This window comes from Bufo gargarizans, chromosome 11 (assembly GCF_014858855.1).
Source record: "Bufo gargarizans isolate SCDJY-AF-19 chromosome 11, ASM1485885v1, whole genome shotgun sequence".
Classification (NCBI taxonomy): domain Eukaryota; kingdom Metazoa; phylum Chordata; class Amphibia; order Anura; family Bufonidae; genus Bufo; species Bufo gargarizans.
The window spans coordinates 24,327,602-24,388,549 of NC_058090.1; the positions used below are offsets into that span (position 1 = coordinate 24,327,602).

A 60,948-nucleotide genomic window follows, 5' to 3' on the forward strand; every position below is an offset into this window, starting at 1 on the left:
GTTAATAAACCATCCACTTTTTTCATCACAATTTTCTGGAGTGCTGCCTTCTTTTCTTCTATATATGCATTTGGGACCTTGGTCGCAGGCCACTGAAAGGATTTGCACCCGCATTTAATGTGTGCTGCCTTTTTCTTTTCCTTTTCTCTCTCTCTCTATATATATATTTAAAGTTTTTAGCCATAATATATTTACATATATTATTAAATATTTAAAATATATATTATAATATACACTCACCTAAAGAATTATTAGGAACACCATACTAATACGGTGTTGGACCCCCCTTTGCCTTCAGAACTGCCTTAATTCTACGTGGCATTGATTCCACAAGGTGCTGATAGCATTCTTTAGAAATGTTGGCCCATATTGATAGGATAGCATCTTGCAGTTGATGGAGATTTGAGGGCTGCACATCCAGGGCACGAAGCTCCCGTTCCACCACATCCCAAACATTCTCTATTAGGTTGAGATCGGGTGACTGTGGGGCCATTTTAGTACAGTGAACTCATTGTCATGTTCAAGAAACCAATTTGAAATGATTGGAGCTTTGTGACATGGTGCATTATCCTGCTGGAAGTAGCCATCAGAGGATGGGTACATGGTGGTCATGAAGGGATGGACATGGTCAGAAACAATGCTCAGGTAGCCCGTGGCATTTAAACGATGGCCAATTGGCACTAAGGGGCCTAAAGTGTGCCCAGAAAACATCCCCCACACCATTACACCACCACCACCAGCCTGCACAGTGGTAACGAGGCATGATGGATACATGTTCTCATTCTGTTTACGCCAAATTCGGACTCTACCATTTGAATGTCTCAACAGAAATCGAGACTTATCAGACCAGGCAACATTTTTCCAGTCTTCAACAGTCCAATTTTGATGAGCTCGTGCAAATTGTAGCCTCCTTTTCCTATTTGTAGTGGAGATGAGTGGTACCCGGTGGGGTCTTCTGCTGTTGTAGCCCACCTTTCTTTCCCATTCTGACATTCAGTTTGGAGTTCAGGAGATTGTCTTGACCAGGACCACAACCCTACAGTAATAGTTTCCCACATATTATGCATTCATACATATCAGAAGTATGATTTTATATACAGTATACAGTGAGGAACAGAAGTATTTGAACACCCTGCGATTTTGTACATTCTCCCACTTAGAAACTATGGAGGGGTCTGAAATTCACATTGTAGGTGCATTCCCATTCTGAGACAGAATTTAAAAAAATAAATCAGGAAATCACATTCTATAATTTTTAAAGAATGTCTTTTTCTTGCACTGCTGAACAGAAGTGTTTGAGCACCTGAGAAACCACAAGAATTCTGGCTCTCAAAGACCTGTTACTGTGCCTTTAAAAAGTCCACCTCTACTCCACTCATTAATCTAACTTAGTAGCACCTGTCTGAGCTCTTTAAAGACCCCTGTCCACCCCACAGTCAGTCAGTCAGACGCCAACTACTACCATGGGCAAGACCAAAGAGCTGTCAAAAGACACCAGAGACAAAATTGTGGACCTCCACAAGGCTGGAAAGGGCTACGGGGCAATTACCTAGCAGCTTGGTGAAAATAGATCAACTGTTGGAGCAATTGTTAGAAAATGGAAGAGGCTAAAGACGACTTTCGGACTGGGGCTCCATGCAAGATCTCACCTCGTGGGGTATCACTGATGATAAGAAAGGTGAGAAATCAGCCCAGAACTACAAGGGAGGAGCTGGTCAATGACATGAAGAGAGCTGGGACCACAGTTTCAAAGGTCACTGTCAGTAGAACACTACGCCGTCATGGTTTCATCATGCATTGCACGGAAGGTTCCCCTGCTCAAGTCATCACATGTCCAGGCCCGTCTGAAGTTTGCCAATGACCATCTGGATGATCCAGAGGAGGCCGGGGAGAAAGTCATGTGGTCAGATGAGACCAAAGTGGAACTTTTTGGTCTAAACTTCACTCGTCGTGTTTGGAGGAAAAAGAAGGATGATGCTTTGGGGGTGCTTTTCTGCGAAGGGGACAGGACGACTGCACTGTATTAAGGAGAGGGTGAATGGGGCCATTTATTGTGAGATTTTGAGCAACAACCTCCTTCCCTCAGTCAGAGCATTGAAGATGGGTCGTGGCTGGGTCTTCCAACATGACAAGGACCCGAAGCACACAGCCAGGATAACCAAGGAGTGGCTCCGTAAGAAGCATATAAAGGTTCTGGAGTGGCCTAGCCAGTCTCCAGACCTAAATCCAATAGTGTGTGCAAACTTGGTCAAGAACTGCAGGAAACGTCTGACCTGTGGAACTGCAAACAAAGGCTTCTGTACCAAATATTAACACTGATTTTCTCAGATGTTCAAATATGTTCAGCCGTGCAAGACAAATACATTTTTTTAAATCATACAATGTGATTTCCTGATTATTATATATTTTTTTTATTTTGTCTCTGAGTGGGAATGCACCTACAATGTGAATTTCAGACCCCTCCAAGATTTCTAAGTGGGAGAACTTGCAAAATCGCAGGGTTTTCAAACGTTTCTGCCGGGATTTGAACAACCTGCTACATTAGAGCCAAGAACTTTAACCACTACGCTATACAGCTACATGTTAACCTGCACTAAAATATTAAATGATACTTCTGCTGTATAGGAATACTTGCTACATGACAAACTACTATGAGGGTCTTCTGACATATCATTCAGCTTTATAGCTGAGTGGTTAAAGTCCTTTAATGTATAGGGTTGCGAGTTCAAATCCCGGCAGAAACTTTTCATAAATAGAGGCCAAATTAGATTTAAATACCCTGGGTGTCCCCAAGCACTGACTGAATATATGGACATAGCTATATATGGAGTCAGAGCAGGGACTCCTAAGCCACAGACTCCCACTGGGATATTCCTTCACTGTACAGTGATCTTCTGCATAGACCTCAGTGGGACCCGGCATCCTTCCCTCTTCAGAGCATTGTGATTGGGTGCTGCACCTGAGCATCGCAAAGTCTTCTACCAGAGCACCTGAGCACTTTGGTGCTTGATTAAACACTACTCTGGAGATCTCCTCACGGCTACCGCCAGTCAAGACAAGACGTTCGAGTTTCCTCCTCAGGCCCTGATACAGGCGGAACCTACTCAGACTCCTGAGGCTCGAGAGCTGGCGGAAGAATCTCCCCACCCTTTCTTTGAACATCTCCCACCACTCAGACTTACTGCTGCAGAGATCCAGCAATGGTACCTGGCTCTGAACGAAATCCTCAAAGGACTATCTTATCTCAGCTTCTTCCAAGAGAGATGAATTGAGCCTCCAGTAGCCTCTTCCCATCCAGGGGGTGTCTGTAACATTCAGAGAAAACAAAATCAAACAGTGGTCGGAGAACTCCACAGCAGACACAGCTTAGGAGACGGCAGCGACTGAATGAGTGACCTAAGTCACCACACAGGTGACACCTAATCTCCACACATGATGCAGCGAGGTGACCTATCTCTGCACACAGCGCACACTTCTGTACAGTGCAGTTAGCTCTAAACTGTGTGGGGCAGCCGCATCTGTGACAGAGCTTCGGCTGACCCTGGTAGAAAATCTGGATGCGATCCCTTCCAAGGAAGGTTGCAGATGGTAGGTGGGTTACCGTGTTTACTGAAAGCTTAAGTTTTACCATAAACGTCCATACACGAGAGTGACTCGTTATGGGTTAAAACGGTCACCCTCTTAACGATGTTCTGACGAGACACTTCCTGGACGGCAAAGTCTCTGCGACATAACCATAGCTGTGCACCGGGGCTGGTGCAGGCGGGGGGGCAACCAGACTAGGCCCCACACCCTCCCACTTACCAAAGAACCTCCACCACCTACTTCTATATCCTCCATCACCAAACCAGCCTCACCTATAATAGATGCTGCACCCACCGTTCCTTCCCTCCTACCAGCACTCATCCACCATCCAAACCCTCAGACACATTTTTATTAACAAAAACATTCCCCCCCCCCCCCACCTCCTCCCACATTCTCCCCTCCACTCATTCCCTCAATCATACTGGCTGAACCGGTGTGTTTTGGTGTAGGGTTTGGTACCTCAGCATCACTGGGCCCTGGGGCATTACAGTCACAGCCAGAGACGGAGCTCACCACCATATTGGACACCTCACTCTCTCCTGCACTGAGTCCACTGCAGGACACGGGCTGAGAAGAGGGGCTAATACAGTGATCCGGCCCCTGTGGACGACCCGGGGGTCCCAGGGAGGGGGGTGTATACAAGTCTTACCTGCTCCTGGAGCTTGGTCTTCTTAGCTTTTTTATTTGTTCCTTCCCCAGTTGTCTCCTGTGGCAGCTCATCGCCAAAGCACAAGTCCTGGAAATTCACTGGGGACTCCAAGAGCTGGATCTCCTCCATGAGGGCTCCTCCCGGGCTACAGGTCACACTCATCCCCCGAGCCGCAGCTGGGTGACATTGCTGCTTGGCGTACAGGGGGCCCACTATACGGAACCTGCTGCTGCTCCTGCAGGCCGCCAGGTGGAACCTGCTGGTCACCACCATCATCCTGCTCGACTGCTTGGTCCTACCTGGCTGTCAGGCTGCAGCCCCATCTGCCTAATCTCCTTCTCCTCTGCCATCTTCTGAAAACGTTCTTCATTTAGGTGTTTCTCCTTAAACGGGCCGCTTAAACAGTTCTTCTTTCCTCCAACTCACCAATCTCAGCTTGAAGCTGCTTTATTTGGTTCTGCAGCCCCTGCTTCTTCCTCTTGGGGGCCACTTCGGCACAAGCCCTCAAGCCGCGAAGCTCCTCCCGGACCATCCTCAGGGTCTTCATCGCGTCGTCATATTCACAGAGGTGGCTCATTACCTTGAGCTAGCATTCAGGTCGTCCTTAGTGGATCCAGCCTTGCGGCTCTTCCTACTGTCCACAGACTCAGGGGAGACAGAAGCCACATTGCTGCAACTCCTGCCAGATCTTCAGTCCGCCATACAGGCCAAACACCGGCTTCTCAGGTGGATAGATTTTTCCTCCAAGTGATTCAGGAGCACCAGCACACGCAGCTCAGGAACAGCTAGTCCAGAGCTGCACTCACTATTCTGCTGGTGCAGTCACTGTGTACATACATTACATTACTTATCCTGAGTTACATTTTGTATTATACTCCAGAGCTGCACTCACTATTCTGCTGGTGCAGTCACTGTGTACATACATTACATTACTTATCCTGAGTTACATTTTGTATTATACTCCAGAGCTGCACTCACTATTCTGCTGGTGCAGTCACTGTGTACATACATTACATTACTTATCCTGAGTTACATCTTGTATTATACTCCAGAGCTGCACTCACTATTCTGCTGGTGTAGTCACTGTGTACATACATTACTTATCCTGTACTGATCCTGAGTTACATCCTGTATTATACTCCAGAGCTGCACTCACTATTCTGCTGGTGCAGTCACTGTGTACATACATTACTTATCATGTACTGATCCTGAGTTACATCCTGTATTATACTTCAGAGCTGCACTCACTATTCTGCTGGTGCAATCACTGTGTACATACATTACATTACTTATCCTGTACTGATCCTGAGTTACATCCTGTATTATACTCCAGAGCTGCACTCACTATTCTGCTGGTGCAGTCACTGTGTACATACATTACTTATCCTGTACTGATCCTGAGTTACATCCTGTATTATACTCCAGAGCTGCACTCACTATTCTGCTGGTGCAGTCACTGTGTACATACATTACTTATCCTGTACTGATCCTGAGTTACATCCTGTATTATACTCCAGAGCTGCACTCACTATTCTGCTGGTGCAGTCACTGTGTACATACATTACTTATCCTGTACTGATCCTGAGTAACATCCTGTATTATACTCCAGAGCTGCACTCACTATTCTGCTGGTGCAGTCACTGTGTACATACATTACTTATCCTGTACTGATCCCGAGTTACATCCTGTATTATACTCCAGAGCTGCACTCACTATTCTGCTGGTGCAGTCACTGTGTACATACATTACTTATCCTGTACTGCTCCCGAGTTACATCCTGTATTATACTCCAGAGCTGCACTCACTATTCTGCTGGTGCAGTCACTGTGTACATACATTACTTATCCTGTACTGATCCTGAGTTACATCCTGTATTATACTCCAGAGCTGCACTCACTATTCTGCTGTTAGTTTCGGAAACAGTCAACAAGCTTGCTGTCAGAAGCACCCCTAGCTAGCCTGTATGGTGGAGGGGGCAGTTAGTGTTTCTGACATCAGGTGACTGATTACATTTCCTGGAATGTGAATCCGGTAACGATTAAAATAAAGACAAGTAATAAGAAGTCCTTGAGAACCTTCTTCCTCAGACAGGACACTGTGCACACCTTGCAGACGGCGGCTCCTGTTCAGCAGTATTGCTGGAAGTGTCCTTACAGCCCCAGCAGGAGACATGAGTCCAGTCATTTCCATACGTGGGGGCAGCAACAAACGAGGCGTCTGTGTGATAAGTTCCCCAAACAGAAGAGGACCCCCATAAACGCCCCGGCCGCCCCCGATGTGCGGTTACAGCACTCCACCTCTTCTCTGGATTTTCCGCGGCTGAACGCGTGGCTGCCTGCAGGTTCTTGGCACAGACCATGAATATTGTCATTCATTACAAATTACAGCCTCTGGAGGAATGCAGACCCGGAATAGTTGTAATTTCTGACCATTTGACTTTCCTGTGCTGATAAATCCCAGAGGACTATTCATGAATTCTCTGTGATCTCACTCATCCACCCAAAGCCCCCCCCCCCAAAAAAAGACTCTTAACCCCTTAGTGACCACCCATACGTGTTTTTACTGACGTAAACAAAGGGGATTTTAGCTAAACGGCTGGCTTTATTCAATAATTACTTGTACTTAAAATTGTGCATTAAAAACTATAACTTGTCCTGCAAAAAATAAGACCTCATACAAGTACATTTATGAAAAAACAAAAAAGTTCGAGCTCTTGGAATGCAATTTTTAAAAAATGTGCTTGGTCACTAAGGGGTTAAAGGGAACGTCCACCCTGAACGCCATTTTCCTTTTCTATGAAATAGAAGCAAATTCATTAAGGTCGGAGGCCCCCCTCCCCTGCATAGTCAGACTGCGATGATACAATTCTGCCCGTCTCCTTCCGCCAATAGCGGGAGTTTTCTGCAGGCTGCCATGCATCGAGCTCAACCATAACACAGTATGCAGTAAAAGGGTCATACCATTATTTTTAGGGGTTTTCCATGGGGTGGGGTAGACTGCCCAATGCCTACCCCTATACGGGAGTGAAGGGACTTAGGTCAGTATTCCTGTATCTTGGCCAGTGAGGCAATTAATTCCAGTTTATCTGGTGGTCTAGGGTGGTGAGGTGAATAATATCAGTCTACCTGGTGGTCTAGAGCAGTGAGGTGATTAATATCAGGCTACCTGGTGGTCTAGAGCAGTGAGGTGATTAATATCAGGCTACCTGGTGGTCTAGAGCAGTGAGGTGATTAATATCAGGCTACCTGGTGGTCTAGAGCAGTGAGGTGATTAATATCAGGCTACCTGGTGGTCTAGAGCAGTGAGGTGAATAATATCAGTCTACCTGGTGGTCTAGAGCAATGATGTAATTAATATCAGTCTACCTGGTGGTCTAGAGCAGTGAGGTGATTAATATCAGTCTACCTGGTGGTCTAGAGCAGTGAGGTGATTAATATCAGTCTACCTGGTGGTCTAGAGCAGTGAGGTGATTAATATCCGTCTACCTGGTGGTCTAGATCAGTGAAGAGGTTAATATCAGTCTACCTGGTGGTCTAGAGCAGTGAGGTGAATAATATCAGTCTACCTGGTGGTCTAGAGCAATGATGTAAAATATATCAGTCTACCTGGTGGTCTAGAGCAATGATGTAATTAATATCAGTCTACCTGGTGGTCTAGAGCAGTGAGGTGATTAATATCAGTCTTCCTGGTGGTCTAGAGCAATGATGTAAAATATATCAGTCTACCTGGTGGTCTAGAGCAGTGAAGAGGTTAATGAAGAAATCCCTGGCAGTCTAGAGAAGTCCGAGCTGCTCTCCACTCTGGTTTACAGAAGGGGGTCCAGGAGAAGACCCTCTCTGATGCCTATACAAGCTGGCAGGGCGGACCCTTCTGTATCTGACTTACAGAGATAGACCACTACCATGACCACTGGCCGCAGCCGCACACCGACAACGCCTCATCCTGGACACGTTCCCATCAGATTCCTTGTGTTTTGTTTGCAGGAAATCCTGGACATGATGTAAACCTGGTCCACCGTTCAGACAGAAACCCGTCTGTGGGCAGAGCATCTCCGTAGTCACAGACCACCACCCTAAAGCAGGGCCTTCATTATACAGGCGAAACTCCAAAAAATAGAATATCGTGCAAAAGTCCATTTATTTCAGTAATGCGGCTTAAAATTAGAATTTTGTGAAAAGGTTGAATATTCTCGGCTCACATTGTCCCCCTCTAGTCAGATAACTAATCCTTACCCCCTGAGCAAAGGGGACCTGAGATTGAGACTTTGGGGTTTCATAAGCTGTAGCCATAATCATCCAAATTATAACAAAGACTTGAAATCTCTCGCTGCCTGTAATGAGTCTCATATATTAGTGTCACCTTTTAAGTTGCATTACTGAAATAAATGAACTTTACACGATATTTACATTTTTGGATGATTTCACCTGTACACCGGCTCTTTATAGCGCGTACGACTAAATTCATCGATAAAGCCGTGTCACGGAACCCTACGTGGCCTCATCACATAAACTAACAGAAGCGCGACCAGTAAGAGACCATGTTCAGATCATGTGATTAATCTTGTGACCAGTCATGTGACCTCATACGCACGCCGGCGGGAGGAATAAGAGCGCGCCCGTACCAGCGCTAGCCTGCGCTCTGCACCACGCCCTCTGGCGGACAGTGACACTGCACTACCATATACAGTGTCTATGCACAGGTATTATAAGGGGCAATTATGACCATAAATTGGGAACTGGAACAGAATTCCCACTGAGGTCTTCTACACCTTGTATTCTATACCTTGTATTCTATCACAAGTCTCACGGTCCGTCTTTATACTGGGTTCCCACAATAGAGCGTCACTTGCTCTTCGCTAATATACAATGACTGACCCGCATACTCCACTGCACACGGGGCCTCACCTATAAGCAGATGAATGCCACATGTTAGGAGGTATGATGGAACTTTCTATATATTGTTCTATAGGTCTATGTCTACTGATGTCCACGCTTTGATGGAATCAGTGGGGTACTACAGCATCTTCTGACTGTACCCTTCCGACACGCAAGTAGACCTCTGGCGTTTCTCTAGCAGCCCCCCCCCCCCCCCCCCCCATAGGGAGACCGCATTGTATCGAGGAGCCGACGCGGACATCTTATGCACTTATATTTATTATCTAAGCTCCTTGTGGTTTATCTAATGCATTTTTAGATCTAAAAGTCTGATCTGATCCCGTTTTGTCGATCTTGTCCCCTGATGATCCCGATTACAGCCTGGATGAAACGCGTCGGGACGATGACGCCATGAATTAACGCGGCGTCTTTTTGCCATAACAACAACTCTTTATTTATTAGTAATCAGGATCGGCTTCTGAACCTGGATTTTAAGTTACTTTATTATTATTCTGTGCATGTTGTTGCTTTCTTTATTTATTATTTCTTTATTTATTTATTATATATCAGTAATCAGGATCGGCTTCTGAACCTGGATGTTTGTTTACTTTGTTATTCTCCTGTGCAGGTTGTTGCTTTCTTTTCTCTTGGTATACTATATTGTGCCCCTTCCCTTCCTAGGTCGGGATATATTCGCTGGTAGCATCTCCTCCCATTCAGGGCCGTCCTAGGGCGTTCAGGAGGTTCCCGATACGGGTTCGCCAGCTCTAGGCCTAGACCCCACGGTATAATATACTTGGCCCACACCTGCCTACTGTTGTCCTGAATTGTTGAGTATAGATTTTTATTTATTTATATTCATTTTTAAGAGTTTATTGGGGTTTTTGTTCTAATGGTATATAATAAAGGCTATGTTTTAGGGTGCCAGTCTGTGACTACCATGATGTAAACCTGGAAAGAACAAGCAATGCTAGTAATGGAAATCTCAGCACCGCGCCAAAAGGCGTGAGGATGTGAAACGCAGGGCCCCCAGAGCCCTCTACAGATGGAAGATGCACACGTGTGTCAAATTGCTGTACTATTAAAAGGGTTAACACCCGACCCTCCTCCCCACAGGTATGTCAGGATCTGCGTCAGACAATCTAGGGCATGGATGTCAAACTCATGGCCCTCCAGATGTTGCAAAACTACAACTCCCATCATTCCCTGATAGCTGTAGTATGCCCAGGCATGATGGGAGTTGTAGTTTTGCAACAGCTGGAGGGCCACGAGTTTGACATCCCTGATCTAGGGCCTCCTGAGTACTGCACTGACACCATAGAAGTGCATTTCCTATTGCAGCCAGCAGAGGGCGCCCTTGTGGTGCTTGGTCAGCAGGTTGTCGCTTGACGTGGTCTATCATTCTCTGACACCCACTACATCACAAAGCCTCTTCTCCTACACTTGGGGACATAGTGAGGAGAGCCCGGCGGGGGCCCAGGGGCCCACCAACAAGCCCCTCTGCCACCGGCCTAAGACTTCAGCTCAGCGGTGATACATTGTGGACCTGCAGAAATAAAAGCAAATCCATGTTTCGCCTGTTAGCATTTTCAGCACTGTGAAATCCATCTCCTTTTTGCTCATATAGGTCCAGGTGTTGTGATCTCCCTCATGCTTTACACTGCAGCTTTGCTAAGCTGGAAGTCAGCACCTGCAGCAGATCCAAGGGGCTAGACCACCAGTGAGGAAAAGGAGGTGACCGACCAGGAGCTAATAAGGGGGAGCTTGGACATCCGCTCCGAGCCAAACAGGTACCATGATCTGGATCTCGCTTAGGCCTCTTGCACACGACCGTATGGCTTTTTCAGTATTTTGCAGATGACGTCCGTGTGCATTCCGTATTTTGCAGAACGGAACAGCTGGCCCCTGATAGAACAGTCCTATCCTTGTCCATTATGCGGACAATAATAGGACATGTCCTTTCTTTGAACGGAACAGAAAAACGGAAATACGGAAATGGAAGGCATACGGAGTACCTTCCATTTTTTTGCGGATCAATTGAAATGAATGAATCCGTATACGAAACTAAAAAAACGGAACGGAAAACCGTTTGTGTGCAAGAGGCCTTAAAGGGATTGTCCACTTTAGACGATCCTTTATTTGTTATCGCTATAATACTGTATGGGTGTTACACCCAGGATACAAACAGTGAATCACAATATGCAAGCAAGCAGAGATCTTAAAAAACCATTTGAAACAAACAATTCCCCTTTAACTGCACACGTCGTCCGGCTGTGTGGTACGATGTTGTCTTTTTTGCGCCTTATAATGACTTTCGCATCTGACCGTGGAGGTGAAGGGCAATGTTTATATAGCCGAGGACACAATAGAGAGGAAGTCCTGCCCAGCTGTGAAGGCCAGTGTGAAAACAACTAAATATCCATGTGGATGTAGGGATTGTTTTTGCTGAGAACAGCGCCACCCTCATTAATGGCCGTTTCTGGTACTGCAGTCAATGTAATTGGGCCTCAGCTGCAATGCCACACAGCGCCATGGACAAGGGTGGCGCTGTTTCCAGAAATATAAAAATAAAGCTCAAAGTTTAAAACAACCAATGGTCTCCAACTGGCAGTTTCTCAAGCTGGTGTGAAACTACAACTCCCAGCACGTATCTCATTACCATTACGTTTTACTGGTGAAATAGGAATAGAAAGAGAAAAATATATTAAATTGGTTGTAAGAGGTTCTTTTTTTTACCCTCTTTTATGGTATTGCAGTTCATGTGAATGGGGTTGGGCTGTAATACCAGAAAACAGCCATAGGGACAAGGGTGGCACTGTTTCTGGACAACAACAAAAAAGTTGTTTTAAACTACCAGTGGTCTGCAACCTGTGGCCTCCATCATTCATGAAACTACAACTCCCAACATGCCCTGAAATCCATCACAACAGCTACAGGGGCTGCCGGCTGCAGACCACGGCATTTCAAATATAGTCTGGAAACCAAGGTCTGATGTTCCGGGATGCTGGAAATTGAGGTTCAAGAGGCGGTAAGTACCTTACTTCACTCCAGGCACTCGGTGGCTTCCTCCTTGAGTGGTTTAGTGTCAGATCATCCCTACTTTTTGCAATAACGGATTTCCTGAGGCGGAATTTTCTAACCAGGATATATTTAATCCAAATATCTTTAAAACATTTGGAACATGGGTTGGAATACTCTTTCCGTTTTTAGATTTTAGGTTATTTCGGGTCATATTCTCCATTTATATCCCTTATAGCTTTTAAAATACTGCTGGTTGCCCTTGGAAACAGACAGCGCCACTCTGTTGTCAGTCATGTGACCTCCGTAGAACACCAGAGGCCCCACAATGCACTGCTCTATGGAGCTAGAAAACCAGTCATTTCTTACCTTGTATCAGTCAAATAATGGATGATGAGACTTATTGGCGGTTTTCTTCTGCACACTAGGCCAGACCTATTCCTGGGTTGTGTCTGGTATTACAGCTCAGCCGGCCTGCAATACCACTGGTGGACAGGTGGGGCACTGTCCCGTTATATCACCAGCAAGTATCATAGGAGGCCTCCTCAGCTGATGGGCCCCGAGAGCAGCTGCTGCATCTGGAGCCCCACGATAATTATGTAATTGTTGGGGGATTCCAGGATTCACACTTTGAGGTCCGTTTTGCTTTTGCTTCTAAGAAAATACCTGTAATGTTTCCATAAATTGCAACCACACTTCATAGGTCGTCAAATATACATTTTATTCGTCACTCAGAGTCATTAACACCACATCAGAGACCTTACAGAGGGCAAGACTGGAACAAGTGGTCATCAGAAGAAAGGAAGTATTCAAACCAGGCATCTAATATGATATACATGGTTGCTTCGATAGGGCGAGGGTCACAAAAGCAATGGCGTTAGGAGCAATCACCAGGACTCTGGTCATAGAGAAGACTGACTGCAGCTTGGACAGACCACCTATGGAGTTCTGCCCTAATACTATTACTGGCCTAAGAGAATACTTCGGTAGACCTACTAGAGCCTGGGTCATACAAGGATTCTTGGATGTGGTAGCCAAGCTTAAAGAGGCGTTTATATAGAGTGCAGTTCCTATCTCCTCACTGCCCTCATCCAGACATGACCACAAGCATACATGTGGTATGAGATTGCCTGGAAGTTGCGCAATATATACAAAAACAGCATTAAAAAAATCTGCATTAGATAAAAGATCTTACAAAATAAAAATAACATTGGTCAGAAGACATCTATGGGACCACAGGGGCATCTACACCCACCAAATGGTGCCAGGGAAGAAGATGAATTTTGTATATACTTGGCTTAAATTCACCAAGCAAATAAAACCACAATGTAAACACATAAGGTGTGCGTCCCGTTAATAACACTTCCTAATTAGTGGTGTACATAGGAGAGGGGCGCCAAAGAATAGACTAAAAGTAGGCCCCCATCATGGTGCCAGGACAGAAGGGCCTGTATGCTTCACCTGATATCCCCTTTCCATGACAAAATTCCTCCTCTGAGCTTCTGGAAGAGTCCTTCACAGTTTGTAATAATCGAATAACAAAGGGGTTGAGTTGACCAGGGCTGAGCCCCCTTTCTTCAAGGGTGTCATAGCTTCTGCATGGCCTGCCTCCATGGTATGTACACCCTGGCGTCTGGTTCCCGATTTGAAGGAGCTTTCTTTGGTGGAACTTAGTCACTTCTCTCATTATCAATTTTCGCAGATGACACTAAACTGTGTAAAGTAATTTACACTGAAGAGGACAGTATACTGTATATATAAGACTCAGAGGACAGTATACTGTATATATAAGAGGACAGTATACTGTATATATAAGAGGACAATATACTGCTACAGATGGATCTGGATGGATTGGAGGCTTGGGCAGAGAAGTGGCAGATGAGGTTTAACACTGACAAATGTAAGGTTATACACATGGGAAGGAATAATGCAAGTCACCCGTACATACTAAATGGTAAAACACTGGGTAACACCGACCTGGAAAAGGATCTAGGAATTTTAGTAAACAGCAAACTAAGCTGCAAAAACCAGTGTCAGGCAGCTGCTGCCAAGGCCAATAAGATAATGGGTTGCATCAAAAGGGGCATAGATGGCGGTGATGAGAACATAGTCCTGCCACTTTACAAATCACTAGTCAGACCACACATGGAGGACTGTGTACAGTTCTGGGCTCCTGTGAACAAGGCAGACATAGCAGAGCTGGAGAAGGTCCAGAGGAGGGCAACTAAAGTAATAACTGGAATGGGGCAACTACAGTACCCTGAAAGATTATCAACATTAGGGTTATTCACTTTAGAAAAAAGACGACTGAGGGGAGATCTAATTACTATGTATAAATATATTAGGGGACAGTACAGAGATCACTCCCATCATCTATTTATCCCCAGGACTGTGACGAGGGGACATCCTCTGCGTCTGGAGGAAAGAAGGTTTGTACACAAACATAGAAGAGGATTCTTTACGGTAAGAGCAGTGAGACTATGGAGCTCTCTGCCTGAGGAGGTGGTGATGGGGAGTACAATAAAGGAATTCAAGAGGGGCCTGGATGTATTTCTGGAGTGTAATAATATTACAGGCTATAGCTACTAGAGAGGGGTCGTTGATCCAGGGAGTTATTCTGATGCCTGATTGGAGTCGGGAAGGAATTTTTTTCCCCTAAAGTGGGGAAAATTGGCTTCTACCTCACAGTTGTTTTTTTTTTTGCCTTCCTCTGGATCAACTTGCAGGATAACAGGCCGAACTGGATGGACAAATGTCTTTTTTCGGCCTTATGTACTATGTTACTATGTATTAGAAACCTCCATACCCACCATGTCATCTTCTGAACCTTCAGAGGAAGGATTTAAGTGGCAATGATCACTAAACATAGCAAGACACAAAATCCACGTGGGAAAATTAGAGCTGTGGGCCACTGGGTCAGGCTCCTGCTGCACTTGCAGGTCATTTTGGTTTTTCAACTCTCAGGGGGTCCTGAACATTTGTGGATCCTTTAACTGAATTGGTCCTCTGGTCAAATGTTCCAAGTACAATATGTTCTCAGATGTGATCTTCACACAGTGTAGACTGCTTCCCTTCAAGGCAATCAAATAAATATGAAATAAGGCTAAAAACACTGAAGCCAAAAAGTTGCGATAGGAGATTCAAGCAATTGATTATTTATTGTTAAATCCCATGGGGAGTGAAGTCTGTGTTGAGTTGACGGTGGTTTCATCTGTCGGGAACGATGACTTCCTTCTGTTATATCCTCCTTTACGTAGAAGCCCACAGTAGACATCAACAGCTTTTTGCCTAAAGTTATTCCCAACCATGATGTACAGGACCGGATTGATACAGCTGTTACTGAATCCAATGTAAGTTGAGATCTGGTTAAAAATATGATTAACGGATCTCACCACACACGTAGGGAAGGCGCCAAACCGTTCCAATGTGTCAATAAAGGTGCAAATATGGAAGGGAAGCCAGCACACTATGAAGACCAAGAGCACGGACAAGACCAGCCAAGTGGCCTTCTTCTCCTTGTTGACATCCTTGAACTGCTGCATTGTGTTGTTCCTCAAAACACAAATAATTTGCAATGTACAGAAGGCGATGACGACCAACGGCACCAAGAAGCCAAGAACATTCATGATGATATTTATGGCAATGTACCAGTCTGGAGACGGTAGTTTTGTAATACAGGCAGTGGTATTAAAGTCTTCGATGAACATCACCTTTCGGAACACCATGGTGGGCATGCTTAACACAAATGAGAAAATCCAGATGATTGCACAGTTCACCTTTGCCCACCAGGGTCTTCTCAAGCGACCAACGGACATGGTCTTCACCAGAGCCAGATATCTGTCAACACTAACCATCATGAGGAAATAAATGCTGCTGTAAAGGTTGATTTGGATCAGTGAGTTGACGGCCACACACATAAAGGCTCCAAATGGCCAGTAGAAATGGTTGGTGATGTATATAGCCCAGAATGGTAGGCCGCTGACAAAAATCAAATCGGCAGCTGCCATATTCCCCAGGTAGATCTCGGCCACTGTGGAGCGACTCTTGTGAAGGATAAAGACTGAGATGACAAAAAAGTTTTCTATGAAGCCCAAGACGAAGATGAACCACATGTACGGGGGTTGGTAGGTAAAGAGCCACTGAAACTGTTCCAAGTCTACACATTCATTTTTTGGAGATGCTTTGGTGTTAATAACCATGGTCATCGTTGAGTTGGGATCTTCTCCCATCATCTTGAGTTCAGTATGCTCGGGCTCCTGTTGGAAACACAGAAACAAATTAATCAATGCAGTCAATATTGTCCAAGTACAAAATATGTAACGCTCAACAGCTACAGCAACGTTTGTGAATGCATGTATGATATGGGAACATCCAAAAATGACCACGGGCATTCAATAAGAGTCTCCGGTACTGGTATACTGCCATCCATCAGACTCCTGCCTGTGGACATGGAAGACTGACTGCCCACCAGCCCTGCATCTCTACAGAGACCTCAGATTATCTAAAGGGGCTTGACACGAGTAGCCCATACTGTACCTTGGTCAAGCGGTGGCCGCTCAGGATACAGTGACCATTGACATGAACGTATATAAGTTGAGCAATGTAGTCTTAACACAAACACCTAGATCCCTTCATAACCCTGCCAATTCTATTCTAGGAGGTGGCCCCATATTTCTTCTCCCACCCCCACCCAATCTTTCCAGCACCATATACATCAGCTCTTGTTGGGGGAACAGTGGTTAGGGGGCATTGTGGATATCTGGGCCTATTACGAGGAGATTGTGGCTAGCTGGCACCATGGCCAACTGGTACTATTATAGCATCTCTGCTCCACTTCAATACTGCATACGACCTGTAGACAGGTGTGGTGCCATTTTAGAAGGAACCCATTTAAATCTGATTTTGCACTCTGCTGTTGTGACCAGGAACACGTGGGGGGGGTTGTACTATACAATATCCTCCAGGACATTGTCAAAGTAGTTGTCACTTCTGCTCCCCCCCACACAAGACCACCCAAAACAGCACTGAATGCCGCACCTTGAAGCCAAGCGTTACGATTCCCACCATCTCCAGGCCCATATGATAAATGTCATTGTGTGGGAGAACGTTAAGCATTCCCAGGATGCTCTGCTGCTCAGCCTCACTAATTGGCGTTTGGTAATTTAATAACGTGGGCATTTTATTTCGACCCAAGCAGGTCAGGACGCTCGAGATACTGCACAGACGGTACCTGCCGCGGTGGGAAAGTCCTGAAGTGTATTGACCCAAGGATGAGGAATGATCTGGTTACCATTCGGATAAGATTGTTCCCGTCACGCACGGGAAGGCCGACCATTGTGAAACACGTCTACAGATCGGGCACAGTCTGTTCTCCGCTCAGGCCACTTCATTCCAACTACAAGACACGTCTCAGGCTTTAAAGCAAAACTTAAAGGGGTCCCCCCGCTCCATGACGAAGGTAAAAAATTATAATCAGACATCATATAGTACATGACGATACCCTTCTACTAAAGCTAGAACCAGCCCTGCACCTCACATGGATCCAGAGATCTCCACAATCATTGCTCAAATTGTTCTGCTAGATCCTCTTCAGGCTGGCCACTCGGGGTGGGGGGGGGGGGGTCCTTTCTGCTGCAGCTCTTTCCCTGTAACTGACACAGCTTCTAACACTGGCTGGTGGCATCTGAAGATTTCAACTGAGCGCGCTCGACCAGCTCAGTGATACGGACAAAAAAATAAATAAATAAACAGCAGGTGGCGCTATACAGATATATTTTATTGAATAACTCACTGGGTATACAACATTTTTAATTACATGAAATTACCAAAGTGTTCAAATCCAGGGATTGTCCATGGCAGCTTTACTTCCAAAAACAGCGCCGCAGGTTGTATGTGGTATTGCAGCTCATCCCCATTAATTTCAATAAAGTACAATACCAGGTACAACCTGTAGACAAGTGTGGCGCTGTTTTTTAAATTTTCTACAGTTTAAGGCCTCATGCATACAGGCCATCACGGATGTGGACCCATTTACTTAACTGAACCCCACAGAAGCACTACTTCTTGCATGAGGTTTCTCTCCGTGCCTCTGCACCGCAAAAAAGTAGTGCACGCACTACTTTTTAGCGGTGCGGACCATTGGAGGCAGATCTCGGACCCCAATCAAGTGAATGAGTCCGCGGTCCACATGCGGCGGCCCTACAGTCGGTGCCCGTGCATTGCGAACCACAATTTGCGGTCTGCAGCACGGGCCCGGCCGGCACACGTTCATGTGTGTGAACCCCAATACTGAGGACCTTGGCTTAGGGTATGCTTAGCGCAGGTCATCGTCATTTCCTTTAGGACAGTTTTCCACCCTCCCCACATGAAAGCAGAGGATGGAGCCAGAACCGCAGCGCCCGGGAGGACTGAGCAGCTTCCTAATATGGCAGAAAGCGTTCTCTCATCTCTTCTTATCTGCAGCCGCTTCTCATCAGAGCCACATCTCACGCCAACCTGATGAGAGTTGCTGTGGATGGGGGGGGGGGCATTCACATATACTGCGTCACAAATGTCGATAGACTACATTAAAAATGACCGGTGCATACCTATAGAGCGGCCGCCATACATTAAAGGGGCTGGGAGATGAGGGTCAGCAGCGCCACTCTTGTCTAGTGGCTGTCTTTGGTATTGCAGCTAGGACCCATTCAAGTCAATTGGAATGAGCTGCAATACCAAACACAGCCTGTAAACAAGAGTGGCGCTGGTTCCGGAAAGAAAATCCATCCTTGTTTCCTAATCTCAGACAGCCCCTTTAGGCTACGGGTGTAACAGGTGGTGGGTGCGACACGCGAGAATGTATTCCCAAAAGGTGGGGAATGGGTCAAAGGTTCAAGTAAGGCCTCATGCACACGACCGTTGTTGTGTTCCGTTCCGCAAAATGGGGTTCCATTGTTCCGTGATCTGTTTCCGTGTGTCTTCCTTTATTTTTAGAGGACCACCAGACATAAAGGAAAGTAAAAAAAAAGTCTAAGTCAGGTTTGCCATGCAAATGATAGGAAAAAAACGGACACGGACGCGGATGACCATCTTGTGTGACTCCGCTTTTTTTGCGGTCCCATTGACTTGAATGGGGCCGCAAACCGTGTTCCGCGAAAATAATAGGACAGGTTATATTTTTTTGACTGACTGGAACCACGGATCACGGACGCGGATGACAAACGGTGCATTAGCCGAGTTTTGAACAGACCCATTGAAAGTCAATGGGTCCGCAGAAAATCACGAAAAACTGAACAATGGACACGGAATAAAACAACGGTCGTGTGCATGAGGCCTAAAGGGAATAAAGAGGGAGAAAACTGGGCGAACTTCTCATTTCTGGGGAGGTGGAGAGGTTGGAGCCACTGACAACGCTCAATTCACTTCTATGGGAATTAGAAGAACAGCCAAGTATGTTTGCATGCTGGGAGTTGTAGTTTCACAGCAGCTGAAGGTAGCTGATCCGAGGACCTGCAGGGACAGTCCCGGGGGTCCCCATCCAGCACAGGCCCAGTGAGGTGAGAACAGAGGACGGACCGAGACATCTTCTCGTACTCCTCTCTTTAGCTTTGTATAATCCTCACAATGCCTGACTTTGAAGGTCAAGGAGGTTGTACTGCTGCACCTGGGTGTCAGTTGTCAGAAGACCCCCCTCAGAAGGTTGTCACTAGCTCAGTGCCAGAAACTTCACGGAACTATTTATCCTCCTGCAGAAATGTTCCCGTTCAGAGACACATGGAGTTTCCATCTAAACAAGGAAAGGCGAATCCTGCCCCCTCCCCAGAGAAGACGCTGGCAGCTTCACGGGACAAACAAATAGCCCTGGATCTACCTCGCTGCGCCGGACGCACGACAACCTCACCGCTGCAAACGCAATCGGGACATTTTACACCAAGGGGCCCCCAACCATCTGCTGACCGACATGGGAGTCGGACGGCTGCTCACATTCATTTCTCATGTATTCCCCCATTAGATGGGAGTCTTGGAAGGGAGACATGTATGGTTTATATTGTATGTTCAATACGCCATAAATTCGGTATTTCCCGAATTGTAAAGCGCTGCGGAATATGTTGGCGCTACATAAAGGTTATTATTATTACTATAGTTGGTAATACTCCTTTAAAATTTTATTTTCGGCCCTTATGGTTGGTTTAGTCTGAGGCCTCATGCACACGACCATTGTTCGGGTCCTCATCCGAGCCGCAGTTTTTGCTGGTCGGGTGCGGACCTATTCACTTTAATGGGGCCACAAAAGATGCGTGTGCTGTTCGCATCCGTTTCTCCGTTCCGTAGCCCCGCAAAAAAAAAAATAAACCACAACATGTCCTATTCTTGTCCGTTTTGCGGACAAGAATAGGCATTTCTAGAATGGGAATTGCAGAATGCACGCGGGCGGCTTCCATTTTTTGTGGATCCGTGGTTTGCGGACTGCAAAAAACGGAACGGTCGTGTGCATGAGGCCAGACAATGTGGCCCCTAACCAGAAAAGGCTGTGCACCCCTGTTTTACACAAAATCACTGAAATATGAAGAATTGGCTCAGCCCAGGATCAAATAGGAATTCACCGACTGCACACAATGAACTCCAGAAATACAGCCTCAGGGCACCTTCACACGAGCGGTTTTCTTTTCCGGCGCTGAGTTCAGTCACAGGGGCTCAATACCGGAAAAGAACTGATCAGTTTTATCCTAATGCATTCTGAATGGAGAGCGATCCGCTCAGTTCAGTCTCTCTTACGTTTTTTGGACGGAGAAAATAGCGCAGCAGCTTCAGTTTTCTGTCCGGCCAAAATAACTGATCACTTGAGGGAATACAGGATCCGGCATTAAGTGTTCTGGCAAAACGGACTCGGCTTTCAGGTCTGCGCATGCACAGACCTTTAACAATGCAAAAAAAAAATGTTATATCCGATCAGTTTTTCCGGATGACACCGGAGAAACGGACCCGGTATTTTAATGCATTTGTCAGATGGATACGCATCCGGATCTGTCTGACAAATGCCATCAGTTTGCGTCCGGATTGCCGGAATCCTCTGCCGCAAGTGGGAAAGTCTTAGATAACACATTTTATTGTTACTCTTTCTGGTCCCAGACATGAGGGTTGAAAACAAGGAGGCAGCAGATGATACTTTGTAGTAATTGTATCAAAACATTGGGAAACGTTTGATACAAAGTAACCATTGGGCGGCTCCTCTGCAGTCCTGCTCCTCTCTGTCTATAACCCCTGGGTGCACCGCGGGGCTCAACACTCATACACATGACCGTATGAGTTTTGCGAAAACGCTTCAGTTACTGATAATACAACCGTCTGCATCCGTTTTAAACAGATCCGGCTGTATTATCCCTAACATAGCCAAGACGGATCCGTCATGAGCTCCACTGAAAGTCTATGGGGGACATTGTATGTCAGGACGGATCCGTCTTGCTTCGCACCACATCATGGACAGAAAAGAAAACGCTGCTTGAAGTGTTATTCTGTCCACGATGGAGACGCAACCAAACGGAAGGGAATACATTCTGGAGCGCTCCGTTCAGCTCAGTTTTGTCCCCATTAACAATGAATGGGGAAAAAACTGACCCCCCCCCCCCCGCTATTGGGATCCTATGACGAATCTCAATAGCGGAAAGGGAAAGCGTAGATGTGAAAGTAGCCTCATTAGGAAGAGATGCTTTGAAAATTATTTTTCTGCTGTTCAGTGTCAGTGAAAAACGGATGGCACACGGACAGCAAAAAACGGACACACGGACCCAACACGGATCCTTCACAGATGCATCACTGACCACCTTCTCACGGATTTGAGCACAGACGCGTGAATGAGGCTTAGGGCTTGTTCACACGAACGTGTGAAGCCCATGCCCGTGCTGTGGACCGCAAATTGCGGTCCGCAAAGCACGGGCACCGTCCGTGGGGCAGACACATGGCCATCGCAGACCCATTCACTTGAATCGGTCCGCGATCCTTCCATTCCACAAAATGATAGAGCAAGTTCTATCTTTTTGCGGTGCGGAAGCACAGAACAGAACCCCAGAAAGCACTCCGTAGTGTTCCGTTCTGTTCCGCATCTCCGGATTTGCGGACCCATTAAAATAAATAGGTCCGCATCCGTGATGCGGAATATCCACAGAATGGTGCCCATGTATTGCGGATCCGCAAATGCGGTCTGCAATACGGCAACGGGCATCACACGAGCACGAGCCCTTAAACTAAACTGGACCCCACCCATTTCTATGGCCCGGGGCCGGCACTTTTAATTGATTTACAATGAAGTGCAAAGGATTTGTCAGGAGGGGCGACCGGTCCTCTTGAAAATCAATCAAAGTTGCTACAATAAGTCCAGATGTGGCCCCGGCCAGGGGTCAATAAGGCCATTACTTGTGTCCGTTATCAGGCACAAATGCTCGTTCCTGATAAGTGGCCCGAATAAAGGCGCCGCTTATCACCAGATGAACCTGCAAACGGTTATTCATTGGATAAAAGCACAGTTGATGTGGACATTGAAATCATTGCTTCTGGGCAGCTTTTCCTGCAGTGTAATTGACACGTCTGTGACACGGTCCCTGGTGGAAGGTGATACAGATATCAGCGGTTAGGTGGACTGCGGCCATGATGCGCCCGAGGGCACACCGCAGGTCTCCATGTTGGCAAAACCCAATCACAAAGAAGGTACACGGATGGAGAACTAAAGCTGCAGGCCTGCGCTGGGCTGAAACGTTGCAGCGGAATAAACCGGGTCCACCCCCCCCCCCCTCCTTTTTCTTTTTCACTGAATTCTGGAGTGGAGCCTTGTCTTTCTTTACTACTGGATATTCAGTGGCCCCATTGCCCAGGGCCCCGAGTGATTGCACCCACATCTTCACTGACTGTGCCGATATTTATTTTTATACCTTCTCAAAGTTGCTGCAGGGACCCCCGTATTCCATCATCTGGTAGCATCTGGCTGCTGAGTGAGCAGGTAATATTGGAATGTATCCGTACGGTGGGCCCTTGGCGCGAGATGGGCAAGGGCGCGAGATGGGCAAGGGCCTGAGAGGGGCAAGGGCCTGAGAGGGGCAAGGGCCTGAGAGGGGCAAGGGCCTGAGAGGGGCAAGGGCCTGAGAGGGGCAAGGGCCTGAGATGGATTCATTTAGGACAGACAGGTCCCGTTGTTTCCCGGACCATAATGGAAGTTACAACCCCCGGAGGACCTTGTATTCCTGCTCATGTACGATCAGCACCGGCAGCTCATCCCTCCAGGTCTCGGGCGATTCCTCGACTTCACCCGTCACTACTGAAGAGACACCACTTGCCGAAATCAAACAACCTGCTCAATAATTATTTTCTTCCGAGATCTGCCATTGGGAGGTGAAAAGTGTGGAGAGGCCAAAAACCATTAGCTGGTTGTCTGGCCCGGAGAAACTGCTGGGTTCAGCCTTTACTAATGTGTACGAGCGCCTACATGACAAGCCGGCCGATGCCAGCGCCTGTCCGGATAGACGCCATGGTACGCTGCTATAGATAATAGGAGAGTCACCGACTAGAAATAGCCGACACAGGAGCTGGACGACAAGCGTGGACAGCTGGGGTCTTCATAAATCTCTGGACGGAGGCGAGGGCCGAGCTACTGGACATTTAGAGACAGAGGTGCCCATCGTGGCTTCAGAAACAGAAGGAAACTAACAGCAGGATATGAAAGGGGTGAATAAGTGTAAACTCTAAGGGGGCACTCCACCTGTAGCGGACATCAGGGAATATAGCCGAGGGTCTGCGAGATGGGACCATTACTGATTCTGACGTTAAAGGGCCAGATGTGCAGCTTAGGCTCTTTTCTGCCAGTCTAAGTGGTGTTCCCCTTTAACGTTGAATGTATGTGTGTGTCCTCGCAGACTGCAGGATCTGTGGCTACAGAAGCGATGTAAGTGACCACCTGCCGAACCCCTCACTGCGCGGTTTATAGGTTTTATACTTTCACTTGGAATTTTACAAATTTCATAATTATGGCCTCATCAGTAACATTTAAGGAGCACCGGCCTCGTACCAGCTCCAACCGCCATGACGACAGAGGTCCTGCATAGAGATGGGGGGTCATTTAAGGCTGGGTATATTTTGCAACCATTTTTTATTGCTTTTAGGCTCTGAGCGACTGTGTCCTTGTACCAGCAAAAAACATCCTTGTATTAAACGAGCTGAATGCGGATGGCGTCGATGTAATGTCCGTTTTTATCAGGCACCCATCAAACGGTGCATGCTGCGACTTTCTCCGCACAGGTCAAGAATCGCACATGTGAACAGGGCCATAAAGGGTCAACGATCAGTCCGTGTGCGCCCAGACGTGAACATCGCTCCTCTGACTGAGCCCCGATTTATCAAAAATAGGAACATGAAGCAGATCTGCAAATAGACACAATGAATCTCCCGCTGCTCTGTGTATATAAACAGCGTCTGTGTCTCCATGGTAACAGACTACAAACCCTGTAGTCAGAGCCTGCAGTGAGGTATTACAGACAGTAGAAGGAGCAGCAGAGGCAGTGGCGTAACGCAGGATCGGACGACTGATTTAGCATGCCTTCACTCCAGAATTCTGGCTTCAAAAAGTAAAAAATACGGCTGAAATTCTGCAAAAATGTTGCAACTTTTTGCATTTTATTAATGCTCCAGTTTTGGTAAAGTGGGTGCGATCGGCTATGTGAATGATTTTCACCCCAGATTTGTCAATGGGACATAAAAAACAATATAAAGGCCCAATCGCGCTCCAGTAGGAGGGAAAACCGGAGTCGCTTTTCTAAATGAAAGTGTTAGGGCTCAATCACACGGCTGGTGGCAGATCATGGATGTGCGCGTTCCAGATTTTGAACAGAACGTCCTGCCCTAAATAGAACTGTCCTATCTTGGTAGGTAAAACAGACAAGTGTAGGACATGTTCTATTTTTTTGCAGGGCCGCGGAACGGACATACGGATGCATCTTTTACGACCCCATTGAAGTGAATGGGTCGGCATCCAACCTGCAGAAAATGCGGATCGGACGTGGCCCAAAAATATGTTTAAGGATGAGATACATTTTTCAAACACGTAACATTTGCTAAAGTACGCCAACGCAGTCTGACTTCGAATATTAAAAGTTCCCCCCATGGGATTTGTTTGCAGCCGGTCGGTAACCCATGGAGACACATAGGTCTGCATGTAGGCTGTATACATTAAACGGAAGAAAATATGGTTTCAAGACAATTTGCAGAATTTCACTTTGGGAAATATAACTGAAAGCATCAAGAACAAACATCGCCCCGCTCCTGGACAGCACGTTATCCCTATGGGACAATAATTTGCAGCTGACTAGGTTCCCAGACAAACTGTACGACACATCATCCCATCACTGTGAGATGACAAACTCAGCTCTGCTAGAACGTTATGTGCATCTTACTGAAAACTGAGAGAAAACACGTTTTACGGCCAATAAAAAGGATAAGGTTTGTTTTTCCAGCTTTGGGTTCGTATTTAAGACACTGGAGTTCACTGTGATGTAATACCGGAGGCACTCGCAATATGTAAATAAAGGGCTGACAGCAGCCACGTAATGAAGAGACTGGGAAACGGTCTAAGTGCGGAATGTAAAAAGGACTATGTATACCCAACCAGTATCCAAAACATTCCCCTGCGTCCTAGTACTCCGAGCACGAGGGAAGAGGAGAGAGTGCAGCTCTGGAGTATAATACAGGATGTAAATCAGGATCAGTACAGGATAAGTAATGTATGTACACAGTGACTGCACCAGCAGAATAGTGAGTGCGGCTCTGGAGTATAATACAGGATGTAACTCAGGATCAGTACAGGATAAGTAATGTATGTACACAGTGACTGCACCAGCAGAATAGTGAGTGCAGCTCTGGAGTATAATACAGGATGTAACTCAGGATCAGTACAGGATAAGTAATGTATGTACACAGTGACTGCACCAGCAGAATAGTGAGTGCAGCTCTGGAGTATAATACAGGATGTAACTCAGGATCAGTACAGAATAAGTAATGTATGTACACAGTGACTGCACCAGCAGAATAGTGAGTGCAGCTCTGGAGTATAATACAGGATGTAACTCAGGATCAGTACAGGATAAGTAATGTATGTACACAGTGACTGCACCAGCAGAATAGTGAGTGCAGCTCTGGAGTATAATACAGGATGTAACTCAGGATCAGTACAGGATAAGTAATGTATGTACACAGTGACTGCACCAGCAGAATAGTGAGTGCAGCTCTGAAGTATAATACAGGATGTAACTCAGGATCCGTACAGGATAAGTAATGTATGTACACAGTGACTGCACCAGCAGAATAGTGAGTGCAGCTCTGGAGTATAATACAGGATGTAACTCAGGATCAGTACAGGATAAGTAATGTATGTACACAGTGACTGCACCAGCAGAATAGTGAGTGCAGCTCTGAAGTATAATACAGGATGTACCTCAGGATCAGTACAGGATAAGTAATGTATGTACACAGTGACTGTAACAGCAGAATAGTGAGTGCAGCTCTGGAGTATAATGCAGGATGTAACTCAGGATCAGTACAGGATAAGTAATGTATGTACACAGTGACTGCACCAGCAGAATAGTGAGTGCAGCTCTGGAGTATAATACAGGACGTAACTCAGGATCAGTACAGTATAAGTAATGTATGTACACTATGACTGCACCAGCAGAATAGTGAGTGCAGCTCTGGAGTATAATACAGGATGTAACTCAGGATCAGTACAGGATAAGTAATGTATGTACACAGTGACTGTACCAGCAGAATAGTGAGTGCAGCTCTGGAGTATAATGCAGGATGTAACTCAGGATCAGTACAGGATAAGTAATGTATGTACACAGTGACTGCACCAGCAGAATAGTGAGTGCAGCTCTGGAGTATAATACAGGACGTAACTCAGGATCAGTACAGTATAAGTAATGTATGTACACTATGACTGCACCAGCAGAATAGTGAGTGCAGCTCTGGAGTATAATACAGGATGTAACTCAGGATCAGTACAGGATAAGTAATGTATGTACACAGTGACTGTACCAGCAGAATAGTGAGTGCAGCTCTGGAGTATAATGCAGGATGTAACTCAGGATCAGTACAGGATAAGTAATGTATGTACACAGTGACTCCACAAGGAGAATAGTGAGTGCAGCTCTGGAGTATAATACAGGATGTAACTCAGGATCAGTACAGGATAAGTAATGTATGTACACAGTGACTGCACCAGCAGAATAGTAAGTGCAGCACTGAAGTATAATAAATAGAAACATAGAATGTGTCGGCAGATAAGAACCATTTGGCCCATCTAGTCTGCCCAATATACTGAATACTATGAATAGCCCCGGCCCTATCTTATATGAAGGATGGCCTTATGCCTATCCCATGCATGCTTAACCTCCTTCACTGTATTTGCAGCTGCCACTTCTGCAGGAAGGCTATTCCATGCATGCACTACTCTCTCAGTAAAGTAATACTTCCTGATGTTACTTTTAAACCTTTGCCCCTCTAATTTAAAACTATGTCCTCTTGTAGCAGTTTTTCTTCTTTTAAATATTCTCTCCTCTTTTACCTTGTTGATTCCCTTTATGTATTTAGCAGTTTCTCTCATCCCCCCTCTGTCTCGTCTTTCTTCCAAGCTCTACATGTTAAGGTCCTTTAATCTTTCCTGGTAAGTTTTATCCTGCAATCCATGTACCAGTTTAGTAGCTCTTCTCTGAACTCTCTCTAGAGTATCTATATCCTTCTGGAGATATGGTCTCCAGTACTGAGCACAATACTCAAGATGAGGTCCCACTAGTGCTCTGTAGAGCGGCATGAGCGCCCCCCTCTGTCTACTGGTAATGCCTCTCCCTATATACCCCAGCATTCTGCTAGCATCTCCTGCTGCTCTATGACATGGTCTGCCTACCTTTAAGTCTTCTGAAATAATGACCCCTAAATCCCTTTCCTTAGACACTGAGGTTAGGACTGTATCGCTGATTTTATATTCTGCTCTTGGGTTTTTACGCCCCCGGTGCATGATCTTGCACTTATCAACATTACATTTTAGTTGCCAGATTTTTGACCATTCCTCTAGTTTTCCTAAATCCTTTTCCATTTGGTGTATCCCTCCAGGAACATCAACCCTGTTACAAATCTTTGTGTCATCAGCAAAAAGACCCACCTTACCATGGAGGCCTTCTGCAATTTTACTGATAAAGATGGGTCCCAGAACAGATCCCTGAGGTACCCCACTGGTAACAGGACCTTGGTCTGAATATACTCCATTGACTACAACCCTCTGTTGCCTGTCCCTCAGCCACTGCTTAATCCATTCAACAATATGGGAGTCCAAGCCCAAAGACTGCACTTTATTGATAAGCCTTCTATGTGGGACAGTATCAAAAGCCTTACTAAAGTCTAGATAAGCGATGTCTACTGCACCTCCTCCATCTATTATTTTAGTCACCCAATCAAAAAAATCTATAAGATTAGTATGGCATGATCTCCCTGAAGTAAACCCATGCTGTTCTTCATCTTTCAATCCATGGGATTTTAGATGTTCCACAATCCTCTCCTTGAGTATGGTTTTCATTCATTTCCCCACGATTGATGTCAGGCTTACTGGCCTATAGTTGCCCGATTCCTCCTTACTACCTTTCTTGTGAATGGGCACAACATTTGACAATTTCCAATCTTCTGGGACGACTCCTGTTGCCAGTGATTGGTTAAATAAATCTGTTAATGGTTTTGCTAGTTCGTCGCTGAGCTCTTTTAATAGCTTTGGGTGTATCCCATCAGGCCCCTGTGACTTATTTGTATTAATGTTAGACAGCTGACTTAGAACCTCTTCCTCTGTAAAGACACATGCGTCAGAAGATTCATTAGTCTTCTTTCCTAACTGAGGTCCTTCTCCTTCATTTTCCTTTGTAAAAACTGAACAGAAGTATTCATTGAGGCAGTCAGCTAGTTCTTTATCTTCTTCCATATACCTTCCTTCCTTTTGTTTTTAATTTGGTAATTCCTTGTTTTAGTTTCCTTTTTTCATTTATGTATCTGAAGAATGTCTTATCGCCTGTTTTCACTGACTGAGCTAATCTCTCTTCTGCCTGTGCTTTAGAAGCTCTTATAACTTGTTTGGCCTCTCTCTGCCTAATCCTTTAAATTAGCCTAATGCAATTTTCTGTTGCCTTCAATAGTGCCACTTTTAAATAGTCCCATTTCTCCTGGACTCCATTAAAACTGTTCCAGTCTGATAGGGACTCGTACACCACTAATCTAATTTTAGAAAAGGTTTTTTTCAAAAATCTAAAACTTTTGTTTTTGTGTGGTGTGACTCAGTCACTGTACTTATAGTAAACCACACTGACTGGTGATCGCTAGATCCAAAGCTTTCCCCTACAGTAATACCCGATACCAAATTCCCATTTGTGAATTCTATATCTAAAATGGCCTCCTTCCGGGTTGGCTCCTCCACTACTTGCTGTAGAGATAATCCCAGTAGGGAATTTAGAATATCTGTACTCCTGGCAGAACTAGCTATTTTGGTTTTCCAGTTTACATCAGGAAGATTAACGTCTCCCATAATGATAACTTCCCCTTTCATTTTAGCTATTTCCTCAACTAGTAGATCATCTAATTCTTTGACTTGGCTAGGTGGTCTATATATCACACCTACATGAGTTACCTTATGATTATCAAGCTGCAAGGTAACCCAAACTGACTCTAAATTGGTCTCGCTAGGGCCACCCCTCCCCCCTTCTTGCCTTCTCTGTCTTTCCTGTATAGAAAGAACCCTGGTATTGATGTATCCCAGTCATTACTCCCCTTGAACCACGTCTCAGTAACAGCCACTACATCTATATTCTCAGATGCCATTATAGACTCAAGTTCATTGATCTTATTCCCTAGACCGCGAGCATTTGTAGACAAGACTCTGAGCTTGTTATTTCTTACCCTGTGTGCTACTGGCATCTTCTAGCATTGTTCCAGGGGGCAGTCAGACTGCTGGATTATCACCCTTTTTCTCCCCTTTCTTAGTTTAAATGCTCCTTAACATATACTTGGAACTGTTCACTGAGGACATTCGTTCCCTCGAGAGAAAGATGCAAACCATCTTTCTTGTACAGTTCTTTTCCATTCCAACGAGAGCCAACATGAGACACAAAGCCAAACCCTTGGTTCAGACACCATTCACCAAGCCATACATTGAATTCCTTAATGCGCATCTTCCCGTCATGCTGAAGGTTATGCACAGGCAAAACTGCAGAGAATGAAACAGTTGATGCAACCTCCCGTATATCATTACTAAGTGTGTGAAAAGCTTCTTTCACCTTTGAAACCTCATTGCAAGCCAGATCATTTGTCCCAAGATGGACAATAACATCCACCTCCCTTTCCTGCTTTGCTTGCCTAACAATATTAAGGATACGTCATCTATCCCTGCTAGCGGTAGCACCAGGGAGACATCTCACAACACCATTTTCCTCAAACTTCACACCTCTTATGATAGTAAGCAGCTGTTGGTGGGCGATTCTATCAGTCCTCACCTTCTCCTTTTTGTCTTTGGCTGCAGTCTTGCATACTTTAGGCATGGGAGATGATTGTTCCTCACCCACTGAGCCTGAGCCATCCTCCATGTTGCTCTTGCGCTCTGAAAGTGCTGCAAATGAATTATGGAGAGCCACAGACAGTGGGACTTGTCTTCTATCAACAACTCTAAGTCTACCAGAACCTGCAGTAACCCATCTTACATTTCTAGGGGGCCTCTGTGGCAGTGGCATTGCAACGTTCTCAGCCTGAGTTTGTTTAACGGTTAATTTACAAATCTCAGATTTCAAAAATGCAATTTCCTGCTGCATTATGGAGAGCGGTCTACAGGTCAGACAGCATCCAAACCTCTGAAGAGTGGAACCTTAAATAAAAGCACAACAACAATTCCTGCACAGAACCAGGTCTGCCATTGTAAAGAGGAGAAAGATTTTAAACAAACAAATCTTACTTTTTTAGATTGTATCCACCTCCAGATTACCTCCTGAATATCTCCTGTATCTTAAGAATGTCAGATACATTACTTATCCTGTACTGATCCTAAGTTAAATCCTGTATTATACTCCAGAGCTGTGCTCACTATTCTACCAGTGGAGTCACATTACATTACTTATTCTGTACTGTTCCCGAGTTACATCCTGAATTATACTCCAGAGCTGCACTCACTATTCTGCTGTTGCAGTCACTGTATACATACATAACTTATCTTGATTCACATCCTGTATGCACACAGTGACTGCAACAGCAGAATAGTGAGTGCAGCTCTGGAGTATAATACAGGATGTAACTCAGGATCAGTACAGGATAAGTAATGTATGTACACAGTGACTGCACCAGCAGAATAGTGAGTGCAGCTCTGAAGTATAATACAGGATGTACCTCAGGATCAGTACAGGATAAGTAATGTATGTACACAGTGACTGCACCAGCAGAATAGTGAGTGCAGCTCTGGAGTATAATACAGGATGTAACTCAGGATCAGTACAGGATAAGTAATGTATGTACACAGTGACTGCACCAGCAGAATAGTGAGTGCAGCTCTGGAGTATAATACAGGATGTAACTCAGGATCAGTACAGGATAAGTAATGTATGTACACAGTGACTGCACCAGCAGAATAGTGAGTGCAGCTCTGGAGTATAATACAGGATGTAACTCAGGATCAGTACAGGATAAGTAATGTATGTACACAGTGACTGCACCAGCAGAATAGTGAGTGCAGCTCTGGAGTATAATACAGGAAGGATGTAACTAAACGTATTTAAATAGTGGCTCGCAATACAGGATATAATGTATTGCTGTATTTTAGAATACAATATATTATCAATGTCCTATCCCCTTGAAACCACTGGGAACAATTATGCTCAATAATGGGCCCAAAAGTGACAGGAGACGAGTACCAGGCGGCATTGCCCACCCCCAACCCTTACCACAAAGTCTCTTGGGAAGCTAGAAAGCCCATATACAGATGCTGTAGAGCATTATTATATTAATATTTTAGAATTACCCGCAGTCCCATGCAAAACCATGGCTATTATATCGAGTTGTGCAAATAATGGTAACTCTGCCGCCTACATCTACTTTGACTGCATTATCTATAGTGACTTTATGATGCCACACAACCCTGGCAGGCAACCTCTGCTGCCTATGGCGACATCTATCCGGACACTGAGTGCAGGATAGCTCCGCGCCATCAGTCTGAATGGGGCCCAGCTGTAATACTCATCTTAAAGAGCACCTCCAGTGATAATAGCAAAAAGATGAGGGGGAAAAAAACGACATAAATAAAACAAATAAATACAACCGCAGACCTATTACTTCTCTCAGTAGCACAAATCTCTATCCTGTCCTGATTATTTGCAACAATGAATCAGTGCCGGTAAATATATCTCCTTGTTCACAGAGGATTATCTAGACTGGATACAACTGTAACATATCCTCCGCTACGAGTAGTATCCGCTCTGTACAATCAATTTCTGAATGTACAAAATAATGTTTCCATCCACTGACAGCAAGCAGTGATTTCGAATATGGCGAGTATTAGTAATTGAAACACAGACTATATAGGAATTGGGAGAATTATTGTCTTGTATTGCTCTTATCTAGACCACCAAGGGTTAGGAATTTAACCCTTTCTTTGCCATAGACCACCTGGAATCCTTACAGATATAGTGCTATTAACCCCTTCACTGTCTCAGCCCACCAACGATTATAGCATGATTAGCCCCTTCAATGCCATAGATCACTAATGATTATGGTATTAACCCCTTCAATAACCTACACAACCAGGAATTCAGACATCAGCCCCTTCACTGCCCCAAACTACCTGAAATACTACTATTAATCGCTTAACCTGGTCGATGCTCTAGACCACCAGGGATCATGGTATTAACCCCTTCAATAGCCTAGAACACTAGAAATTTAGACATATATCCCATCACTGCCCTATACCACAAAGTATACTACCCCCAATCAATAGACCTCCAGGGACTCTGACAATATCCCCCTCACTGCCCTAGACCACCAGATATACTGACATTAACAAAAGGATTGCAGAAAAATATTGCCTGATGTAAAAGACGTTGCCGCGGAGTTGGTCATACAATGCACCCTTTTATGCAATGCGAGTTCTCTGTAAACCTACCCGAAGTCTTATGTCTAACCACAGATAACGTTGTCTAACCAAGATCACAAACTCATCTCTCGTACTTGCTCCCGCGACCTACTCGCTTCTGCGCGATTCGCTTTGCTCACAGCTTTGTGTAAAATTGTTCTAAGAAACAAATTGGCAGATTATTCTGGCAACAGATAAGAGCCATGAAAATGTTAGAATTAGTAATGACGATAAGGCAGAGGCAAAAACGTCCAAATCGTCAAAAATGGAGAAGGTTTTATTTTCCTTCCTTAGATGGGTCCTCTCGCTTCAGCCGGTGGCATTTATCAGGTAGAGAAGGTTAATACAGGCCACTTACTAATGTATTGCTATTCTCCATATTGCCTCCTCTGCTGGCCGGATTCATTTTCCCATCACATTATACACTGCTCGTTTCCATGGTTACAGACCACCCTGCAATCCATCAGTGGTGGTCGTGCTTGCACCCTATAGGAAAAAGCGCCGGCCTCTCTGGTGGCTGGAATCGTAGGAGCATGCACAGACAGACACGCATGCACAGCGGCTCCTGTCCCAGTCACCGGGATGCGAGCAGTGTATAATGTACTGGAGCAATGAATCCAGCCAGCAAAGGAGGCAATATGGAGAATCACAATACATTAGTAAGTGCCTTTCTCTACATGATAAGTGCAGTTTGCTGTACTGAGACGACCCCTTTACAAAAAATTTTATAAAAATAAAAAAAGAGAAGATTTTTGCACCCCCCTTAATAAAACCATGGGGTTTGCACCATGTTGTGCGTTCTCCTGTCCACACAAGCACAATGCAGCTCCTGCAATAGACAACTTCAGCCCTGCTACATCGATAAAGGTAACAGAATAGCTATGAAGCGCACACTCGGCTCTGCTGTGCTGGTGACAGAACTTTCCTCTTCCATCCTGTGAATCGCTCCCTCATTTCCTGCGTCTCCTGCGGACTTACCTTGGAAGTCGTGAGATGTGTCGCGCCGGCTCCTGTGATTCTGCTGCTTTGGACTCTCAAAGACTTCAGATGCTTTATCACTCCCTCGGCTGCACGAGAGGAGGGACCACATCGTGGCTTTTATACAGAACGTGGCCCTGGGACAATAAGATGCTGGTGTGAGCTGAATGGATCCAACCTTAAAGGAGGTGGGGGGGGGGGGGGGGGGGGGGGGGGTTCTACTTTTATATAAATAAACCTTAAAGGGGCACACCCGATTCAGCAAAGGCAGCTTATTCAGTGTATGATGAAAAGCTGTAGCACTTTCTGAATCAACTCCTTGTGGTTTTCAAGATCTCTGATGACTGTCAATTAATACACTGGACTTCCAGGCTGATATAATGTATCAGGACAGGGGTAGAGATCTGTGCAGAGGATTGGCTGGCTGTCATATACTATATACTCTAGTATGCTTTTTTCCCCCACCACTGTCACAATCACTGCTTGCTGCCAGTGAATGGAAACTTTTTTTTTTTTTACATCAATAAACTGAAAATCTGTACAGCCCTAACATGTCTCACAGTAAGGGCTCATGCACAGGAACGGATTTTTTATCCGCATCCAATCCGCCTTTTTTTGCGGGTCGGATGCAGACCCATTCACTTCAGCAGGGCCGCGAAAGATGTGGACAGCAATTCCACGCGCTGTCCGCATCCATATGTCCGTTTCACGGCACCCGCAAGAAAACAGAACAAGTCCTATTTTTGTCCGTATTAGGGGCAGGGGAGGAGAGCTCTATAGAGGGCAGGATGTTCCGTTCTGCAAAACGCGGAACGCACACAGACGGTATCCATGTTTTGCGGATCCGCAATTTGCAGAACAGGCTACGATCGTGTGCATGAGCCCTTAAGGGTTTGCTTTGATTGTATCCAGTCAAGCTGAATAAATCAGCAGCGCAAACCTGTCCTGTCCTGATCGTTTGCTACAATGTGTCAGCCAGGAACCCCGACTGTTTAGCTCGCAGCCAGTCCTCGAGACTGGATACAACTGTAGCAAACTCTCAGCTGTGAGAAGTATTAGATCTGTATAGATTTTCAGCCTCTGAGTGGAAATAAAAATGCTCTCATTCACTGACAGCCAGCAGAGGTCTTGAAAAAAAAAATATGTACTAGAAAGTTACAGTGCTGCTCGTCATGTACAGCGCAGTCTTGGTCTAGTCACATGTTGCGGTCAAATCCCGCTTTTGGCCATAAAATTACATACGTGACCAGGGCAGATTTCTATCCACTGTGGATAAGCAATGAACCTACAATTGAATGACAGCAAGCAGAGATCTTGAAAACTGCAAGAAATTGAGAATTTTTTTATATGATGAAATAAACTGAAATCAGAATATCCAATTTAATTATTCTAAGATAGTTTTGTTTCAACCTCTTATTGCTTCAGAGATTTCTGCTTGCAGTCAGTGAATAGAAACATTGTTATTTGCATTCAATTACCGAACACCTGTCCTAATCACGGCCAACAGAGCGAGGCGCATGGCTCGTTACAGTGTGTCAGAGATCGCTCTGGGGCAACTGGACATGATCCAAACAGCTTTCTGCATGTGAACACAAACGCTTCCACTCACAGACAGCAATAAGAGATCTTGCAAATAAGGAATGGATACAAAGTATATGAAAAAGTTGCTCTCCATCGGACAACAACTCCCATTCTTGGTTATTGGAATGCGATCCCCACTGAATTGTTTCGATTCAAAACCATGAAAGCGTTTGCTGCACGACTGGGACAGAAGCCGCGCGCGAGGTGCGTACAGAAATGCCACGACGGCGAGCGGCAGCGATTCCACGTATTTCTGGTAGGTGATGCGTTCAGATGTCAAAACAGGAAGAGATGGTTGCCAAAGTCAGCAGCCGATTATGAGGAGCGCGTGGTGCACTCCTCGCCCTTACAATGGATCTTCCCGTTTAGAAAGCTCATCCTCACACACCCGCTCAGAGAATTTGGGGTAAACAGGGGTGGGGTCCTCTCCTCCGTTTCCACAGTGGGGAGCGGCTACAAAGAGCGTCTCTCCCTCTGGAGGACCCGGCCAGTCCTGCATTGCACAGACATCCCATTGGTATGAACAGCACCATGTAATGCTCCATTTCCCCTGGGGTGGCGCTGCAAGGAAACTGACCCTAGTTCATCAAGGCTGCTACACCCGGCCTTGATGGTGCAGGCCTCATCATAAAGTCCCTGCTTACTGCCATGTTTGATTTTAAAGAGCACTTGTCAGCAGGATCGACCCTATTAGTCCAGGCATGCAACCTACTGATTAAAATGATACTTGCCTTGTGAAAATCTACTGAGGTGCAAATAAGGGCGGCATTAGGCCTCCTGCACACGACAGTATTTTTTAACGTCCCGCAAAACGTGGTTCCGTTGTACCGTGATCCGTGCCCGTTTTTTTCTTCCGTGGGTCTTCCGTGATTTTTGGAGGATCCACGGACATGAAAAATGAAAATAAAAATCTAAGTCAAGTTTGCCATTGAAATGATAGGAAAAAACGGACACGGATCACGGACGCGGATGACAATCTTGTGTGCATCCGTGATTTTTCATGGACCCATTGACTTGAATGGGTCCGTGAACCGTTGGCCGTGAAAAAAATAGGACAGGTCATATTTTTTTCACGGCCAGGAAACACGGATCACGGATGCGGCTGCCTAACGGTGCAGTTTCCGATTTTTCCACAGACCCATTGAAAGTCAATGGGACCGCAGAAAAACACGTTAAACGGGACAACGGCCGTGTGCACTGAGGGGCGGGGCTTAACTCCTCTGTGCCCCTCAGCTTTCCAGTGCTGGCCACGCCCCTGGCGCATTCCTTTGGAATAACACGGGTTTCTGCATTGATGACATAAAATATGTGGTCGGACGGTTACAGACAAATACAATGTAACGACTCAACTAACAATATAATTACCAGTTATCGAGGAAGCATTCAGAGTGTAGAGGCCAAAAGTAAGTGAACCCCTGAATCCAATAACCTGTGGATCCTCAATGTTGAGGAGGAATTCTGGACCATTTCTCCCTATAATTGGGTCTCCATTCATCGTCATTTCTTCAGGTCCCGTCACATCATCTCCATTCCAAAACATGAATTTTCTTCTTTTTCCACAATTTTTGGGCCGATTTGGGCCTCTTGCACATAAACTTTTTTTTTCCCATTTACGTTCCGTTTTCTGCAGTCCGTATACAGAACCATTCATTTCAATGGTTCCGCAAAAAAAACGGAATGTACTCAGTTAGCATTCTGTTTCCGTATTTCCATTTTTCCGTTCCGTTGAAGCATAGAACATGTCCTATTATTGCCCACAAATCACGTTCCGTGGCTCCATTCAAGTCAACTCTGTATTTCTTCCGTATCCGTTCCGTTTTTGTGGAACCATCTATTGAATATTTTATGCCCAGCCCAATTTTTTCGATGTAATTACTGTATGAGGCATATGGAAAAACGGAACGGAAACAGAAACACAATGGAAACAAAAAACGGAACAACGGATCCGTGAAAAACGGACCGCAAAACACTGAAAAAGCCATACGGTCGTGTGCAATAGGCCTTACTGTGGGATTTGGGCCGCTGTCTTAATGCATCACCCGATTTCCCTCCAGCGCGAGGTCACGGACACTGCCCTTACATTCTCCTGTAAAATGTTGTAATATATCATGGAATTCATCGTTCTCTCGGACGGCGCAGTCCTCTCGATAACCTCTCTTTGCATGTCCGTTCACCAGAAATGCAAATCTATAAGCGGTTATAGATCTACGCTATAACTTCACACCCGCTTCTTCCGTAAATCCAAGGCCAGGCGCGGCGCTCTCCCGCTATGGCCGCTCATTTGGTTAAAAAAGTAGCAAGTCCGCAACTCACATCTGCAAAAAAGTAATGCACCGTATATCGCAGACCCATCCGAGTGAACACAGTGTGCACATGGCCGGTGCCTGGATATTGCGGATCCGCCGTGTGCATGAAGCCTAAAGGAGCCGTAAAATCCTCTGAGCGGCTCGTGATTGACAATAAATTGGGCGCGTCTTTAAACTCTGGTCGGCTAAATTTACACCTTCTATTGGCTGGATTACTGCAAAAATCCCGAAAGCACGTAGAAGTTCTTGGAGCACAGTTCTGGCCATATAAGCCCAGTACACTTCGCTCCAGTCTTTTTTTAGCGTAATTTTTTGGACTTTTTCCACACGTTTATGCCACGGTGTAAATAGTCATAATAATTTATAGAAAAAAAAATAAACTGGGCTAAGAATCTGCTGTGCGATCACGTCTGCGCATTAGGGGCCGGGGATGGCACTCGTGATTTAACGCCACCTGCTGGAGGCGCCGCGGTTCCAGGTCCAGACGCAGCTCGGCAATTACACACGACCATCACCAGTAACCCTAATGGCGAGTTCAGGGCTTGCTAAGCGCTTATGCACACAAACGTATTTTCCTTTCGTTTCCGTAACTTTTTTTTTTTTTTTTTTTTACAGGTCCGTATGTGGAAACATTCATTTCAATAGGGCTTGAATAAAATGGAAATAACCCCGTGTGCATTCCGTCCCGGAAGAAAATAGAACACGTCCTATTCTTGTCCATTCTGCTGACAAAGACGGGCAGTGTTACAATGAATCTGCAAAAAACACGGACGTCACAGATTTTTTTTTATTTTTTTTTGTAGATGCAGGTTTTGTGGACCGCAAAATACATACAGCCGTGTGCATGAGCTCTTACACAAATGTGTGCGCTCCGTGGCCGGATTGCGGACCGCTTTTGCAGATCCGCAATACATGGATCACGGATGCGGACCCATTCACTTCAAATGGGTCCGCAAATCCAGAGATGCGGAATGGTGCTGAACGGAAGCACGGCACGGGAACACTACGGAGGGCTTCCGTGGGGTTTCGTCCCGTACTTCAGTTCCGCAAAAAGATAGGACATGTTAAAGTGAATGGGTCCGCGATCCGCTGCGGCTGCCCCGCGGTGGGCACGTTCGTGTGCAAGAGGCCTTAGGCTGAGGCTCATACATTCTGTAGCGGGATTTCCCCATTTTATTGTGACGCTACAGCCGCTGGCCGAAGGAAAACTGCCAATGGTCTGTTGAAAACCACGGCACCGTGTAGTATCCGTGTTTTTCACAGACCCACGGACTACAACAGGATATGCTTCAGTGGCGTCGTCACAGACCCACGGTCCATGGAAGTAACGCGGGAGGTTTACTGTGTGGAAACGCACAGAAATCTGCACAAAAAGCCGGCGCGGAAGTTTTGTTTCACGCTGTAATAACAATAAATATTGAAAAAAAGGAAAGGGGCCCTTAGACGCGCGGTCACAGAGATGAAGCTTCTCGGGCTACAAGGTCATTACATCAATTATACACCCGGATCAAAATGGATTTATTCCCAAGAAGGGCACTCATTAGAATTTACATCGTCTTTTTGCGAATATACAGTCCTCGGGAGGGGGGGGGGGGGATGTCAATGGGAGCTTCTCTCTAAATAGAGGCCCCGTCAGGGTTGTCCACTTTCGCCATTGATATTCGATATTTATATTGAGCCCCTCGCTGCTAGAGTTAGGCAGGACCCCGGGATTGAGGGGCTTGGGATATTAGGAGTAGAGGATCGTATTTCTTTATGCGCGGATGACGTGTTGTTTTTTATACCTCACTTCCCAAACTTCTTTATATAGTTAATGTTTTTGGTGCAGTTTTGGGTTTTGATATCAATTGGCCAAAGACGCCATTTCTGGATAGACCCGACTATTGTATTGAGGATTTCTGATTCATTTGAATATTTGGGCAGAACTAGATCCCCTGAAGTTGAAGATTATTTACATCTAAATCTCATTCCATTGATAAGTAAGTTGAGGGCAAAAGTGAGGGTTTGGCGCGGACTTCCCTGATGTAGAGCGGACAGAATGTCCTGGTGAAGATGGCGATGTCACCCCGACTCCTCTATGTTCTTAGGAACTCCGCAGTGTGGATCGAGGAGAAGTTCTTTAAGTTAATTGAGAGAATTATTAATGATCTGCTGATGGCGAAGAGAGCGGGTGAGGCTCAAATTGGAATACCTCTATAAGGGTCCGCAAAACACGGACACTGGCAATGTGCATTCCGCAATTTGCGGACCGCACATCGCCGGCATTATAATAGAAAATGCATAATCTTGTCTGCAATTGCGGACAAGAATAGGACATGTTCTATTTTTTTTGCGGAAATGGAAACACGGATCCGCAAATGCGGACAGCAAATTCCGGCCCTATTGAAAATGAATGGGTCCGCACCCGTTCCGCGGACGTGTGAATGGACCCTCAGCCGATGGAACAGGAAGGACTGAACCTTCCCTATTTTATAGCTTCACAGCTTTATAATCGCTGGGAGGAGAGTCCATGATGTAGGAATTTGCGGAGTAGATCTACGCATGATGATAATAGGCTTACATTACTAGAGTCTGGGCCATTATCCAGAGTTCCGCAGGATTATAGGGAATCTAGAAAATTATTTAGTAAGACGTGGAGCAGTACGAGGCCCCTTTCACACGAACAATACGGATTAGGTCCGGATACGTTCAGGAAAACTCGCACCATTTCGCAAGCAAGTTCAGTCGGTTTTGTCGGCGATTGCGTTCAGTGGTTCAGTTTTTATCGCGCGGGTGCAATGCGTTTTGATGCGTTTTTCACGCGCGTGATAAAAAACTGAAGGTTTACCAACAACATCTCTTCGCAACCATCAGTGAAAAACGCATCGCATCCGCACTTGCTTGCGGATGCGATGCGTTTTTCAGGCAGCCTTATTCACGTCTATGGGTCCAGGGCTGCGTGAAAAACCCAGAATACAGAACATGCTGCGATTTTCATGCAACGCAGAACTGATGCGTGAAAAACAACGCTCATGTACACAGACCCATGGAAATAAACGGGTCCGGATTCAGTGCGTTCGCATCACAGTAAACTCGTGTGAAAGGGGCCTTAGAGGTTGGATGGGAATAAAAGGATCTCTTCAGTCTGCGCCTCGTTGGCGGGATTACTATCTACAGGGGTCGGATGATTTCGCTGAAGATAAATATTGGCAGAAAAACAATATTCTGTGAGTTGCACAAGTGCTGAGTTATGGGGATCGGCTTCCTTTTTTGGAGCTGACACAAAGCGAACAAATAAATAATGTATCTTGGTTTAGGTCGTTGCCGCCACGTTCAGCACTTTTTAGTGTAAAGGGGATAATTCCGTTACAAATAGATACGGTGACACCTTTGAATGATTTAATAGGAAGTCGGGGAAGAAGTTTAACATTTCTCACTTTTATAAATTGCTTCTTGGAACACTATTTACTAGTATACGGTTCCCCGGACAAAAGGCTTGGGAATCTGTTTTTACGGATCCAACCAGATGATTGGGGGAAATAACGAGAAGTACGGCTAATTGCCCACCATGCGATTCACTTGTTTTGGTTTTGTACACAATTAAAAGAATATTGGGAGGCGATAGCTAAAATTATTACCCAAAAACTGAAAATAGTGATTCCACATACAGTGAAATGTTGGATTCTGGGAGATCTGTCCCAAAGTATTTGTGACAAGTATAGAAGATTCCTTTTGATTAAAATACTCTTTTTGGCAACACGTTTAATCGCGTGAGGTTGGTTCTAGTGTGACTACGTGGTTAAACCTGGTCAATGAGATTAAAGCCCCTTTCTCACGGGCGAGTATTCCGCGCGGATGTGATGTGTGAGGTGAACGCATTGCACCCGCACTGAATCCCGACCAATTCATTTCTATGGGGCTGTTCACATGAGCGGTGATTTTCACGCATCACTTGTGCGTTGAGTGAAAATCGCAGCCTGTTCTATTTTGTGCATTTTTCACGTAACGCAGGCCTCATAGAAATGAATGGGGTTGCGTGAAAATCGCAAGCATCCGTAAGCAAGTGCGGATGCGGTGCGATTTTCACACACGGTTGCTAGGAGACGATCGGGATGGAGACCCAATCATTATTATTTTCCCTTATAACATGGTTATAAGGGAAAATAATAGCATTCTGAATACAGAATGCATAGTAAAATAGCGCTGGAGGGGTTAAAATTTTTTTTTTTAACTCCCCTTAGTCCACTTGATCGCGAAGCCAGCATCTCTTCTGTCTTCATCTTAGCTGTGTGGAGGAACAGGACCTGTGGTGACGTCACTCCGGTCACATGGTCCATCACATGATCTTTTACCATGGTAATGGATCATGTGATGACTGGAGTGACATCACCACAGGTCCTGTTCCTCCACACAGCTATGAAGACGACAGAAGGAGATGCCGGCTGCGCGATCAAGTGGACTAAGGTGAGTAAAATTATTATTATTATTTTTTTAACCCCTCCAGCCCTACTGTACTATGCATTCTGTATTCAGAATGCTATTATTTTCCCTTATAACCGTGTTATAAGGAAAAATAATACAATCTACAGAACACCGATCCCAAGCCCGAACTTCTGTGAAGAAGTTCGGGTTTGGGTACCAAACGTGCCGATTTTTCTCACGCGAGTGCAAAACGCATTACAATGTTTTTCCTGCCTTCACCCCACCGTTATCCTTTCTCCGTCTTCGGTGATGGACAGGATGGGAGACGCATCACAAGGTTTGGGAAGGGAGGAGGAGGGGGGGTAAGTATTGGGGTTAAAATTAGAAATTGAATAATGTTGAAGACTTAAACTGTATAGAAAAAAGATTGTTTGCTTTTTCTTTCTCAACAAAAAATAAATAAATAAATAAATAAAGGTTTTGTCTCACCGGATGCACCTGTGTGCGGGGAGCCTCACCGTGTAGCCCCAGCCGAAGGCAATGCAGAATTAAAGTTCATCTGGCTGCCACTAGGGGGCGACACCTCCAGATGACTGTATAGGAGACAGAACAATGCCCTCAGGGTATGGGGCATGGTATACAAGAGACATGGCATATAAGATGGCGGCCAGACCCCAGCGCTGTTTGTGGTCATGATGCATCAGATTAGGAAAGAACTGGCAGGAGAGATAAGGGGGGCCCAGGCACTGCTGCTCTCCAAGGCTGAAAACTCATGTATGAACTATCCCACGGATTCTTACTTCCCCCCCCCCCCATGCACTTCTGTTCCTTTACTGATTTCAGACTTATCATATCAGGACAGAAGTTTGTTCAAGCAGTGAGGCGTTATCGGGGGCGCAGCTCTGCGACCAGATAAACACGACGCAGGCAGTGACCGTCCCCGAGAACGCTGTCTGTAAACACCGCAGCCACGTCTGTCATATCTATTCACGGCAGGACACAAGAGTAAAGGGTGGGGTATTCAAGAAAAAACTAGAAAACAATGCAAGCGGGTGGTGGAAAATTACACAGTGATGACCCCCACCTGCCCCAACAAGAAAAGTACCGCAAGTGTCCATTTGCGCCGGCGGAGGATGCGCCTAATTGATAATGAGAATACGTGCATCCTCCAGCTCTGTGCGCCTGTCAGGAAAAACTTGAGCCGCGTTGCCACCTCCATTTAGGAGATCCGGCCGGCTGTCCCGCCACACAGCAGCCTATCGGATCCTCTGCTTCACCCTCAGATGCCCACCGACTGCAATGAGGTCCGCCACAAATGCCGGGTTTCGGAAGGACAAAAACCATTGCATAGAACTTTTTTGTCCAGCTGACAGCCAGCATTTGCGTCAGATCAGACAACTGGAGCCGAGTGGAGTCGTTTTTCGGCTACTTTTACACCTAAAATTTATATAAACGTTAAGTAAATATTCCAGGGCCCATGGCGTGGCCCCTGCCACTCCCAAAGGGTAAGGACTGCATTACAAAAAGTCACTCAAAGGGGTCTTGCAACTATTTTTACGCCAAAAGACAGCGTACAATTGCAAGTAAATGAAAATGGAATTTTTTTTACACTTTTCAAGATCTCTGCTTGCTAGTCAACATCCTGAAGCTCAAAAGGAGTTTCTGAAGGTTTGCTACAACGTATCCAACCACTACAGCTCCAGTAAAAAGTCTGAACTCCACAGGGATACAATGTATCAGTGCAGGTAAAATGTAGCGGGAAAGAGACTTGCTCTGCTGCTCACAACATTCTAGACTGGATACAGTTGTAGCAAACCCTGAGCTGTGAGAAGTACTAGGCGCCATTCACATTTGTGTCATGGTGTCCATTTACAGCAGAACCATACCGTGTCCTACTATGGAATACACTGGGGTCTGACAGGACCCATTGCGGTCCCTCAGGGTCCGGAATTGGTATTAGCCTTCAGTAAGGGTACAGAGAGGAGGTAACCGGTTGGGGGCGTGTCCCTGCACAGACTCCCTCTACCCAATCAGTGCTGCCATGTTCAGACTACACCCCCCCCCCCCCCAACGGGTTACCCCCCTCTGTACCCTTACTGCAGACTTCTAGCAGGAATAATAAAGGAACGGCACAACATAGAGACATAAGAATAGAGGCTCCAGAATTGTCAGGAGAGGGGAGAGGTCCTCTTTAAATAAGATGTTGTCTGTGGCAAATGGGGTCTTGATGCTAATGTGAACAGAGCCATTGATCTGGATGGGTTTCCAGACTTTGAATAGAAACAAGGAGATAGTCATTCACTGACAGCAATGCAAAGCAAATTAGAAAGGTGCAGAATGTCTGATTGTACAAAGGAAGAAGAGGAGGCCCCTTCCCGGCATCAGATCTGCTCCGCACAGCACTGGCCACAGCCGCGATGGGATGACGACGACACGACAGAAGTAAACAATCAGAAGTAAACACAAGTCTCCGCATCTTCTAATTTATTATCCGCTTCTGGGAAAGCTGGGTGAGAGCCAACATGGCCCAGTTTACAGCTCTCCCAGGGGTCGGCACATCTGTCCCTTGTGGGAAAAACCTGCCCCGTTCTTCAGCGACACAAGATACAATCTGCAGGAAACGCTCAGTAACTCCGACATATACCTGTATGTGATAATTAGGGGTCTGACTACCGGTTCCCCTCCCCCACCAGCAAGCAATGCCTTTCCAACATTGTTTACCCGGGTAGAGCGCCTGACATAGTGATGTGGCCATGCACAGTACTGCAGCTCGGTCCTGTTCACTTTGGGCTGAGCTGCAATACTGAGCTCGACCACTATTTTACGCATGGCGCTGTGCCTGGGTAACAAAATAAATATGACACACCGTGTAATTCAGCAGATTGGAGGAGGCGGACACCAAGAATCGGATCCCCAACGACCAAATAGTCATAGCTCGTCTTAAAGAAGTCCTCCATTATTTAAGTAACTTATTTGAATGGAGTTGCTTACATTTAACGAGGGCTGGAAGAATAAAAAAACAATAAATAAAGGCTGGAGTGCTTCTTTAAAAGTAGGTCATCAATACTAAAAGTCCTAGAGAGCCCCTTTAAGAAAAAGATGTCACAGGGTGCAAATGAGCTCTCCTCCAGAAGGAAGGGAACTCCGTCCATGTCAGGTCCAAACCAGAAGCCACCAGCTTTCGATTGGGTCAGACATTGACAGGGGTAGCTACCTATAGGGGGCGAGAATAATCCGGAGGTATTGGGACCACTTGTTTCGGCGCCGTCTAGCGCGATGTTGTAGGCAGGACTCGTCTTTTCACACAAGGTTTATTTTGGTCAACGAGTTTCAAGATCTCGCAGCCGCCTTCATCAGGACAATATTCACATGCAACTATTTAAAAAGCGCATGTATTTAAATCCAATTTGGGTGCGCTATTGCAGGGGGCGTGGCTAAAGAGGGGTGTGCCCCCTCCCCCCCCCCCCCAAAAAAAAAAAAAAAAGAGGGGGGAGCGGAAAGAGGGCAGGGATTCTCTTATTAAATCGATACATTGAGCATAAAGGTCAAAGAATACAAATGTGCTACACAATAAAATAGAATCAGAGAGAAAAAAAGTGTTATTAAAAGTATTATTCAACGTGCATCCCCACTTCTTTAATAGTTATGGTGGTGCAGTGGCTGATCCGGGGGGGGGGCACAGGGAGATGAGCGCTTACATTGTGGAAGCGCTCATCTCCATAGTCATCTGTATCGCCGTCCTCAGGACAGTGATACAGAGATACAGATGGCTGTGCTGCGGTAGGGGAGGGAGAGGCGTGTCCCTTCGCCTTCCTCTGATAGGCTGCCGGCCTAGTGCCTGCAGCCTATCAGAGGCCGGCGCAGGCGTCGCAATGACGTCATCGCGCCACCTGAGCCATACAGCGCGGGACACAGGCCGGAAGAGGCCTGCATCGCATCGCTGACATGGAGGTAAGTATGTGTGTTTATTTATTTTTATACAGTACAGACCAAAAGTTTGGACACAGCTTCTCATTCAGAGAGAAAGAGTTTTCTTTATTTCCATGACTATGACAATTGTAGATTTACACTGAAGGCATCAAAACTATGAATTAAAACATGTGGAATTATATACATAACAAAAAAGTGTGAAACAACTGAAAATATGTCATATTCTAGGTTCTTCAAAGTAGCCACCTTTTGCTTTGATTACTGCTTTGCACACTCTTGGCATTCTCTTGAAGAGCTTCAAGAGGTAGTCACCTGAAATGGTCTTCACTTCACAGGTGTGCCCTGTCGGGTTTAATAAGTGGGATTTCTTGCCTTATAAATGGGGTTGGGACCATCAGTTGCGTTGTGGAGAAGTCAGGTGGATACACAGCTGATAGTCCTACTGAATAGACTGTTAGAATTTGTATTATGGCAAGAAAAAAGCAGCTAAGTAAAGAAAAACGAGTGGCCATCATTACTTTAAGAAATGAAGGTCAGTCAGACCGAAAAATTGGGAAAACTTTGCAAGTGTCCCCAAGTGCAGTCACAAAAACCATCAAGCGCTACAAAGAAGCTGGCTCACATGCGGACCGCCCCAGGAAAGGAAGACCAAGAGTCACCTCTGCTGCGGAGGATAAGTTCATCCGAGTCACCAGCCTCAGAAATCGCAGGTTAACAGCAGCTCAGATTAGAGACCAGGTCAATGCCACACAGAGTTCTAGCAGCAGACACATCTCTAGAACAACTGCTAAGAGGAGACTGTGTGAATCAGGCCTTCATGGTAGAATATCTGCTAGGAAACCACTGCTAAGGACAGGCAACAAGCAGAAGAGACTTGTTTGGGCTAAAGAACACAAGGGATGGACATTAGACCAGTGGAAATCTGTGCTTTGGTCTGATGAGTCCAAATTTGAGATCTTTGGTTCCAACCACCGTGTCTTTGTGCAACACAGAAAAGGTGAACGGATGGACTCTACATGCCTGGTTCCCACCGTGAAGCATGGAGGAGGAGGTGTGATGGTGTGGGGGGGCTTTGCTGGTGACACTGTTGGGGATTTATTCAAAATTGAAGGCATACTGAACCAGCATGGCTACCACAGCATCTTGCAGCGGCATGCTATTCCATCCGGTTTGCGTTTAGTTGGACCATCATTTATTTTTCAACAGGACAATGACCCCAAACACACCTCCAGGCTGTGTAAGGGCTATTTGACCATGAAGGAGAGTGATGGGGTGCTGCGCCAGATGACCTGGCCTCCACAGTCACCGGACCTGAACCCAATCGAGATGGTTTGGGGTGAGCTGGACCGCAGAGTAAAGGCAAAAGGGCCAACAAGTGCTAAGCATCTCTGGGAACTCCTTCAAGACTGTTGGAAGACCATTTCAGGTGACTACCTCTTGAAGCTCATCAAGAGAATGCCAAGAGTGTGCAAAGCAGTAATCAAAGCAAAAGGTGGCTACTGTGAAGAACCTAGAATATGACATATTTTCAGTTGTTTCACACTTTTTTGTTATGTATATAATTCCACATGTGTTAATTCATAGTTTTGATGCCTTCAGTGTGAATCTACAATTTCCATAGTCATGAAAATAAAGAAAACTCTTTGAATGAGAAGGTGTGTCCAAACTTTTGGTCTGTACTGTATAGTATACCTCTACACTGTGCCCCACAATATACAGTAAACCGCTACACTGTGCCCCACAATATACAGTAAACCGCTACACTGTGCCCCACAATATACAGTAAACCGCTACACTGTGCCCCACAATATATAGTAATTCCCCCATAAATAGATTTGTGAATGACGGCGCCACTCTCGTCCCCATCGCGGCCCCTTCACATTGGCGCTATGTTGTCCCACGGTATATGAAGTAGTTGTTCTCGAGTACGAATCGTAGGTTTGTGGGGGTTTGAGGTTGGGGTCCCTTTCTAAGATCGAGTTGTATATTTGTATAAAGGGCTGTAACATCCATAGTCCGGAATGCATACGTTTCCTGCCACTCAATTGTTTGGAGGTCACAAGTTAGGAATCATGGAGACAACTAGTTAGGTTTTTCACATAAGGTTGTAGGTGTAGATCCATCTATTGTGACAGGTTGCTTGTTGCACCTATAGGGGGCACTAGAGAGTCCGCTTTCATCCTTCTGGAGGAGAGCTAATTTGCATATTTTTCCCATGGAGCATTGCCTGTAAGACTACCTACACCAGCCGGATCGCTCCAAGGTCAACGGGCACCATCCAAGCCGTGTAATATAAGTGAGGGGGGGGGGGGGTCTCATTTGCATATTATTTTCCCGTGGAGCATTGCCACAGTCTCCATACACAGCTCGTCTCCCTTAGGAGAGCCAATAACCCCCCCCCCCCCCACAACTTCTGATATTTCCGCTCCCCAGCCTTTTTTAGACAGCGCTCGCTGACCTCTGAGATACAGTGTACCGCTACACTGTGCCCCACAATATACAGTATACCGCTACACTGTGCCCCACAATATACAGTATACCGCTACACTGTGCCCCGCAATATACAGTATACCGCTACACTGTGCCCCGCAATATACAGTATACCGCTACACTGTGCCCCGCAATATACAGTATACCGCTACACTGTGCCCCGCAATATACAGTATACCGCTACACTGTGCCCCGCAATATACAGTATACCGCTACACTGTGCCCCGCAATATACAGTATACCGCTACACTGTGCCCCGCAATATACAGTATACCGCTACACTGTGCCCCGCAATATACAGTATACCGCTACACTGTGCCCCGCAATATACAGTATACCGCTACACTGTGCCCCGCAATATACAGTATACCGCTACACTGTGCCCCGCAATATACAGTATACCGCTACACTGTGCCCCGCAATATACAGTATACCGCTACACTGTGCCCCGCAATATACAGTATACCGCTACACTGTGCCCCGCAATATACAGTATACCGCTACACTGTGCCCCGCAATATACAGTATACCGCTACACTGTGCCCCACAATATACAGTATACCGCTACACTGTGTAGTCTGTTCTATAAGGACCCTTGTTCAGTGGCGGCGGACAGAAAATAATCTGGAAGTGCCCCTCCCGAGACCAGGCTCTGGATCCGCCACTGTGGTGGTGTTAGTAGAGGGTATATGTCTATAGTTGGACCCTTGTCCGTATGCATCCATCCATGTCAGTCTATGTATGCAGGTACGTGCATTCCTATATCCTCGTCTTCAGAGTATAAAGGGGATAGGTGGGACTCATTGCCCAGTGGGGGGCATTCTGCATCATATATATGTGGATGTTTTATACTGGCGATTATATAATCGTTTCATTCATCTCGTTTAGACCATGGGGCGTCAGAGTCGTGATAAGTCCAGAAGACTTCTCGTTTCTGTAGGTGATCGAATCGGTTCTAAGGGCTTTCAGGTAGATGCTCCAAGCAGGTAACCCTAAAGGGGTGTTTTTCTATCTCTATTGTAGTGGCGCATTGTCTGGAGAGGCTATGCTTCTGATAGTGGCGTCGAATATGGTACCTTTGCCGATTCACGTGACAATGTAATGCCCCACGGATTGCAGGCCGCACCCGCATTCTGTCAGCTATGTAACACACACAGATTGGCAAGTCAAGTGTTGTATCGGACAGGTCAGGCCAGTGTGTGTCGAAGTAACAGAGGTTTGTTCATGGGTAACCATTTTGCAGCATAGCCATCTGTTTGACTGGCACCTGAACCTCCCAGTTTCTTCAGGGTGATGCTATTGGGCCTGTTTTCCTTGGTGTTGTGTTGGTTTATTAGGGGCTCCTAACGGTTGGGGCTCGCCTCGTGTGATGTTTGGGGGGTGTGAGGGTATTTTGCCAGGTGAGGATCCTGCAGCAGTTTATGCCAGCGTTTCTCTGACGTATTAGTTTGAGGGTCTATACTGTGTGATGAAGACCAGTCATCCTCAACCTGCGGCCCTCCAGCTGTTGTAGAACTACAACTCCCACAATGCCCTGCGGTAGGCTGAAACCTGTAGTGTCGGCTGTTCGGGCATGCTGGGAGTTGTAGTTTTGCAACAGCTGGAGGGCCGCAGTTGGAGGATGCCTGCGTTAGACCTTCCTCCTGTGATGATAGAGTCTTTTTATGGCATTTTTTGAATCCCGGTGGGGTCGCCTTTATTGACTAGTCCTTTTTTGATCACCCGGCTTTGCTGTATGAAGTCACTTTTGTTGGTGCAATTTCGTCTTATGCGCTTGCATTGGCTGTAGGGTACGTTCTTTTATGGTGGAAACTGGAATAACAGATATAGCCATTTGTGTCGACGGGCTTGAAATCGGTTTTTTGTGGAAATGGTCTTGTTCTGGCTGGAGACGATGATGTGTAAAAATTCTATTTCTGTTCTATTGAAGTTGGGGCTAAACGTGATGCCCCAATCGGTGCAATTTAGGGACTCGCTGAAGGATTTGGCTGAAGGATTTGGCGGATGTTTCGTCTCCGTCCCCTATGATGAATATATCATCAATATAGCTTTTAAAGTGCACAATATGATCTTTATAGACGGGACGGTTGGCAACGTTAGTGCTTTCAAATTCCCCCATAAATAGATTTGTGAATGACGGCGCCACTCTCGTCCCCACCGCGGTCCCTTCACATTGGCGCTATGTTGTCCCATGGTATATGAAGTAGTTGTTCTCGAGTACGAATCGTAGGTTTGTGGGGGTTTGAGGTTGGGGTCCCTTTCTAAGATCGAGTTGTATATTTGTATAAAGGGCTGTAACATCCATAGTCCGGAATGCATACGTTTCCTGCCACTCAATTGTTTGGAGGTCACAAGTTGGGAATCTTGGAGACAACTAGTTTTTCACATAAGGTTGTAGGTGTAGATCCATCTATTGTGACAGGTTGCTTGTTGCACCTATAGGGGGCACTAGAGAGTCCGCTTTCATCCTGATCTGCATATCTTTCCCATGGAGCATTGCCTGTAAGACTACCTACCCCAGCCGGATCGCTCCAAGGTGAACGGCACCATCCAAGCCGTGTAATATAAGTGAGGGGGGGGGGGGGGGGGGGGTCTCATTTGCATATTATTTTCCCATGGAGCATTGCCACAGTCTGCATACACAGCTCGTCTCCCTAAGGAGAGCCAGTGCCCCCCCACAACTTCTGATATTTCCGCTCCCCGGCCTTATTTAGACAGCGCTCGCTGACCTCTGAGAACTATCTGACGTCTTATAGAGCATCTCAAGAACATATTTTGTATTAAAGGGGAATTCCGGTTACATCCACTTTTCCTCCATCCACAGGATAGGGGATAGCTCTTAGATCGGTGAGGGTCTGATGGGAACAGGAGCCCCCAAAATGGAGCAGTGGGCCGAGCATGTGCACCGTAGCGCCATTCATCTCTATGGCACATGAGGCTCTCTCCGCAGCTAATTTCAGGGGTCCCCATGGGGGACGGGGCCCGCCTTCTCATAATCGGCGAGGATCCCAGCGTCAGGCCCATATTATTCAAGTAGTTATTCCCTAACCTGGGCATAAGGCATAACAAGATAGATCCAGAATATCCCTTTAAGATGCACTTGCGGTACGTCACGGAAATTCTGTAAAACTTCTCATTCATTTATAGTGTAAATTTCAGCGGTTTCATCCATTTCCCATGAACGTTTCTCATAAAAGTCAGGGAAGCTGGAAAAATTCTCAATAACTGTCCGCAGCCGATCCGTAAATCGGGACTCTTCGAGGGGCTCTCCGAGAGCAGGAGGCACGTTTAATAACGCCAGGAACGTACAGGAAATCTGTCACTGCGGGCTCCTGCAATGTGCGCGGCCACAAACAGCGGGTCCGCAATATACGGGCACCGGCCGGATGTGCTCCGTACCACGGATGCGGATCCATTCACTTGAACGGGTCCGCAATGCGCAAGATACGGCACAGAGCGGAAGCCCATGGAAGCGCTGCCGTGGGATCTCGGTCCGTGCCTCCGCACAGTGAAAAAATATAACAGGTTCTATTTGTTTGCGGTGCGGACTGAATCTTGCGGATCGTGGACCCATGTGATTGTGGACTGCATCTGCGAACGGTGGGCACACGGCAGGTGGAGACCCTCTCCCTTTTTCATTCTTTAGACACCACGGCATCTGATCCCGACCGACGATACAGCATAGTAATAGTATGTCAGGGGCAGAAAGGGGTTAACTGATAATTAGCAGGGTTTTTAGTTTTTTTTATGATGTACATACCCTTTAAGTATGTTGCTTCACTTTAGCTACAGGTGGCGCGTAGTCCGTGCTGCCGATGACAGACTGGGGTGACCTGGACTGGTCTGACAACTTCTGACTACTTAACCTTGTTGACAACCAACACATCTAGTGATAGGTGCATGTGGCGGCCAAGCAACATCCATCGCTCAACGTCTGCAAATTGGCCTCCTTGGCAGTCAGTGCCCACAGGAAGACGGGCAGCAGGAGGCAGCAGGATGCCCGGTAGGCCGCCAGACTTCCCTTAATTGCTAATTCCATAGAACTTCTATTTTTGCATTTCCAGCTACACTGAGGGGTTATAAAGAATTACATAAAAAGGAGCACGCTTTCCCGGAACAGCTCGTCTATAGCGGTTATTAGGGAACCGAACCCGAGATCGGGAAATGTTTTTTTTTTTAGAGTACAAATAAATTTATGAAGTTATTACGTCAAGTCTCGCGAGTAATAACTTCGGCTCATCGGAGCCAATACATTCTAATAAGGTGCGGAGCGCTCACTCCGTACAGTATTGGAACAAAGTTTTATGTGATTCGACTTTGGATGTTTCATCCGAAGTCGATTCGCTCATCCCTAGCCGTTATCGCAGCATGACTGACTTGAAGGCTGCAATACCATACACCGCCTGTGGATGGAAGTGGCGCTGCTTCTATTTCTTGACACAGCCAACACATTTAAAGGGCATCTGTCAGCAGTTTTGTACCTATGACACTGGCTGACCTGTTACATGTGCGCTCGTCAGCTGGAGGCATCTGTGTCGGTCCCATGTTCATACGTGTCCGCATTGCTGAGAATAATGATGTTTTATTATATGCAAATGAGCCTCTGGGAGCAATGGGGGCGTTACCATTACACCTAAAGGCTCAGCTCTTATGCAATTAATATGTGGATTGCCTTAATTGTAAATTGAAAATTAAATAATGTAATGTTTATCAAAACGTTCAATAAAAAAAAAGATCCGATTTTTAAAAAAAGGCTCAGCTCTCTCTGCAACGGCCACTCCCTCTGTACTATGATTGACAGGGTCAGGGTGTTAAACGTTTACTCTGCCTGGTCCTGTCCAAGTGCAGAGGGCGTGGCATGTGCAGAGAGAGCAGAGCCTCTAGGTGTAATGGTAACGCCCCCGTTGCTCCCATAGCCTCATTAGCATATATTTAAACATAATGAACATGGGACCAACACAGATGCCTCCAGCTGCCGAGCGCACATGTTACGGGTCAGCCGGTGTCATAGGTACAAAACTGCTGACAGATGCCCTTTAACGTGATACACCTACTGAATCCTGCATTTTTCACCAGAGACACTGGGGGAGATTTATCAAAACCTGTGTAAATTAGAACTGGCGTAGTTGCCCACAGCAACCAATAAGATTCCATTTTTCAGAGCTCCATTGAAAAATGAAAGGTGGAATCTGATTGGATGCTAAATCTCCCCTCTAGTGTTAAATGATACAAATCTAACTGCTTGCAGCCACCACTAGGGGGAGCTCACTGCATGCTGTGTCCTTATTGAGATCAGTGTATGCAGTAAGCTCCTCCTATAGGTGGCTACAGTCAAACTGTCATTCTCTCTATGCAGCAGATTTGGAACCAGATCTACATAAAAAGTGCAGTAACTGTATATAATGTGAATCTTCAGATACTGTGAAGACACCTGACAAAGAGGCCTGAATGGTGTCGAAAGCTTGAAATTGTGTCCATCTTTGTAGTTAGCCATTAAATGGTATCAACCACTAAAGAACCTCATTTTTATATATTTAATTTACCGGCTAACACGGTCCAAAGATATTTTTTACCATTACTTCTCCTGTACTGATCCTGAGTTACATCCTGTATTATACTCCAGAGCTGCACTCACTATTCTGCTGGTGCAGTCACTGTGTACATACATTACTTATCCTGTACTGATCCTGAGTTTCATCCCGTATTATACTCCAGAGCTGCACTCACTGTGTACATACATTACTTATCCTGTACTGATCCTGAGTTACATCCTGTATTATACTCCAGAGCTGCACTCACTGTGTACATACATTACTTATCCTGTACTGATCCTGAGTTACATTCTGCATTATACTCCAGAGCTGTACTCACTATTCTGCTGGTGCAGTCACTGTGTACATACATTACTTATCCTGTACTGATCCCTAGTTACATCCTGTATTATACTCCAGAGCTGCACTCACTATTCTCCCGGTGCAGTCACTGTGTACATACATTACTTATCCTGTACTGATCCTGAGTTACATCCTGCATTATACTCCAGAGCTGCACTCACTATTCTGCTGGTGCAGTCACTGTGTACATACATTACTTATCCTGTACTGATCCTGAGTTACATCCTGTATTATACTCCAGAGCTGCACTCACTATTCTGCTGGTGCAGTCACTGTGTACATACATTACTTATCCTGAGTTACATCCTGTATTATACTCCAGAGCTGCACTCACTATTCTGCTGGTGCATCACCGTGTACATACATTACTTATCCTGCACTGATCCTGAGTTACATCCTGTATTATACTCCAGAGCTGCACTCACTATTCTGCTGGTGCATCACCGTGTACATACATTACTTATCCTGCACTGATCCTGAGTTACATCCTGTATTATACTCCAGAGCTGCACTCACTATTCTGCTGGTGCAGTCACTGTGTACATACATTACTTATCCTGTACTGATCCTGAGTTACATCCTGTATTATACTCCAGAGCTGCACTCACTATTCTGCTGGTGCAGTCACTGTGACATACATTACTTATCCTGTACTGATCCTGAGTTACATCCTGTATTACACTCCAGAGCTGCACTCACTATTCTGCTGGTGCAATCACTGTGTACATACATTACTTATCCTGTACTGACCCTGAGTTACATCCTGTATTATACTCCAGAGCTGCACTCACTATTCTGCTGGTGCAGTCACTGTGTACATACATTACTTATCCTGCACTGATCCTGAGTTACATCCTGTATTATACTCCAGAGCTGCACTCACTATTCTGCTGGTGCAGTCACTGTGTACATACATTACTTATCCTGTACTGATCCTGAGTTACATCCTGTATTACACTCCAGAGCTGCACTCACTATTCTGCTGGTGCAGTCACTGTGTACATACATTACTTATCCTGTACTGATCCTGAGTTATATCCTGTATTATACTCCAGAGCTGCACTCACTATTCTGCTGGTGCAGTCACTGTGACATACATTACTTATCCTGTACTGATCCTGAGTTACATCCTGTATTATACTCCAGAGCTGCACTCACTATTCTGCTGGTGGAGTCACCGTGTACATACATTACTTATCCTGTACTGATCCTGAGTTACATCCTGTATTCTACTCCAGAGCTGCACTCACTATTCTGCTGGTGCAGTCACTGTGTACATACATTACTTATCCTGTACTGATCCTGAGTTACATCCTGCATTATACTCCAGAGCTGCACTCACTATTCTGCTGGTGCAGTCACTGTGTACATACATTACTTATCCTGTCCTGATCCTGAGTTACATCCTGTATTATACTCCAGAGCTGCACTCACTATTCTGCTGGTGGAGTCACCGTGTACATACATTACTTATCCTGTACTGATCCTGAGTTACATCCTGTATTATACCCCAGAGCTGCACTCACTATTCTGACGGATGCCACTGACACCGCTTATGCTGCGACTCTCTAGTGGATGTATTTAGAGTTTCACAGATGTAGCCTAAAGCTCCTGCGCCCAATGTAGATTCTAACAGGACCCCCATCTGCCAAGTGCCATGTATAATACTGGTGTCATCTTGTGGAGGGGATTAAGGGACCTCTGACACCAGGAACCGGGTCTGACAACTACCTGTGCACGACCGGTCTCCCTACGCGAGTTGTCGGCCAAGCTTTCCTCGACCCTTAAGAGGCAATGTGCCGGGTCATGCAGAGGAGGGAACCAAGATGTAAATAAATTGGGGGGGGGGGGGGGGGGGGGTACTTGGGCATTTGCACGCGGCGCGTTTCCATGGTTACGGTGTTTGTGTTATGTTTGTCTTTTTGTTATTCTCTATTTTCTAAAGCAAAGGAAGGAAATGGCTAAAATTTCATACACAATCCCATCTTCCTGCCCAGCATTGTTCTCCCCGCTCGCCCGTATCGGAATGTAATGAACGCCTGCAGGTACAGACTTCAGGTTACTCCACAGAGGATTTCATCTAGTGATGTAGCAGAGCTGAACCCGTCACTGAGAAGTAGAATGTAAAAGTCAGGAACACAAATGAGCCATTGCACTGACTCAGCTCTGCTACATCTGGACCCAGAGTGAAATGCTCGAGGCACGGCGCCAGCTGCTCAGGATGAACAGGAGCAGAGAGGGTTTCGATGGGGTGGCTGCAAATCTAATGAAGTGGAGAACGTCCCTAGAAGTGGACCCTGCGTTTCCGCACACCCTGGGCGTTCTATGGTCGGGGTCTCTCGCCCATGTGGGTAATGGCTCTGCCTAATTTCTAACCTTCACCACCTGGGACCATCCTTTAGTAATTTGCTAAGAAGTCAAATTAGCCTTCCTACAGGCTGGTAAAGGGGGCGGGGCTGTGACAACCGATTTTGCAAGATGGTTAGGAGTAGTTTTACATCCCATGATGCTTTGCAGCCGCCACAAGGTCGTGAATCGGAACAATCGTGGACAAGAAGCAGCAAAAAAATACAAATGATCACAACTTAAAAAGGTCTCCTCAGAGGTGCCAGTAAATCCATGACGGCCATTGTGCAAGTGTCATACAATAACTGCATAGGGGATAAATCATACTTCTCACTGCTTGAAGTCACCACTAGGAGGCGCTCACTGTGTGGATTGGGACAGGTGTGAGCAGGAGCTCCCCCTAGTGGAAGGTACTGTCAGCCGTCATAATACAGTCCTGGGAAGCAATGGTAAAGGTTGTAAACGTGAAAAACTGCAGAGTCTCAAATTTGAGCACAAAATGGGCCTGGAGGTCGGGTTATTTCATAAGGAATCTTATTTAAAGTTTTTTTTTTTTTTGGGATCTGGTGCATTTATGGCATATCGACAGGATGGGGCTGCCGAAGTAAACAGAGAGCAAGCCGCCCGCCATTGACTATGGGACTTCCAGAAATAGCTGAGAACTCCTAATATTTCGAGAAGTCCTATAACAGTGGATGAAGAGGACTTTAACAGCCACTCATTTAGGTGTGTGTGACCCTTGACCTTATTCTGGGACCCCACTTGAGGATGGCGCAGCAATGGGACGCGGACACTTACATCCTGACTTTACTCCAGCAGGGGGCGCAGTGCTTAGCGGTTCCAGTCACCATTGGTACAATTATAAGTTGGCGGTTACTATGGGCGGCTGAACGGTCCATCAGGTAAGCAGCTTGATGGTTTCAGTCTCTCACTGAGGCACACCGCCCTGTGGTTATAAATCTCACCTGAGGGCTCTCTTATCAGGGCCCCGCTATGGAGGGCGTCAGACGCTCTGTCTTCCCAACTTCCAACTCTCATCTTCCCCTTAAAGGGGTACTCCCACCGCAGACAATGACCGCATATCACTAGGATAGGTCTCTGGGACCCGCACCTACACAGAGAACGGAGCAGGGAAGGTGGTGGCTGGAAGACCCTGGGTTTTCCGGGGTCCGGCCACCGCCAAGTGCTCTCCCCATAGAAGTTAATGGGAGCGCACCACAGTTGCACACCCACTGCCCCCATTTATTTCTTTGGGGCCGACGGAAATAGTGGTCCCATAGAAAAGAATGGAGGATGGCTGCACATGCACAGTGCGCCCTCCACGACCTTCCCCGCTCTGTTCTCAGTGTAGGTGCGGGACCTGCACCTATCAGACAATGGGGACATATCCTAGCGATTCGCCCTCATTGTCTGAGATAGGAATATCCCTTTAATTGCCTCTTGCTGTCTCCTCCCCATGACGGAGCCTCGACATCTGATTAGTCATCAGCCTGCAAACACAGCTCTGATTGGTGCTCGGCTCCGAACACATCCCCTTTACGGCTCAAGACCATCTCTATGCTAGCTGCCATACAACCTGAGATATAACTCCAGAAACCATCGTCTACTATTGGTTTTACAGAACAAACCAGTATGACAAACCAGGGCAAACTGGGCTCCTGCATAACTCCACACAGTTCAGGGGCATTGGTGGAATGGGTGGAGGGAAGGGATTTTTCTGGCTTTTGCGGTTGCTTGCTTCTCCATTAGAGCTCATTCATGACACTGTTCACACAAGGCTGACGCAGCATTTTTTGCAGAGGTGGGACCCGCACCTATCAGACAATGGGGGCATATCCTAGCAATATGCCCCCAAAGTCCATGATGAGACAACCCCTTTAAGCCATGCCCCCAAAGATGGCCACCCTAGGAACTGTTCAAGGACATTACATATGGCAATGCGGTCATCATAACAGGCTAATGAAAGCGGAAATGGAGGTTGGGAACTTACGGTTGGTCGGTCATACCGCTGGAGGTCTTTCCGGATGGGTCATCACTTATGGCGGTGGTGGTCTTCTGCTGATAGACATGTATAGCCTTAACCATCCAGAGAGGACAGAAGATACTGCTCCCCTCAGGGCTGGCATGGCTGGTTACTTTCGGCCTCACCACAATGTCAGGGTAGATGGCGGGCCAGGCGGACATAACCAGGAAGGGCGGTTAGGTCCTGCTCACCACCGTGCAGATCAAGTAGGACCTGCCTACCAACCAAGGATGCCTTAGGATAGAACTATAGTTCTTCTCTCCCCCATCTTGAAACTTGACAGAAAGTCAATCCATTCAAGGGTTAACCTAAGCCACTTACATATTAATGCGCTTCTTAATAAATTTGCCGCATTGACGTCACCAAACAATGCAGTATGAAATGGCAGTTTTGGTAAATTTCCTTCATTGCCTTATTTGCTTTACCCCCAGGAGCCAAAGACGCCTACATGCCCATAATACTGTGCCCGTGTAAGGAGAGGGAACTGCAAAACTGGCCAAGACCTGTAAGAACATGTTTTTGGGCTCCACGGTGCACCAGTAGTCTCTAGGTAAACAGAGGCACGCCCAGTACATATAGCAGTATTATCAAGGCATGGTATTGCAGTATCATAAAGACACGATAAGAGTTTTACTTGGGCAATAAGTAACAGTACTGATAGAGTAATATCTGCTGGTGAAGTGGTTAGAGATTGGGGTTTAACTCGCAAAAAGTTGGTTACAACTGTAACAAACACTCAGCTGTGCAAAATACTCCTTCTCTACGGGTTATCAACCAGATACGATAAATCTGAATATTTTATTCACTGACAACGATCTTGGAAACAATGAAAAATTTAAACAGTAAATTAGGACGTTGCCAAACCCTTCCTTAGATGATGAACACATCAGGAGGCAGGAGGCCAGGCCGTGTAATGGACGCTGTCCAGCAATAAACAAAGCCGTTCTCTCTATTATTTACTACACAGGGGCCAAAAATGTACAAGGATCGCCAGACACAAGTGGAAAAAGTAATGCCATGCATCGTGTTATTTTTACCTTCCATAACTGACTGTAGCTCCGATACGTACACACTGCAGGTATTCTGCCTCCTGCAAATCATATATGTGTTATGCCAAATATTGCAGAGGAGTCTCAGCTACGCGAGTGATCGCAGATGTCTCTGGAGACTGTTCAGCTCAGATGCAGGGATATGTTTGACTCGATCTCATGAAATATCGTACACCTGTACTGTACATCAATGTACAAAAATATAAATACAATACTGCGGCCTTTGTACAGCAACATATGTTATGTAAAAAAAAATAATACTGTACAAGAATCTAACTACTATAATACTGCCTCCTATGTACAAGAATATAACTGCTATAATACTGCTCCTATGTACAAGAATATAACTACTATAATACTGCTCCTATGTACAAGAATATAACTGCTATAATACTGCTCCTATGTACAAGAATATAACTACTATAATACTGCTCCTATGTACAAGAATATAACTACTATAATACTGCTCCTATGTACAAGAATATAACTACTATAATACTGCTCCTATGTACAAGAATATAACTGCTATAATACTGCCTCCTATGTACAAGAATATAACTACTATAATACTGCTCCTATGTACAAGAATATAACTACTATAATACTGCTCCTATGTACAGGAATATACTACTATAATACTGCTCCTATGTACAGGATATAACTACTATAATAC

General features: G+C 45.9%; 1 protein-coding gene across 2 annotated transcripts; it reads right to left on the bottom strand.

Annotated features, from left to right (window-relative positions):
• Positions 1–14,800: 14,800 nt before the first annotated feature.
• On the bottom strand, positions 14,801–59,368 carry LOC122921909 (B2 bradykinin receptor-like). 2 transcript variants are annotated; one of them, XM_044272224.1, is made up of 3 exons: positions 59,194–59,368; positions 34,256–34,392; positions 14,801–16,382 (listed from the first exon to the last, which is right to left on the bottom strand). In XM_044272224.1, the coding sequence occupies exon 3, from the start codon at positions 16,356–16,358 to the stop codon at positions 15,279–15,281; it is 1,080 nt and encodes a 359-aa protein (XP_044128159.1). In that variant the 5' UTR covers positions 16,359–16,382; positions 34,256–34,392; positions 59,194–59,368; the 3' UTR covers positions 14,801–15,278. The 2 variants fall into 2 exon arrangements, with proteins under 2 accessions (XP_044128159.1, XP_044128160.1); XM_044272225.1 differs by lacking the exon at positions 34,256–34,392.
• Positions 59,369–60,948: the final 1,580 nt, after the last annotated feature.

Coding starts and splice junctions, on each gene's coding strand:
- LOC122921909 (XM_044272225.1), bottom strand. CDS start 16,358: ATGATGGGAGAAGATCCCAACTCAACGATGACCATGGTTATTAACACC.